Source organism: Hesperophylax consimilis, chromosome 28 (assembly GCF_061612785.1).
Source record: "Hesperophylax consimilis isolate HC1 chromosome 28, BYU_Hcon_1.0, whole genome shotgun sequence".
Lineage (NCBI taxonomy): Eukaryota > Metazoa > Arthropoda > Insecta > Trichoptera > Limnephilidae > Hesperophylax > Hesperophylax consimilis.
Genome location: NC_142863.1, coordinates 25390750 through 25448213, shown reverse-complemented (window position 1 = coordinate 25448213; position 57464 = coordinate 25390750). Strand labels below are relative to the sequence as shown.

Here is a 57464-nt window from a genome sequence, read left to right as displayed (position 1 = left end):
AACCATTTAATAGTTGTATGTGTGATAGCTAAGTGAGATTCTCTTGTCGGTGAATTGAAATTATTATTTGAAGCTTTCCAAGGATCTAACCATTTAATAGTTGTATGTGTGATAGCTAAGTGAGATTCTCTTGTCAGTGAATTGAAATTATTATTTGAAGCTTTCCAAGGATCTAACCATTTAATAGTTGTATGTGTGATAGCTAAGTGAGATTCTCTTGTCGGTGAATTGAAATTATTATTTGAAGCTTTCCAAGAATCTAACCATTTAATAGTTGTATGTGTGATAGCTAAGTGAGATTCTCTTGTCGGTGAATTGAAATTATTATTTGAAGCTTTCCAAGGATCTAACCATTTAATAGTTGTATGTGTGATAGCTAAGTGAGATTCTCTTGTCGGTGAATTGAAATTATTATTTGAAGCTTTCCAAGAATCTAACCATTTAATAGTTGTATGTGTGATAGCTAAGTGAGATTCTCTTGTCGGTGAATTGAAATTATTATTTGAAGCTTTCCAAGAATCTAACCATTTAATAGTTGTATGTGTGATAGCTAAGTGAGATTCTCTTGTCGGTGAATTGAAATTATTATTTGAAGCTTTCCAAGAATCTAACCATTTAATAGTTGTATGTGTGATAGCTAAGTGAGATTCTCTTGTCAGTGAATTGAAATTATTATTTGAAGCTTTCCATGAATCTAACCATTTAATATTTTTTTCAGAGAAAAGTGCATTTTCTTCACCAAGTTTAAAAGAAATTGGTTGCTGGAGGAGATTTCGAAATCTTATTCCCTTGAATGGAGTTTTTACATTGACAATATTCCACCACGTGCGAATTAAATATATGAAATCAGCAGTTGTTGCAAAATGAGGAACATTGTATTGCTCACCTAGAGTCAACAACGCCTGTTGAACAAATTCGTTAAACACTTTTTGTCTTTCAAAAGAAGTTGGGCAAAGAGATTAATAGTTAAATAATAATTAAGAGTTAATCCGTAAGCATATTTTACTAAATTTATACATTCTAATTCATAAAGTCATTTTATTTAAGAGAACGCAGCTACTGATTCAGATGTTTGATCGTGGAAGTCTGGAAACAATAACACTTGATGATCGTCTTTCTTCTAATTATTTCTTATACACTTATATATGTGGACAGAATCTAAAATATGAAATAAAGGTAAAGTTTTATTGGATGGATGGCAGTAGACTATACTATATATTGCGGGGAAGAGCTAAAAGACATCATAGCTTTTCTATTAATGGAATTTTTATCACTAACTACACACAAATCATTAAATCCTATCTGTTTTATTTTTCATTATTTATTAAAGGAAAAAGTATATATAAGTATGTAAAAAGGTTTACATAACAATGACAATATTTAATAATACTCTTCCAATGATATAATATGTGATTAATCAAGAGAATTACATAGTGATATATCACTCTGTTGCTATAGCAACAGATCCTGAAACACATCTTAAAATAAACATCCACCACCTCACTCGGAGCCACCAGTGAACGAAATGACCACCAGTAAAGAACCGACTCAGTATTTACGTTGATCCCCCTCCACTGCTCATTAGAGTGAATTTCAAGATGGCCGACGCCTCCAACCAATCACAGCACAGCATAGCCCATTTATATTTTAATCAAACAATGATTACAAATTCAAAAGTGACTATTTGTGATAACATCAGACTCAATTTACGGGAAAATGGTCGTAAATATAACCACGAAACAAATATCAATATCACGAAATGATTAAATGCTAACATAATAACATGAAAAATCACAACAAAATATATTTATTGCTCTTTGGAAAATGTTCAAGCCAAAGATGTCTAACTTCAAACCCAATATGAAAATTTGTATATTTTATTATAAAATAAATCAACTAGACTCGAGGTGATGGTTTAGGTAAATTAAACTGACTTGGTTAAAGGTATCAAATCACAATATTACATTCCTCTCAGCAAGCTAACTATGGAGAGGAAAAATACCTAACCAATTTACTCCTCACTAAAGAGGGGAACCTCCTCCGAGAGGGCCCGATTTGAATTTGTTCTATAAATAGAGAACCGAATGCTATGCAAAGTCAGTACAACAACTACCTCTGAAAGGAAATCCTCTCTACTGAAAAACCGTCTCCAAGTCTTCAAGAAATATTTTCAAGTGTTTTACTTAGTACTTAATTCAGTTTTAGCCAGTAATAAATTCTTTTCGTCAGCTCAGATTTGGAAATATATTTCTTTCTGAACTTGACTTCAAACTTCACTCCAAGCTTTCACCACACTCGCCGAGACTGAAACGTTGACAAGTGTACCCAGCCTCCTATGCATATACAGTAATTGTACTTACGGTTAATTGTCTCATACACCTAACCCAAACCAATCGGCTTACCATCTTCTAATACCCCATAGATATACGGTCAAAAATCATTTTTCTGGACTGTGCTCATATTCTGATTGAAAAACATCATTAATTAAACATCATCATGGAAATATTTAGCACATTAAGATCGCTGATGAAAATTAAGTGAAAATCCTTCAAATTCGAATTCATTCAATTAAAACGTTCCGATTTTTTGTGTTTCACGAACCAGCACTGAAATTTTCACTCTCCCAAATCCCTTACTTCAAACTTAATTCTTTGCTTGCAATAAAAGTGCTTGTAATATTATTTCTTATATAACACGGTTTTCTTGAGACACTACTTCCAGGGATATACATAACCTAAAAAAAATTATATCAAATCTTTGTCTATTATTCCACTCAAGCCTCCTAACAGTTCTATTTCTAAAAAGAAAATAGATGGTGTAAAATGCATTTACAAATATAATATATGCAAAAAATTTACAAAATGTTTTTTCAAGTAATATTAAGAAGGTTTGAAATTGAACACGCCTAACCATTAACTGAAAAGACGGCAGAAACATCTTAAAAATACTCTAGAAAACATTGCGTAAATTACACGGTGACGGGATAAATCATCACAATGATAATTCATCACATCTTTAAAAAGTTATATAAAGATGAAACAAAAACTTTATTAACTGGGTTAAGTAGGTTAGGTTAGGTTAGGTTAAAAAAAATTCATCGTTTCTAACGACTTTATATCACTTTTTAGAAGTGTGTTGAATTGTCACTGTGTTGAGTTATCATGGAACCGATTCCGACTTTGGTGACTCTCGCCCTATGGCCGGCATGCGTGGGGAACGGCGTGGGCTTCTAAGTGCCATTAGCGCGGAGCGCTGATAGCGAGAACCTATTGACTGGGAGGTGTCGCCACTTGTGGCGATCGCAAGAACTAGCGTGTGGCGGCTTTATTATTATTACGTAACAACGGAAAGGTTAAACAAACAAAAAATAATAACGCACATATTATGGTCTCAATCATTTTATATCAGTCTTTTAGTAATCTCTAAGATTAATCTTATTTTAGTACAGTTTTCTTTGAATTTATTATTCCATATCACGATTGACTAACTTGTCTTTCAGAAACGGCCCTCCAATCAATTCAACTCCTCGAGCCTTATGCTTTTGTCCGTCAAAATGAGCCACTATCTCTTCGATTGGTCTTCCTTTAGTCTCTGGGAGGAAGATGGATGCGATGAGAATAGCCAAACAGCAGACGATGGCGAAGCCCCAGAAGAGGTTGTGGATGCCAAGCAAAATGACGAGAGGGGCGAAAAACTGAGCCACTAAGAAAGTACAGGTCCAAAGACAGGTTAGACCAATGCTGGTCGCTAATCCACGAACCTAGAAGAAACAAAAATATTATCGTCGGGTTCACCCAGTTCAAGAATTTTGGTGTGAATGTGTGTGTGTAATAGAGTGGTTCACAAGTGAAGGAAGGTGCTGAATAAATAATCGAATTATCACAAATTGATTTTATTAAATACAATGCACTTTATTATCAGAAGCACAATGTAACTATGGAAGGGAATGGATATATATGTATTTACCGGGTCTGCAACGGTCAGGTTATTTTAAATTTTAAAGTTTTAAATTTTTCCTTCAAAGCCTTCAAAGGCCGGGAAATAAATAAATAAAGGGACACAGATAATGTTTGAAATCGAAGTTTGATTCAGTTAAAAATGACGTTGGTGAAATTGCTATGGTTGAATTAGTGTTCAAAGCGATGCCGCGGGAAGGCAGAAGGTTTTGGTTTCAATTATAGTTATTTTTCGCATAGATTATAATATAATAGTATAATAATATAATAGAAAAAAGAAAAACAAACATTCCCTGGTTACGAATAACCTGACAATATTTGAAAATCTCCTACTACCACCACAGTAAGCTGAAAATGTTGCTTGAGTTGTGATGGAGGACTTAGCCAGCCGAGGAATTGAACATACTACGCCTGAGGGGGACCCAAGCGCGATGTCAACTCGGCCACCGACCGGTCAAATAGTTTAATTATAGTTTCGCATTTATCATTTAAGAGTGGTTTATTATTAATGTTAAAAAAAGTTGTACGGTTTTAAATGATTAAAGTTAACTATTTCGTTTAATTTGTGAATTAAAGTGAAATACCAATAAGGAGAAAAATAAAATGTTACCTGAACAAGGAACATCTCCGATGGAAGGATGAAGGGAACTGGTCCAATGCCCATGGAGAAGGTGCAAACAACCACGGAGAGGGACGCCACTGGAATCCAGCCTAGAGATGATACGTCATAGCCAGTGTCACGGACGTAGAAGTAGGTTCCAAGGGTGGCCATCGATAGCATCACTGTGCAGCTGGAACTAATGAGAAGGATCTGAAAACAAGGAAAACAATTTTTCCTACTATTATACGGATTTTAACAAGGAAGCATCCGTAACCGTGGAATAATTTTTTTAATATTAAGAAAGTAAGATTGTTTGGTAAAAACCTAGTTGGTGCTACAATAATCGTTCAGTTCTGGTCGCCTCCACGATGTGGTGTTTTCTCCGTACCGTCCAGTCAACACTGTTAGGCCTTACGGCAATACATTGTTCTGCAATATTGCAAGGCCTTACAAAAATATTTCGTTCTGCTATCGATCAGCCTCTTTCATGGTAGGTTAATTTCCATCATCGTTACGTGTATGCTAAACTACATTTAAAAAGCTGCTTTTTGACGGCTCTTCATTAGGGTGTATCGATTTTTAACTTTTTTTTTGTTTTCAAATTCCAAGTTGAGAAAAAGTTGCTACTAGGTACCACAACTTACCACAAAAAGTTTTGGATTTTTAAAAAAATGTTAGGTCTCCCGCACAAGGCCTAAAGTTTTCATTTTTTTCAAAAAAAAAAAAAAAAATAATTAAAACTTAAAAAATGTGTTGTTTCGAAATATCTACCTTTCTGCCAAGCTTCTCAATCAGGGAAGAAGCAACGATGGAACCGATGAACTGTATGATTCCAACTATAATTGTGGACATTGCAGGAGATAAGGTGCTGCCAGCCTCCTTGAATATGTTGGTGGTATAAGTCAGCACCGCGAAGATGCCAGTAAAAACTTGGCACGTCAATAGCGACACCGTTAGAGCGAGGGCTTTCATCGATGGTGGCGAATTAACTGCAACAATTATTTATAAAATTTTGAAACAATGTGATCTTGGTAGAGTTTTGTCAGTCAAAATCGGAGAATTAAATAAATAGTAGAACAAATTAAAAACACATTTAGGAGAATATTTTGAACCAGATTAGATGTTTAGATCACGAAAAAACCACTAACCGAGATAATTTCAATTTAATTTCTTGTTCTGGTTCGGTTGTGAATATATACTATATACCTAATTTATGGGAAAAATATTAAATGTTTTTATCTTATAAAACTAAAACATGGATAAAAGGTCAAAATTCTACGTCCACATCATGGATTGAAAACGTCTGTAATATTTATTTTAGACCACTGCCTTCAGATAGCGGGTCGCTTTCCTATGAGCAAGTTTAGGTCAGATTTGAATGACTCGCTCAAATATTGAACAGACCAAAAGTGTTGGATCCTGCCTCGTTACCCACGTGTATTATTGTTAAGTTGAAAGGATTGATTTGATTTGATTTGACAGTTTAAATTGTATTCCCAATGCCAAACCAACAACTTAAACACGCACTTCATTGAAAATTTCAAAGATAACGTGTGTAAAATACTTACAGAGGAATTTCCATGGTGATACATCTCCAGTAGATCCTTCTGCAAAAAAAGTAAAATAAAATGCCAGTAGTCGAACGCCAAACAAAATAAATACATAATTTCTGAAAGATTATAACATATTATACATAGAGATTTCGAAAAAAGTCACTTCCTTAAAAGTAAAGAGTGGTACTTTTGGAACTCAATCATGAATAAGCAACAAAATTTAATGCTTATTAGTTGTTTTATCTTTACCTTTATTAGAAAACTCAGCTTCGTGAACTAATTGGCTCAGTTCTTTCTTCAGTAACTCACTATTGACTGGAACTCTTCTTAACCATGACAGAGCTTCAGCTGCTTCCTACATCAGTATTACAATAATTTTTACTTCATTTTCTGATTTTTTTGTAAAAATAAGACCCAAACAAAATGAGACATGTATTTAATAACATCTCTAATACAGCTTGTGTTAATAAAAAAAAATATTTACTTTAATATGTATGAAAAATTGTATGAAAAAATTGTTGATTCTGTATATATAAGATGTAAATTATAACTTATAAAAATGTATATGAAACTAAACTTTAATCACCTGTTGACAAGCCAATTCAATTGACTTAGCAGGACTTGTTTGTTGATATGTATTGACTATTTATTCAATAAAAAAAATAAAAAATAAAATAAAGGCATTTTTTTACACAAGGTACATAGTAAAGAAAACCATGTAAAAAAACATTAAAATTCACGCCCAGGTTGCCGACACAGAAACTGAAAACTAAATGTCAAAATAATCAAAATAGTCAAAATAGTTATTTTATCATCGATATAATCAATGGATTTTATATTTCAATGTTATTCACAAAAGACAAAGAAACAAAGGGGATTCAAATCACAGTTATTGAAATAAAAGTGGTCCACGAACGGAACCTTTAGGCACACTGCATCTCAATAACGGCTGATTATTATTTTTTTACTTTTTCAATGAGGTCAGGCTGTAGTGAAACTGATGATAAAGTTTTTTAAACTAGTAAGACTTGTTTGTAATATTTTATTTCATCACCCTTACATTATTTCAGTAGCCACATTATTCGTTAGTATACAATTCAAGCATGTCTTCATGTTTTTGTCTTTCCTTCACCAGTTCTATACCTATCATAACGATGATAGTGCGGAATAAAGACAGTAATCGATGGTAATTAAAAGCATTGTTACCATATAAATACCTTTGTTTGGTTAGTTTTAACCAGGAAAGACGGTGATTCTGGCATTCTTGACATCAGGATGAAGGACAAGAAAGGGATGCACAGCATAATGACCAAAACGGTGAAGTAGTTCAAGTAGGCTCCCAGGATATAAATGATCCCAATTCCCAAGTTGTTGCTGAACGTCACCAAACTTCCAAGAGCTCCCCTAGCTCGAACACTTGCCACTTCTGATGAGTAGAGTGGAGATATGATTAAGTTCCCGCTACTTCCAAAACCAGCGATAAATCTGGCGCATATTAGTGCTATGGGGTTCAACCACACCAGTTTTAAGGTCCAGCTGATCTGTTGAAATAAAAATGTAGTGTTAAATGATGATTACAGATTTTCTATGAATGTTTCTGACTTTCCCCTTCTAGGGTGTTTTTTTTGTATTAAACTAGGATGTAGAAAGGGATATGAATTAGAAATTGTTAAGCTAAACGTAGATGCAAATTGAAGTTTTGAGCAAAATGCGTATTTTAAAATGCCCACTTGTAACTAGTGTTCAAACTTTTGCTTGTAGCTTCGTCTGTAAGAGCTATACATTTCCTCAATTTATGTTTATCAAGTGATAACGGTATGGCTTATTTATAGTTATTAAGTCTGCATATTTAAAAAAAATAATGCTGTACAAAGGTGTTGTTTTGTTAGATTTTCGGACTGAAAAGCCGTGTCGCAGTTACTCTCCCTTCTTGAACCAACTATTCCAATATTATGGAAGATGGAAAAAAGTTGGATTAGACTTGACTGTATATGTGGAGGTGGAAATATTACGAGAATATTAAATCATCTCTCTTAACTCTTCACGAAAAAACTGTTCAAAAGATTAACAAATTAATTGGAGCATTACCATGAAAGGTACAGCAATAGCCATGGCCGCTTTCTTCCTGCCAAACCTATCGGCCAGCCATCCAAAAACAGGAGTGCCTACAATGGCACCGACACAAAAGGCAGAGGCTACCAGTGAGGTCTGCGACACCGTCAGAGGAGCTCCCAGGGGGGAAAAATCAGTATCGTTGAGAATTAGTAGGGACGGTGAAACCCAACCTATCGCGCATCCTTGGCTGAAGGTCATGATGTTTACTGAAAATGGAATAACTTGGTCATTGTTGACTATATATATATATTACGTACTAGAAATGCCTTCTCCATTTAGATTTGTAGTAAACTAACTTACTACCTTTTGATTCTAGCCTATTAATCGCTCTCTCTCTGTCTTATCCTGACAAAGTGTATAGCCATTCCATTTGATCGAAACTAATTTCCGAATTTGAAATTTAAGCAGAGAGTTGCATTTCTTGTGTTTTGATTAATTCTATGGTAAAAACCAAAAACTGATTTGTTCCGTTAAAATTTAGAGAACAAGACTATTTGTCGTGTATAAATATGTATAGGAAAAACAATCTACCTACTAACTAACGTACACGCAAATCAATCGCTCCGAACAAAACAATTAAAATATAAAGTTTAAAACGCCTATAAAACAAAGTATAAGTTTTATCCGTGTTTACCACAGATGATTATTGTGTCACATCTAATTAACAAAGAAATATTCTTCAATTAAGTGATTAAAAAGAACAAATATTGAAGTGAGGTGACAGATCAGCGTCATTTTACAGTGAATTTGTCATATTATCTCCCAGTTTAATTTGAAATTCAATCTGTTGGTGATATATTCCTTATATAATTATTTATTCATTTATTTAATGCCCAGAGGGCTTTTACATGGTTGGTAGTATAATTTTAATTTGACAAATACTTTCAAACATAAAAAATAAGAATAAAATTACATTTGATAAAAGCTATGTAACAAGTTATACAAACACAAGAAACAAAAACAGAAAATTACAGCTATTTGTAGGTTTACATGATGTGTTTAGGAGTATTGTTGAAATAAATGTTTTAAATGATCCACAAAACTTGCCAAGTTGGTATTGAATATGTCAACATCACCCAAGTAATGATTTCCCATGGTGTGAAGTCGTTGTATCGGAGAGTGGTCAATGTAGTTACGCTTATGTGTGCTGCTGTAGAATATTGTATTTTGTCGTGTTGTTACTGTGGGTGTATGTATGTTAATAAGTTGCAGGAGTTCACAACAGTCGAATTTAAAGTTAAGTATTTTGAATAAGAACGTTAAATCGTTTATTTTACGTCTATCTTCTAATGTATGTATTTTTAGAGTATTTAATAAGAAATTGTATTTTAAGTCTTCGACAGGGATATTTTATTTAAAATTTATAAAACGTAGAAATTTTTTTTGTATTCGCTCAATGTTGTTAATGTGAATTGTATAAGATGGAGACCAAACTACTGAGTTATATTCAATTAGACTTCTTACTAGAGATACGTATAAGAGTTTAATGGCTTGCAAAGAATTAAAGTTTTTAGTTGTAATAAATTGATTAATATATATTAATATATAATTAATATATAATTAATTATCAAAGTGTTCATAATTATTGGTCCCGTGATAGTGTTTAAAAATAATAAAATTACAAAAGTGAACTGATAATATTGAAAAGAACAGTAAATTATTTAATTTACAGGTGCTCGGTTATATTATAAGCCGTTAAAACCACGCTTTGCCGCAAGCTTTGGTTGGTTCAGTGGTATAAGGCGTCACCTGAATTTGGTGCAGACATGTGATGATCCTAGGATCGAATCTTACCAAATCCAGAATAATAAAATAAAAGCGATTTTATTTTTATTTTATAATTTATAAAGTTCAACCAATATACCTAATTCGATTATCATCGTAGTGTCGTTATAAGGCGGGAAGTAAATATATTATTCAAGATGCACTGCAGAGTATGTCCAGAAGCCGTCCTTTCAGACGATTCAATATTTGTGTGTGCGACGTGTAAAGGCACCTATCATTTAGCCTGTGGAGGCATAAATGAGAATACATACCGTCGATTTACTCAAGAAAGGCGTGCCCAACAGAAGTGCAAGCAGTGCAAAAAGGATACTCGCTCAGCCGCCTCAAGTGTTACTATTTTAACGGAGACCACCAGTGATACCGCAACATTGGAACCATCAAAAAAAGTGACCAACAAAGCTTCAACGCCCACCTACCAACCATCAACTAATCTAGAAGAACTGCAAGAGTTAGTCATTTATAAAACGACTAATTTGGAAAAAAAACAAAATGATATTTTGGACCAAAATACAGTGGTGCCTCACACAACGAACTTAATTCGTTCCAGGAGCAAGTTCGTTATGCGAAAAGTTCGTTATGTGAAACGCGTTTTCCCATAACAATACATGTTAAAAAAAATAATTCGTTCTGTAGCATAAAATATGGTAAGATGACATAAAAAAAGATAAATTTTTTGTTATTATTTTTATTTAGATACATCTAAAAACATAATGAAAAAAACACACATTTTTTAATTTTAAGAAATAATCGAATCTTGCACATCTTCATCCATTTTCCGCCGATGGTGCGCAAAAGAGAAATCACCTTCCTGCTTTTTTTAGAACCCATCATATAAACAAAATGTTGAGTTTATCTTAAAAGGACGACTGCCGTGATACGTGTGCGATTTAATTCGTAATGAAGAACGATTGCTGCGATACGTGCGTAAGTTAAGCGTACTACGCAGTGACTAACGAGTCTAACGACTGCCTGCGCGGGAGGATGCAATTAATCGGCAGTGATCGTAGAAGATCGGGCGACTTCGTTGTGTGAAGCGAAGTTCGTTGTGTGAAGCGAAGTTCGTTGTATGAATCGTGAAATGAACGAAAAGGAAGTTCGTTGTGTGCAGCATTCGCTGTGCGAGGCGTTCGTTGTGTGAGGCACCACTGTAATAAAATTCTAGAAAATATCCAATTCATAAGTGCGCAGTATGAGGACTTTCTTGCCAGATTTCGTAACATGGAGCAACGGAATGATGAGCTCACGAAGAAGAACGCCGTTTTGGAAGCCAGAATTACGGTCCTGGAGAATGGTCTAGAATTTCAAGAGCGTGCCCTCAAAGCAAATAATGCCGAAATAAGAGGCATTCCTGAAATCAACGGGGAGAATTTACAAGACGTAATGTTCAACATCTGCCAGACTACAAAATCCTCGATTCAAACTAAAGATATCGACTCTATCTATCGGTCAGCTAAAAAAAATAATAAACAGAATCATCCGAGAGAAATAGTTATCAAATAAAAGACGAATCTAGCTAGAGATCAGCTGCTAGCGGATGTGAAAAATTACAATAAAAATCAACAAAATACCGAAGACAAACTTAACACATTGAACATTGGAATTGCCGGTCCTCGCTCGCCTATCTACGTTTCCGAACAACTGACCTTTCGATCAAAGCAGCTCTGGTTTAAGACACGCCAATATGCCAAGGAACGTATGTTTTGATTCGCGTGGGTTAAAGGAGGGAACATAAATATTAGAAAAGAGGCGGGATCAAATGCTATTCTCATTTCCGATGAATCAAAATTGTCAACACTGTGATAAAATTGTACCAATTTCGCTCTCGAGGTATATTTCGTCTCGCTTGTTTACTATTATTTTTAGTCGTTGTTCCCGCTTCATCAAGTCTATTGCTTTCCACTACCTGCTAGGAACTTGTATTATCACCAGCTTCATAGTAATTTTAGGTGTCAATAAAACTAAATTAGATATTGTATTAAAACTTATATTATGCGAAAGTTTATCACAGCACCACGTTAATCTAAAATATAATAACTATGTTACGCAATACGACACTTATTTAAAATATACTAAATATGTTTCGTTTACCATATGATAATTATAATGATTCCGATATAAATTATAACACAAATGTTATTTATGATCTAAATAATCTAAACAAATACAATTGGGGCTCATATAGCCTAAAAATCATTCATCAGAATATGAGAAGCATTTCAAAAATCGATGATTTTTTATTATTTCTTGATCAATTTAATTACTCATTCGATGTTATAATTTTGTCGGAATGTTGGATAAATAAAGAATACACCTCCAAAATTATACAAAATTACTCTGAATATCACACTAACATAAGTTTAAATAAATCAAGTGGAATCGTTGTTTACATCAGAGACGGAATACAAGCACAAGTAGATGAAATTTTATTATCACAAGCAAACTGTCTGAAAATTGTTTTGAACAACAACTTATGTATCTTTGCAATCTACAGATCAACCGCTTTCCAAAACATCGACACTTTTTTGAGCTCACTTCAAGCAATCATTAATAGTTCAAAAAAAATAGAACGTCAAATCATCATAGGCGATCTCAATATTAATACTATTCCCGAATACCATCGTCAATATAACGATTATTTATGCCTGCTTACTGAAAATGGATTCATTCAGACAATTAATAGTCCTACTCGAGAACAGGGCATGAGTAAATCTTGCCTAGACCATATCAATGTTAAAAATGTTAACCTAATCAACTCATTTGTTTTTCACACTACAATTTCAGACCACTACACCACAGCTCTCTGTCTTAAAAACAAACCTCCCACTGATGCTAAAATTAAATATGTCCCTCGAACAAATTACAATAACTTAGTCGAAGACTTGCGATCAGAAAACTGGCAAAACGTTCTAGACCAAATTGATACTGACTCAGCAATAAATGAATTTATCACAAAATTACATTCATATATATCTAAACACACTAGTCACATACACATAACAAATAATCAAGTAAAACTCACACCTTGGATCTCCCCTGGCCTTGTCAAATCTATTCACAGAAGGAATCAATTACACGAAAAGGCGAAAAGATGTCCTGAAAATATTTTAGTACAAGCTCATTATAAAAAGTATAGGAATTTATGTAAACATTTAATTAAATCGACCAAAGAAAATTATTATAAAAAAATTATTTACGAAAATAACTGTACGCCAAAACGTCTGTGGGAAACTTTTCGTAATATATCTAAAACAAAAATTAATAAATCTTCCGAAATTAAATCGTTGTACATTAATAATATAAACTGTTCAGACCCAAAAATTATGGCAAATTTTGCCAATAATTATTTCACTTCAGTGGGAGTCACTCTTGCGAAAAAAATTCTTGATAAACTTAATACTACTGAAATTGATCTCGCTAAGTTTACTACCTCTAATTTCGGTCATAAAATAGACAATGTACAAACAACGACAAACGAAGTCATGAAAATAATTGACGATCTTAAGTCATCAAATGCTTGTGGTCCTGATAAAGTCTCATCAAATCTGTTAAAACTTATTAAATCCTCAATCGCAATACCGATCGCGTTCATTTCGAATCTAAGCTTTAAATCAGGAATATTCCCCAATCATTTAAAACATTCAGTAGTTATATTGCTTCACAAAAATGGTGACAAATCGTATGTACATAATTACCGGCCAGTTTCTTTGCTAAATTCGGTCTCGAAAATTATTGAAAAAATTGTAAAAAATCGCCTTAGCACATATCTGGAAGATAATAACATTCTTTCTAATAGACAATACGGCTTCCGACCAGGTTTAAGCACAGAAAACGCTATCGCTAACCTGACAAAAATCATCTCTAATAATATCGATGGAGGAATTAAATGTACTGCACTATTCCTGGATCTAGCCAAAGCGTTCGACACTATATCACATAAAATTCTGTTGAAAAAACTACAGTGCGTTGGAATACAGGGTCAACTATTAAAGTGGATGGTTAGTTATTTAGAAAACAGAAGCCAAAGAGTGAACATTAATGATACTCTAAGCGATTCAGCAAATATTAAATTTGGTGTACCTCAGGGAAGTACTCTAGGGTCAATTTTGTTTAATATATATATTAATGAGCTGTGTAACAGTTCCCTTGCCGACCACATTATTACCTTTGCAGACGATACGGTCTTGTTATTTGAAGGTAAAAACTGGAATGAAGTTCACAGTAAAGCAGAAGCTGGTATAAACAGTGTTAAACAATGGCTTGATAATAATCTACTCACACTCAACACGGAGAAAACAAAATTCATCCGCTTCAGTGCAACTCAAGCGGGACAACCGAAAGAAACACAAAACATTATTATACACCACTGCAATAACCTAACTACTTGTAATTGTAACACCCTAGAATGCGTAGATAGTATAAAATATCTAGGAATTATGATAGACAAATTTCTGAGATGGGACCTACATATAGACTCAATTTCCACAAAAGTCAGAAAACTTACTCATCTTTTCCTGGGCATTAGAAATATTCTCTGCATAAAAGATCTTAAATGTTTATATTATGCTCTGTGTAACTCATTACTTGAATATGCATCTTTGGGATGGGGCGGATGTACCAAAACAATACTGGATCCCTTAGCAAAAGCACAGAAATCACTGCTAAGGGTCATCCTAAAAAAACCATTTAGGTACCCCAGTGATGTATTATTCAAAGAGATACGAGTTCTTGATGTCAAGCAACTATACATAAAAAAAATTATATTACACACTCAAAAACAACGTCACCACTACCCTTCCATTGATCATTATCACGACACTAGACATTCAAGGAGGAATCCAGTTGTTCCACCTACTACTATGACATCCTTTGCCCAAAGACAATTCTATTACCTTGGTCCAAAATTATTCAACCTCTTACCCGATTTATGGAAATCGAAAAGCATAAGCATTCTGCGTAAATTAGTTTATTATTGGCTTCTAGACTTGGGAAGAGTTGAAAGCGAACTTATGATGACCAACAGATAAACAAAAATGTTTTGTACTCACATTTATTCATTTTTATTGGCAGTTAAATAAAAAATTCCTACCATGCATCTGATTTATACAATGCGATTGATAATTTTTGTGATTGATAATGTTTATACAATATGTTTTCATGTACCTTGTTTATATGTTTCTTGATTATGTATATTATATTATATGTACCTTGATTATGTAAATTAATACACAGCACAGTAACAGCGATTAATCGATTAGCGATTAACAAATTAAGAAACCCACCTAATATTTTTCTTATATTGTAACTATAAATTGAATTAATCCAATATGTTATCATGTACCCTGATACAGAGTTCCTTAATTGCATATTATTACATGTACCTTGATAAAATTTATCAGGTGTTTTCATAAAAAAAACTAATATTCGGGAGTACAAATATGTCTGAAAAAGTTTTTATTTTGATTACTTTGATAAATATATATGTATATAGACTATATTACAAGCGTAACTATTAATGTAAAGTATGGAAATATAATTCATAACAGCAGCGTGTACAAATGTTAACTAAACCAGGCAATTTGGCTGTCCTAAAACGGGAAAATTTCCTAGTTGGACAGCCAAAGCTTCCTTAATATGTATGTTATTATTTGTATCTAATAAATAAATAAATAAATAATACTTGAGATCAACGATTATTATGACATTGGTAATTTTAGACCGATTAGGTCTACTTTGCAAGTATGTAGGTACATGCATTAACTTGTCTAATTTGTAATACATTAACTTGTACAGAGGCAATAAAGACAAGTTAATGCATTGATAATAAAGAGTAATCAACTCATAGACGCAGTATAACACTACACGACTGTCCGATACATTCGTTAAAAAAAGGGAAACGCCACAAAACTGCTCAGCATCCGGAAAGTCGAATAAAATAAGAAAAGAAAATATGGATTGTAGAATAATGGAACTTACCTATTATGACTGCTATGAATTGATTTCTGATTCCATCTTTCGCGGGACTGTCAGTGTCTGCCATGCTAAATAAGTTCACTTCAAAAATATACTGTGCACTAATTTAACAGACTCAATATTCTTAAGTGCGCAAATCAGAACCAATCGCGAAAGTAATCAATTAATCAATTCATAAAAAGATGATGCGATTGTGATATGAGTACTAGTCCATTTTTGGCAACTTTGTGTTATGTACTGAGCATGCTCCATATATTTCGCGAAATTCAGTGGCATTTTCGTTTTTCTTGAGATGCCATAAAGATTGTTTATCTTAAACTAACTTCTAGCGGGAGTGTTTGTGCGTCACGAGTGCCAATTGTCATAAATCAATCCTGAAAAGCTGTATTGTTAAGCAAATATTTGGAGATCATAAATATTTTGTTGTTTAATTAATTATGGGTGTCCAATAAAATTGTTAGAATTTAATTATTTTTTATGAAACTAAATGTTCATACTATCATTTCACCTCAAATCCTTCGTCCTTCCCTTTCCGCTCCAATCCTCTTCCACTCGGTGCATCTACTTCTTTCTCGATCTGCCTCTGGATCGCTTTCATTGGCGAACTTGAAAAATATATTTTATTCGTGAATTTAGTGGCGTTGAAGTCACACACATATGACACACGTCGTTGGTGACAACCGTCTTAGCATACATTGGCGTTTTCCATGTCATAATGACGTTGTAGCCAGTTGTAACGTTTTGGATTGTTTTTAATATCAATAATTATGAATTAAAATATTAAAATTTTACATTTTCTGTACAATGAAAAAAACATTCATCAGAAACAGATTTTTTAAAATCACCCACACATTTTTAAGGGCATTCATGGTGTATGCAAATGCCCCCATTAAAAGTGTCGATCGTGATTAATGTTCGGGTTATTTTGCCATGTTGCGCTTCCTCCTCCTTCCTGGTTTAAAACCGTTTATTGCTTTGGATTCCTGGGAAGACACAAAACGCATCGAGCCCGCCTAATTATGGAGGTAATTGAAACACATTAGTTCAATTTGAACTTCCTTAATGTAAATACCGCACTAAAGTCCCGAACTAGCAAGACTGTATCCTCCCTAATGGGTATGTTGTGAGCCTGAAGTACTTGACACTTAAGATCTGGTCATTGGAGGGGACCCACCCTTTCCCGACGGCTGTGTTACGAAACTGATTGTTTAACCTCCTTAGCCGCACACATCAGGATGCTATTTTTTTTTTGTAAAAAGAAGCTAAATTTATTTCAAAACGATTCTAGACCCTCCACTGTCCCTGCATGCATGATTGTTAGTACGAAAAAATGTATGCATACTTACATTAATAGTAACACAAAATAAGAACACATCTGAAATGTGTTCGCGTGGTGGTTTGGCATCGAAAATTAAATAATAAATAAGGAGCACAATATTTATAAGTGGAAGTATGATTGAAACATAAAAATATACAAGCCGCGTATCGAGGGCAGTTTACCCCACTATTACGGGGCAGTCTCGGCAAGAATGAGCGTGGCAAGCGGCCTGGCCACAACGATCCCAAGCACCCGCGTCCCTTAGCCAGTTTTCCGAGAGTACCCTCGAAGAAATGTAAATGGGGGGAGGGGGGGGGGGGAGATACTCCCAAAGACCCTAGGGAATGAAGTGAGCCTTAGGTCACCGGAGGCAGGACGGAAAGGGACCGGGCTCGTGCAAACATTCCCCAGGCCCGCTCATGATGCCGGGGGAGGCAACCGTGGTTCGTGGGACAGCCGCACCGGATTAATGTCACCTTGCTGGATGCAGGAACAGGGTCTATCCGCCCCCATGGTGGGGAAATAAACAACACAGTACGATAGAGTTCAGTTCGACAACCTATTCATAAACCAATTTGTTAGTAACAAAGTTACTTGTTTAAAAAAGATCTGGTCACCAAACACCACTAAAGTCATTTAAATGTTATGATTGTCAACTTCCGACAAACGACAAATATTACAGAGATATTTTCACTCTTTAAGCAGCAACCCGGAACATCACTGAACTACTCTTGTACCAGTCACTTAAATGTCGAAGCCACGAAGTAGGTAAGGCGTCTTCCCCTGAAAAATACATTTGTCGCTCTTCATGATCTGATTACGAGGTTGAAGTTTGAAAAGTGGCTAAAATGATTACATAAATAGAAATGATGGAAAACCCTGCCATTTGTGAGAAGATTTCAGTATTAACTTAGTGATAATAAAGTTATTTTAACATTGTGATAACGCCGCGCCGCGCCGGGTGGCTCAGAAAAGAATCAGAGATTTCAGGCACACGATGATAGTGAACAATTACCAAGCAGCTGCAAATATATTATTTCTATTTGTTTTGGAATTTTCTTATATCTACACGTGCATATAAATTATGGTCTATCTTTGCCGACTGGATAAAATAAATAATGATATAAATAAAGTAGAGTATGTGAAAACTTATCCAGTATGTGGTACCTTATTTGGCGATAGTTAGTAAAGTTTATTACTTTTTAGGCCTTTCAGTTATTATTATATTTTATTATTTGTTATTATGTATAAAATATACAGAATTTTTATTTCAGTCACCAAATTACGGATGGTCTTTCGCAATGTTAGCTCAGTTTTGACTTGAATTTTAATAACACCCTGTATCGTAATTCGTATTTTTGGATTCTCTCGAATGCGAGAGAAGGGGTATATTTGAGGAGGAAAATTATTTAACTTTCACATATCCTTTACAAAATAAAAATTCGTTGCACATTTGTTTTTTTTTCAAAAAACCTTTTAAACTGAGTTACTTGTTTACCCAATTAATAAATTAAATTGGCAAAAATTAGAAATAAAAGTATGTGAACCGATAGAAAAATGCATTGGTGTAAGTTGGGGTAGCGGAGTTGAATTATCGATTATATCATTTACGGAATATTTATACAGCTTCGATCTTGTAATGAATCTTACGACCCTCAAAACTTCAAATGGATGTTATATCCCTTATTTCATGATGATTTTTGCAAAAGCCTTTAAACTAACCGGAGCCAATAGGACTTTGACACCTTAATTTTGGGGAATGTTGAGAGGCTGAGTAAAGTGGGGAGAGGAAAAAGATGAAGGATTGGAAGCTCCTAGCCATTCAGATTTGTTAACTAAAGATGGCAAAAGCCATTTCAGGAGATAAAGCGATACCAAAAGTAAATACCTACCACATCCATATCTTAAATGCATGGGGGATTGCAAACATGCGCTTAGGTCATTGCAAGTTAGTGACGTAATGATATTCTATGTGTGTATTCTAAGCTTTGAGTTTCAATTTTATTAATAACCATACAAACGATTTTTAGTGACATAGGGGCTTGTTCAATACTGTCATGTACAACCGGACTCATTAGTTATGATAATGTACGGGAACAAATAAAAATAAATATACTTACAAAAAAATAGTACTTACATATTTATTATAACAAAATACACAATACTGTACAGAAAAACATATTTATTCAAAAATAATGAAAACTCTCAAAGCACGATCACCAATGAGTTAACCTCTCTGATTCATCAAAATAACTCTTAAAATATTTCATCAGTTCTTTGTTCTCTAGAAAGCTTCTAAATGTTCCTTAATATTAAAATAATAAATTCACAGTGCCTACAAACAGTCCAGCGCTATGGATGCATATGCAAGTCTAATGGCACTTCGGAAATGACGTTTTCAAAAAAACCGTATAAAGAAAGATATAATTCTTGTTTTCGTTCAAATCATAGTTTTGAAATAACAAATAAGAATTTTAAAATTTTCTCTTTTTACTTTTCTCACAAATATTGATATCATAGTGATCACGCCATTAATTAAAAAAAATACTTATGTATTTTATCATTGACGTGCATGTATTAGAAGAATAATCAGGTGGAATTGATACAACTCACAAAAAATTCATCGGATATTTTAGTAATATTTTGGCAGTTGGTAATTTTTTTTATGGTTTTGAAAGCAGTTTATATGAATAAAAATAATTTATCCTTTTTCCGATAAACTCACGATATTCTACGCTGGTTGATACCAAACAGCTGATTGATATGCTTTATATGGATTGATATCAGATCATTTATATATTACAACAGATTTTAGTTTCTCTGTCAAACCCATTAATGGTGATGATCCTTCTCATCTATGACATCATTTATCACCAATGTAGGTTTCAAAAACAGTTCTCCGGCTTCTTCAGCGTCGACTCCTTGAGACTGCGTGAATTTATTTCCGCCGAAGTGAGCAACGATCTCTTCAATTGGTCTGCCTTTCGTCTCCGGTTGGAACATAACGGAGATAAATATGGCGATGCAACCGACGAAGCCGAATCCCCAGAAGACGATGTGACTGCCAAACAGAATGACGGTTGGGGCAAAGAATTGACTGACGAAGAAGGTGCAGATCCAGAGCCAGGTTAGGCCAATGCTGGTGGCTAATCCACGAACCTAAAAATAGGGAAGTTATAACATGAAATATCAAATATCTTCTGAAGTGTAGTAATCAGCAATTTGAAGTGGAAACAACATTATAAACACTACAGCAAACAAACTTAGAAAATTCATTTACTTTTTTAGACAAACTCGCAACTTTCTCAACTTAAGCCAGCTCAAAACAATCTACTATGCACTTTGTCAATCTTTAATTGAGTATGGTATCATAGCATGGGGAGGAACAAACGCTACCGCCATTGATCCAATATCTAAAGCTCAGAAACTTATAATAAAGATTATCCTCAAACTACCAATCACAAGGAGTTCGGATGAAATCTTTAGGAAAATCTGTGTTATGGACATAAGGAAACTTTATGCCAAAAACATACTAACATACCTCTTCAAACACAAAACTACTTTTGACAATATCCAAACTGCTCGTGATACTAGAACCAAAGGACATAATTTCTTACAAATCCCTTTCGCTAAAACAACTTTTGGCCAGAGAAATTTTAGATATTTTGCAACAAGGCTATATAATGCTCTCCCACTAGCCATTAGACTGAACGAATTTTTTTTGAAATATAAAACAGACATCAAGTCTTGGATCATCAGCCAAGACAGATCCAAGATCAAAAATTTTATAAAAATCCCTTCATAAGTATGTACTCCAACTAGATGCTGATTAACAAATTTATCATTTATTATTATTTATTATTTTTTATCTTTTTCACAATGTCATTTAATGTAATGAAATATTTTATGTTTCAAAAAATATGTAAACATTAATTTATGTATCAAATACGTCTGTCTCGACACAGGTTTATCCTAGTGAGACAGACATTGAAAAAAAAACCTGTAAAAAACTTTATATTGATAATAAAAATAAAAAAAATAAATAAAAAATATCAACAGTGATCAAATTTACGAAGAAAAAGTTTAAGTCAAATTATTATTGAGAGTTGTACCTACCTACCTACCAACAGTGGCGGTTTTCTCTAAAGTGCGTTTGTGCGGCGAACCCCCATTAAAAATATGAGAAAATAAAACATCCTTGTTTTATAATAATATAAGCACATTATAGATAGCACGCTATTAAAATTTCGCCTTCAAAACCCGCGCCACCGAAAAATACGATGCCTATTCCAAATTTGTGCGAGTTAAAATCCGCGCCAAACTCTCCATACAAAATAATCTTAGCCGGTACAGACCCTATGACGGTGATATATACAAAATTTGGTCTTTCTTTGCAAAAATAAGACAAATTGTGTGCGCCGAACACGCGTTGTGATATCACGTGACCTCCGAACATTGACGAATGTAACCGAAGAAACCCGAGAACTTCGCGGCCGACGTTTAACCTTTGAACCATAGGGATGCAAGTTAAGTGTTATTTTTTTATGTTATATTATGGTATTTAACTTTGAAGTCATTTTTGTACATATTTTTGTTTTCTTGTTTCTGCATTTCTCCAACCGTTTGCTTATGGCATTTGTAAATCTACTACCTATTTTTAAATTTATTTCGTGCCACCTTTATTTGTTTTTTTGATGTTTTAAAATATCTATTATATATTCTACGAAATTATTCTTCTCTAAAAAACAATAATAATTAGCAACGTACCTACATTGAGTGCTATAAAAACATTAAACAATTTAATTCCTATAAAAACTTTTCTCATTATCTAATAATTGTGTCTAGGTAAAGTGATTTAAAAACAATAATATGTCGGTACCCCTCCCACTAACTTTATTTAAGTTGTGTGACTGCTGCCGTATTTGACTATTTGACGTAGGACAACAGTAAGTAAATTTTAATTAGATATGTTTATCTTCTCTTGAATTTCTGAACCCCCTGTTAAAAAAACCACGAACCGCCACTGCCTACCAACGACCAAATATTCTTATTCAATATCATCAACAACGTTGTTGACCTTGACTACCTTCTAGAAAACATTAATGTCTACTCTCCGGTACGAAACATACGCTCAAATCAACTGTTCCACATACTCAAAAACTAAGTACATAACAAAAAAAACATTAATTTTCCAGAAGAACAAGTACTTGCACTAAATACATTTATATCTTTCATTTTCTTCAATTTATCCTCAGTTCAATTAAATAAAATCATCAAAAGGAATTAAATCGCACGAATAATAATAATTATGAGCTCCCCATGGATGTATGTGTTGTGCGTTATAGACATTCATTATTTTATTTATTTTTCTCATTATGCTAGGGTTTTGTTTGTATTTATCACCTAAAATGTTAATTTAATTAACACCCCCCTAATTGAGATAACTCGTGTTTAGGGAGAGAGTGTCGTTTGAAGTTTTTAACATATATAGATTTGAGGAATACAACCATACATATAAACTTTTAAATTGTGAACATATGTGTACAGATTAACAGATGTCTATACGCTAAATAGTACAAAAAATATATATTTATATTTTACAGAAAAAAAAATTTTAAAACTGATTTTTTGTTCAATAACATACCAAATTAGTCTGAGGTGAAGTATATTTTATGTTTATTCTTAAAATTTTCTTTTTTTTTCTGTTTGTATTTTACGGAGTTTGTTAAAACATTTAATGGCTGAATATTTGTAATGGTGTTACCTTTTTACATTATAGAAGCTAGGTACAAAAAATCTGTTATATCATATCTTTTAAATCATGGCCAATAAAATGTAAGTATACTCATACTTACGTAAAAAGTAAAATAAATATGTATATAAAATGAAGTGCCTGGGGCAACTGAGGAAACTTGGGTCAATAAAAATAAAAATAGTCAATAAGGTGAACCAACAGCTTGATTGGCATTTAACTACTTTCAACCAAAACCCGAATATAAATGCATACATTTTAGCTATTGTAATATATTATATCATATATTTCAATCAATACTAAGCTAACCTAGTCTACCTATAAGTTTTGCGGGTGCTTGTATCTCTAACTTTTTATATCCACCTAGAGTTTCTGTTAATTGTATATTTTCTGATGTCACTGTTAATAATTTACTGTATATGGTATATTTTATATTTGGTATATTGATATTAAAATAAATAAATTATTTCATGATGTATTATTTTTACATACTTTAATTTAATTTGGTAGGCGGGAATGGGTACCGCCGCCCTGGGAACCATTTATTGGATGACCAACACCTCTGCCGCGGGTCACCCCAAGTGGTTCGCTACGTTTGGTGACTTAGCAGGGGTGCCCGGGTTCATGGGTTAAGGTTTGCCCGGGTCTTGGTGGCGGGTGCGTCGGCCCACCTTCTGCGTGGCGGGCCGGTTGGGAGATGCTGGTTGAGGGAGACCCTTTACAACCGGTTACCGCTGTCCGGGCCGCTCGATAGTACAGGGGCCCGACCTTCAGGCTCACGACTAAGGGTGGGCTGCCCCATCAGCGAGTGAAAAAACCCCGCCACTGCTGTTGTACCGGTTCGTGACCGGAGGGGACCCAGCAGCAGCGTTTGGGGCGCATTGGATGCCCTCTCCAGCCGGACTCTCCCAGCCTATGGCCTAGCACCGCAGTGGGTGGGCTGGAACCAAACGCTCATCACTCCTGGACAGCCTGAACCCCAGATTCCTACCCACCCCTCATACCTTTCCTTTCCAGACCTTTCTTTTACCTCATACACTTACAAAAAAAAAAAAACTTAAAATCATGAACATACAAAATAAATTTAACATCAATACAGCGGCGAGTAGCAGGCGTCCCCGGTGCGGGCCAAAACTGTTGGTAAATTTTGCCAACATTCGCGGCCTGCACACAAATTTAAGCTCTGTTCATCACCATCTTTTGTCCCAACGTCCCAACCTTCTTTTCCTATCCAAAACTCAGATAGCCGAGCCACCAGACTCCTCCTATCTGGACTGCCCGGGCTTTACCCTTGCAAGCAAGTTCTGACTCAAAGGAGGAGTCTGCCTCTATAGTCGAGCTGACGTCAACTGTGTACGATTATTGAGTCTGGAAAACTCCAGATTCGACGTAATGTGGATGCGCGTCAATCTTGCCAGTACGGCAAGATTCTACGCATGTTTATACCGCTCACCGAACCATAGCGAATCAGACACTTCCGAACTCTTCAAACATTTGAGCTATACTATTGATGATCTCTTGCCCCGCTACCCTTCGGCCGAGTTTATTGTTCTGGGGGACTTCAATGTTCATAACGAACCATGGTTGAAGTTCTCAGGCCCAACGGACTCGGCTGGCCGACAGGCGGAATCCTTTTCCATTTGCTACGGACTAGAGCAACTGGTTCAGGAGCCTACAAGGGTTCCTGATGTCCAGACTCACCGCTCCAATCTGTTAGACCTATTCTTAACTACTGTGCCACACGGTTATAAGATTGACGTCACAGCGCCTCTGGGATCATCCGACCACTGCCTAGTGACGACATCAATCCCCGTCAACCTCAGACCAACCAATGAGAGGCTGAGGAGAAAAGTGTGGCACTATAGGTCAGCAGATTGGTTCGGTATGCGGGCCCATTTCAACGCTTTTCCGTGGTCAGCTGTTTGTTTTCGGACTTCGGACCCTTCAAGATGTGCCCAGGAGATTGGTGAAGTCATCAAATCGGCGATGGATGGTTTCATAAAATCGACTACTAAAGAAACTGGTGTGGGCTCAAAGCCGTGGTTCAGTCGACAATGCTCCGAAGCAGTTCGACAAAAAAACGCGGCTTACCGAGCCTACAACACATCTCGAACGCCCGAAAGCAGATCAGCATACAACAAATCGGCAAATGAATGAAAGAGAATCATTAATAGGTCAAAATTCGAACACGACCTGCAGATCAGCAAAAAGCTGGCTGCCTGCCCGCATGGCAGCAGAGCATTCTGGTCGCTTGCGGGCTCAATAGGTCGGAATTTTTGCAAACCCAGTTTGCCATCTCTTACCAGACCTTACGGCTCACTAGCAAACACCGCCACCGAAAAGACTAACATATTAGGGAAAATGTTTGCGGAAAACTCGACCCTCGACGACGGAAGTGCTGTTCCGCCGTCGGTTCCTCACTGCGGCTTCTATATGAAAAAGCTGAAGATCCGGCATCGGGATGTACTCCACGTCAAACGGGGGCTCGATGTTAACAAAGCTAGTGGACCTGATGGAATACCTGCCCTGGTATTGCAGAGGTGTGCTGCGGAAATAGTTCCAGTTTTGACAAAGCTCTTCAAAATGTCCCTGAAGTGTGGCACTGTGCCCTCTGGTTGGAAAAAAGAGGTCATTCACCCTATTCCCAAGAAAGGTGACCGCTCCAACCTGGCCAACTACCACCCCATAGCGATCACATCAGTTCTGTCCAAAGTGATGGAACGTGTGATCAACGACAAACTGCTCACATACCCCGAGAAGAACAAAATTATCAAAGACCGTCAATACGGATTCCAGCGGAATCGCTCGTGCTGTGATCTTCTCGTATGTGACGGATATTTAAGGCGGTGCCTGGAACGTCACGGTGAGACCCAAACGGTCGCACTAGACATATCCAAGGCCTTTGACCGGGTCTGGCACCGAGGACTTGTCAACAAATTGCCTTCTTACGGACTCCCCGCATCCCTGTGTACGTGGATTGCTGATTTTTTAAGGGATAGGTCGATTCAGGCGGTTGCTGACGGTTTCACCTCTTCCTCACACTCCATAAATGCTGGCGTCCCACAGGGATCGGTTCTGTCTCCGACTTTGTTTTTGTTGAACATCAATGACCTTTTGACATGTGCACCGATTCATTGCTACGCGGATGACATTACAATTCATGATAGCTTTTTGTTTGACAAGCCCCCAAAGGTCACACAAACTCCAACGGCTTGGAGGGCTTTGAAGCAGAGAATGGACGGTTATCTCGAGAGTATTTCCTCCTGGGGTAAAAATAATCTCGTCGAATTTAATGTTTCAAAGACTCAATCCTGTCTGATTACGTCTAAAAGGGATCCAAATGGTAATCTAGTCTCCTTCAACGGAAGCAATCTTCCGAACAGGCCTTCCATTGATATGCTTGGTGTAACTATAAGTGACCAGCTAAGGTACGGGGGCTCCATCGAAGCTAGAGTAAAGTTGGCCTCTCAGAAGCTGAGCGTACTGTACAGGGCCCGCAGATACTTTAATAATACACAACTGCTGACCCTGTACAAATCGCAAGTGCGCCCTACTGTCGAATTTTGCAGCCATCTCTGGTCCGGAGCCCCTAAATACCTGAATAAAACCCTTGACTCTCTGCAGAAACGGGCGGTCCGTTTGATAGATTCCCCAATCTTAACAAACGGACTGCAATCTTTAGAGCTCAGGCGTCAGGTAGGTATGCTGTCCTTGTTCTATCGGTATAACAATGGAAGATGCTCTGAGGAACTAGCGTCATTGATCCTTTCGGCACCGGTGCGTAGTCGGAATACACGCCAAACGCGCGCCCAACATTTTTACACGGTTGACATTTGTCACATGAGAACGGGTCGCTTCTACGATTCGTTCTTAAGTTCAACAGCTCAGCTGTGGAACGAACTGCCGGCCTCTGTGTTTCCTCCCTCCTACAACATGGGACTCTTTAAGACCCATGTTCACTCCTTCCTCTCCACAAAAAGACCCTCCACACAGCATCCCCAGAGATGACATAGGCCCTGAGGGAAATTATTTTCTTCTGGGCCTCGTGTGTGGAGTTAATATAAAAAAAAACAAAAATGTAAAGTTGTTCGTATACATATTTATAATTTGTTATTATTGTGTTTCTAAGAAAGTAGATGAATAATAAACATCTATTTTGTCCGAAATGTGGTAAAATTTAAAATTAATATGAAAAAGTTACCCAAAAAGAAAATTTATAGAACAATCTTCACAACTGATTTGAATAACGCTGGGTGCGGGAAATTTTCTAAGAGAAGACCCTTGGAATTCTAATATTATTGGAAGCAAACTTTGGTTGGGGAAAAGATACAGATATCACCAAATACTGATGATTTTTTACTCTGTCCAAAAATTAAAACACAAGATAAATTAGAATTAGGTCTATGCCCTAAAGCTGGAATGTCTGATGTAAGTTGTAAATCTACTTTATTGATATTTGGTGACGGAGAAACTGGATATTGGTGGTACATCTGAATCAACTATTTTTAAATAACGAATGTGTTTTGTAACATCGCTACTTATTAAACGACATTACTTCAAAATCAAAAAACTGACAAAATTTTCTGGATTTGGGGAAACAAAACATATTTTGAAGTTTTTGGACAAAGATGAATAAAAAAATATGAATCAAATTCTATTTAACGACTTGATTGAATTACCTGAACCAAGAAAACCTCCGATGGCAGAATGAAGGGAACTGGTCCAATGCCCATTGAGAATGTGCTGACACATACGGATAGAGAAGTTACTGGGATCCAACCATAGGGTGATACGTCATAACCAGTATCACGAACGTAGAAGTAGGTTCCGAGGGTGGACATTGACAATATCACTGCACAACAGGAACCTATGAGAAGAATCTGAAATAAAAAAATTTGCTAAGAAACTGCTTTGCAAAAATATTATACTAAAGTGTTAGAGTTTTGTTAAATATTTGATTTGATGTGGCTCTGAAAACGACGACGGAGGCGCCTTAGACTAAACTGACAACTTTAATTACTTAAACCTGGGTTCAAAGGATCAAGTCATCGTTGATGTAAAAAAGTTTTAGAGCATTTTTTTAGAACGAGAGACATTTACCAAAATAAGCCATTTTTTGGTAATTTCTTCACGTCCAATCATTTTTAAGTAAACTCTTGAAAATAGACGTGTGTATTGTCTATTGACTTCTAAATTGTCTTAAATGATATTATGTCGTGTTACGCTTATCTTTCTTTAGCCAACGTTCTGAACAGCGTTACAGTGTAAGGACACTGTACATCTGCCGTGTAACACTGTAACACTGTCCGAAGCGTTGTCTAAGGAAGGAGAAAGCGCACCATGACATCACTCATTAATAAGATTATACTTTTGGCCGTGAAAATCGAACATATATTTTTGTCTCTACCAAGGTATCTTTTTAGTTATTGGAACTGAGAAAAGTTGGATGCGGCTTCTGATGGATCAGATGAATTTGGGAATTTTGGGACATGGAAACCAAGATATTTGTTTTGGTGACAGAATTATCTTAATTTTTGAACTTTCTATTGCGAGAACCATCTGGTGTACAAAACTCTCTTAGGAAAACATTTATAAGTGGAAAATGATCTATATGATTTTGTTTACTTTTCTGCCCAGCCGTTCAATGAGGGAAACAGCGACTACGGATCCTGTAAGTTGAAGGAAACCGACGACAATACTGGCCATTGAAGAAGACATGGTGCTGCCAGCTTCTTCGAAGATGTTGTTTGCATAGGTTAACACCGCGAATATTCCCATAAAGCACTGAGCTGTCAGAAGAGATACCGTCAAGGCGAGAGCTTTCCGAGAAGGCGGGGAGTTTACTGGAAATAATACAATAATTACTGTCGAATTCATCTGACAATAGAAACTATTTGTCTTAAAAAGTTAACGTGAAAAAAATCAACACACGAAACAACATAAAATATTGAGTAATCCAGAAACATTCAAAGATAACCTCAGAGCCTAAACATACACATAAAGATCTCAAGATAAAAGCACGACGATATCAAGTAAAGTTGCTGTCATGATACTTGCTTTCAGAGATTTGATTTACAATGTTCAACAAACGTAGATAAATACTTACAAAGGAATTTCCAAGGCGACACGTCTTCACCACCTTAAAGAATAAATCGATTAAAATGTGATTCCAAAATATTTTAATAATGACATTGATTTTATAGTTTTACTCTACACAAAGAAAGTGCGCACTAAGCCTGTGATAGACCACGCTATTAGCGCATTATATTTTGGTGGCTTGGCATATTTCAGCATATCGCCTGCCGTACACTGCCAAATAGTCCAAGCCTACCCTATGATATTGACAAGTTTTTTTTATTAAAAAAAACTTGTTGGTTGGCTGGTTTCTTGAAATATAAACAAAGTAACTTAATTTATATTTGGACATGAAATTCACCTTTGTTGGTAGCATTTTTCTTTTCCGATGATTCTGCTTCGTTTATTAGCTGATTCAGTTCTTTCTTCACCAGAGAACTGTCCACTGAAACTCTCCTTAACCATGTTAGAGCTTCGCCAGCTTCCTACAATTAGAACCAAGTCATTTATTGCTTAATAAAATTATTAAAAAGTGACATTTATCCAGAACTTACCAATAGAATATTGAATATGGTAATCCAACGTAAAAAAAGAATAACATAATTAGCGTAGATAAAAACAGAAGTGATCCAAGAACTGGACCTTGCTATACTCCGTGCCTGCTTTAGTTGTTGTTGTTTTTTGTTTGTTTGTTAAGATAATACCGTACAAGAGTCCCAAATGATCTCAACCGTCTAAGGCCGGTGGAATTTTGGCAACGCCTACATTGGCGTTGCCGATGTATGTGGTGAGGCTGATAGTAGTAGGACGAGAAGGAGATGGAGAAGAAGAAGGTGGGGTCGTACATCACCATTCAGGTCTAGTCACTAATGACGACCAAAGCCTTTTCAAGCAATGTTTCGATTCTGAACGGTAGTCCTTGACCAGGTGCCGAAAAAGCCTTTACTAATATTTTGTTTAAAGAATTAAGTTATGAAATAATACTAATTAATTAAATCGACTTTATTTGCAAACGCCGGTATTTAAACCTGCGACCTTTCAATTCATATTCAGTTATTGAAGGCTCTTTGACTACGGAGGCATCGTAGTATTAATCTTTTATATGTTAATTTAAATGATTTTAAAGATAATTTGCAGTGTTGATTAATCATTAAAATATTAGTGTTATGTATCAATGGTCCTTTTCAGAGTTTTAAAGGTACTTAGTACTCATCGAAGTTAACGTTTTGACTATTTGGACTTCATACCTTCAATTGATTAGTTTTAACCAGATAAGACGGTGATTCTGGCATTCTTGACATCAGGATGAAGAACAAGAATGGTATCGTCAACATAATGGTCAGCACGATGAAGTAACTAAAATAAGCTCCCAGGGCATATACAGCGACGACACCAGTATTGAAGGCGAAGGTCAACATTGTTCCAAGCATTCCCCTAGCCTCCACACTGGCCACTTCTGAGGAGTACAGTGGAGCTATCAGGAGAGTTCCAGCACCTCCAAAGCCAATGATTAGCCTGGCGCAAATAAGTGCCGTGGGGTGTAGCCACACCAGCTTTAGGCTCCAACCAATCTGTTAATAGAAAATAATACTGTTATTATTTAGAGAGTGAAGTGTTCTTTGTTAGCATCTTCTTTTAAAGTTTTAGATTGCCAAGTAAACTTTTGTCCTCCATCAATAAGACACGGTGCTTCCATGTACAAGAGATAGCAACACTGAGTTGCAGAATAACGCTAAACCTTTGAAGGGTAATGTCGTCTCTCACCTTGCATGCGTCTTAAGTCCCAAAAACCTTCTGGAGGAAGAGAGTGGTTCGTCCAAATAGCTCTCACTCCAAAAGATAAGTGGAAATAGGTGGGTGTGAGGAATGTCACTGAAAGAGAGCCTGGGTTCTCAATGTCTCGTAAACTCTGGTCTTCCGTCAATAGGATATGGTGTTTCCAAAGCCATTGTGCCTACACGATGCGCAAGCGGGGCCTTGGAGAGTCGATATATGAATGCGATGCGGTGTAGACCACCGAACATGTGGTTAACTAATCCCAGCTCCATTTATTCTCCGGCGGGATTTATCAGGTCCACACGACGATTCTTGAAGCCCAAGACTGGCTCGCAGACCTTGTTCACCCTCTGATCCCCTGACCAAACGGTAAAGAAGAAGAACTTCTGATTTATTCACTTGCTTACCATAAATGGTAAGGCACTAGCCAAAGATGCCTTCTTCCTGCCAATTCTGTCGGCCAGCCATCCAAATACTGGAGTTCCGAATATGGCACCGATGCAAAAGGTGGAGGCCACCATTGAGACCTGGAGCACCGTGAGAGGAGCTCCCATAGGAGAGTTGTCAACATCGGTGAGAATTGGTAGAGAGGGAGAAACCCAACCTATGGCGCAGCCTTGACTAAAAGTCAGAATATTTGCTAGAAGTAAAATAAGTTTTGTATTATTGGCATCAAAGTTAGCGGTCAATAGTTTGTCATGGCCTGTGAGTGTCCAGATTCATTTCATGAAATTTTCGTAAGCCTTGGAGGAAATCTCAGATGAAGTGTTATTAATATTACATTATTTTTTTCATAATCTGACACTATAAGTAATATTTGATTGGCGAAAAAACCGATTGAATAGATTTTTACGCATCTATGGAAATACGCAAAAAAATTGGATACTTTTTGTGAAACAAAAACCTCCTTTTTTTCTAGTGACATCAGTGCTTAAAAAAATGTTGTTTCTCTTCAATTTATATCATACCATTTACCATAATAATACTGGATCCTTTGTGATTTAACGATTTTAGCTGACATGCGATTTTATTTTTAATTTATTATTGCAATTGATTACATTCATGCTTCAACTTACAATACTTTTAATAGCTTCTCTTTTAAGCGAGGCTTGTGTGGAGAGAAGTGGAGTGTATTGAAAATACACTTTTTCTAATTAAGTTACATGAAAAAGATACTTTAAAATTTAAAAACAATAAATTTAAATTAAAGTTACACAGTAAAAATATCAACCCAAAAAACAATGCTATTTTACTATAGGTAATATAACTATTTTAAAATGTCCTTTAGCACTTTTGTTTGAATGAGGATTGTTCCTTTCTCCCCAGGGACTAACTAAATTGATTGAACCGCGCTATCACTTAAGTCAAATCCTGATTGGATGGTACCGTGATTTATTTTGAATATTAACTGCTGTAAATTTTTCATCTACAACGAGTCTATCTGTTGAGTTTCAGTTCAATTGGATATCGAAAAATGGTTTAGTTTACACTTCCAAGATTTTATGTCATTCATTTATAAAGATATTTCATTCATTTGTTCATTCATCAAGAATACAAAATCGAAGTTCAAATAGACGTATTTAAAAAGAGAATAGTGAAAAGTTTTTAAATTAAGAAGTGCTAATATACTTAGTTTATATTTATTTTCATAATACATAGTTGCTTTTGAAGTAAAATAATATTAGATTTAATAATTAATATTTATCTTGATGTTAATCACCTCCATCTTTGCATCATTTTTACATTATTTTTAAAAAAGCACATCGAATTAATTAATTCATAAAAAAACTGTTTGTGGCCTTTATATTTGATACTGGCGCTAGAAAAAATTCCATAAGTTGTTGCATTTCACCAATGTCAATGTGACAACTCACGGTCAATAAACACAAGAACACCTGCCAGCTCTTGAAGAGACCCACTTGTATGAGGAAGACTGAGCAGTGTCCAAAAAACAGATTTTTATTAATGAACACTTTCTTTTTAAAATAGATCGATATAGGAGAACCTAGGTAAAATAATTTCGTATAATTTTAATAATTTTTTGAACGTGTTTTAAATAAAAAAGAAGAGGAGGTTCTGGGAAGCCAAAATGTGTGCGGGATGGGTAGAAATCTGGGGGTCAGTGTGTCCAGGAGTGACATATGAAAAAAATCAATTCTTCCACTGCTGGAGTACAAGGCGATGGGTCGAGAGAGCCCAGCTGGAGGGGTTAAAGGATCTCCAAAGGGCCGCACCCAATCCTGCCCGCCATGCAGTTGGTGGGCAGATGCATCCACCGCCAAGGTCTGGACAAACCAACCAGCCGTAGCTTGCCAGTTGGGATGACAGAGGTGGCAAAGGTGTTGGTAATCCAATGAATGGTTGTCGGGCCGGCGGTACCCATACCTCCTCTCATTCATACAGATTCATACATCTCCACATACTTGCTCTTCTGTTTTACTGACTCTTGACATTCGTTTAATTGTTGCAGGGCAACCACGCTTTGTCTTTCCATTCGCTTTCTCGATATATTATTCATTGACTGAGTCTAGCGAAGTCCTGTTTTATCTCTACCGTTTTGAATTTCAGCTGTTTGTACGTTCCGTTTTCGCTTCAAGATGGTGGCCGTTTTAATGGTTCAGAAAAGATATTTTTAAAAAATCTTCTTTTATATTTGGAATTCTTTATTCACATTTTTTCAATATGATTGTATCTACCAAACTGCTTGGAGAAAGTTTTTAAAAGAATTGTTATTTAGATAATAACGTTTCTTTGTACAAATTGTACAATTTTATTCTTTATTTAAAACAATTAAATGCTACATAAAAGATAATGATTTACAATTATCTAGGTTGGTCTTACAAAATATGTAATTTTGGTATTGACACATTAAATAAGGCAAAATTAGAAACATACTTCATTGAACACGAAATTTACACACTGTTCACGAGACTACTGGCATTTCTGTTTGTTTGTTCAAAACAGCAAAACGTCAAATTGGTTATTTTGTTCACAAGCCTTGTATTATTACCGAATATTAACGCTCCTGAACAATTTTAACAAGTTTATCAGAAATCTGATTTACACAGTATTCAGTCTACTTTACGTCATGAACGAAATAACATTATAAAATGTACTTACTTACTATAACTGCAAAGAATTGATTTCTAATTCCGCCTCCCTTAGAGCCGTCCTTTTCTGCCATGTTTTTAAATTTATTTCACAAGAATGTAAGTTATATATAAATTGAAAAAAATGACTTCTTATTTTTAACACACACAGAAATGTATGTAAAATGATAAATGCGAACTCAGAAAAAGTTAAGACAAATCACCAATTGACAAGTACGAAGATTTGATTAATTCAAAAAGGTTATATTAAATTATTTATTTAACGTTTCATTCATTGATATTAGATACTTGTCTATGGGAACTTTATTTTCAAAAACGTGGTTTTGTAAAATACATATTTTATATTAGTTTATAGCGAGTTTACAACAACGCTCAACTAAACTGACTGAATGCGATGAGAATATTTTCGGTTGGAACTCCATCTCAGTAATGGTCACGTGGAATTTCGTAAGGAAAGACCTTATAACCGCAGAGATAATAAATATTTTTTGTTTATTTAAACGTGAGTGTTCAACATTTTTTTCAAATTTTTGAGTAGTTTGTCAAAAATTTATATTAACTATTGATTTAACACTTTCCATAAGTTAATTTTTTTGTGTAGAAACTAAATGAAATAGAGTAATGCATTTTTTTACATAAACTCTACTCAAGAGGCCCTGAGGAAAATATTTTCCCTCAGGGCCTATATCATCTTTGAGTATGCTATATGAAGGTCTTTTTCCTTAGGAAAGGAAGGATAGGAATTTCTGGGAAGGAAAAGGGTATTAGGGGTAGGTGGGAATCTGGGGGGTCTGTATGTCCAGGATTGACGGATTGGATCCCTCTTACTGCGGTACAAGGCGATGTTCAGAGAAATTCCCAATGAAGAGGTCGAAAGGTCTCCCTCAACTAGTCTCTCGCGATCTGGCGTGCCAAGCAGTTGGTGGGTAGACGCATCCGTCACTACTAAACCTAGACAAACCCCACCCCAAGAACCTGGGCACCTCTACTAAGTCACCAAACGTAGCAAACCACTTGGGGCGACCGACGCCAGAGGTGGTATCCATAACCTCCTCCCAAAACGTTAACATATAAGTGGTATGTTCACGAATATAGGGACATGTTTGCATGTTTCTTGAAACCTTCAAGATTTATGTTCACGATATCAAGAGACAAACCCTGTATGCATAGTAGATCGTGGCGCTGCGCCTGGGAGTAGTTGTTTGGTACAGCATTAGGGTCCCACTACTTTTCGACTGACGACTTTGGTAGTGAGTCTCAGAATGCAAATCTTCATGATGGATACATTGAGGGAACGCGTCGTACATTCTAGATACAATATAAAAGTAAAAATATTTTAATTAACGTCATCCATAAACACGAATAATATAACGAGCGTCGCGTTTAACTTTGACTATAAAATATTATTAGTTATAACTCTAAGTAATATACATAAATTATTTTGCAAAGCATCTTTGAGGTGATTTTCACTTGAAAAAGCGCTATAGAAACAATCCAACCATTATTAATATTCGTTAATATGAATTTATCATCTGTGAATGCGAGCCTTAGAAAAACAGTGGTCAGAGCGCCTGTAGTAAACAAAACACAATGATGCAATACTCCAATGGGAGTATTTCAATAGAGATAAGATAAATTAAAAAAATAGTTAAGCAATGACTGCACCATATACTCTTAAATTATGACTGCATTTCTCCTTTTACGCTGACTCGTGCAGTAGTCGGACGGTGAACAAGCAACTCAAATCAACTTGTTTGCGTACACAGATATGTATTTGAAGTTTATTAAAATAAATCAGAATTAAATGAAAAAATAGAAAAAGGACTACGGCCTCAGTCAGGACCACATTGCAGAAAAGTAATAGTAATTAAATGTATTTGTTTCAACAAATGCGTCTGGTTCCGACCCAGGCGTTATGGATTTAATTCGTCTGGTAGTCAAGTCCCCCATCCACTTTTCATATTGTGAGCATGTTAATGCATTATTATTTGGACTACAAAAAAACGGTCTTGATTTTTAATATAATATCTATAAATATCATCTTGTTGTCCGATGATATTTTTTTTCAACTTTTTAGCTGTCTCAACAAACAAAAATAATTTTCCCTTTACATGCTGCCACTGGGTAGTTGGTTACAGCTTAGCGGGTTACGTGATACGCACTCCGTCTCGTTCCAGCAGCGCCGTAAGAGACATATTGTTTTATTTTTTATAACTGCCCATATTATTTTCATGTTATTTCCTTTATTTTATTTGAAATCATTTAAGTTCGTTTAATTAAATGTCAATTACATGCATATTTTGCAGCACGCATTACCAAATAATGTTTTTTTTTAAATACTGCTAATTTGTCAATTAAAAATTAATAATAATAATTAACAAATTACTATCGCAATGGGACGTCGAGTTCTAAGTGAAATAATTTTGCATACATAAAATAAATATAATGTATAGTATCTGATTCAAAAACATATTCAATTTCGTTGAACGGCCCTGTCATTTCTTTAGAAACATCTTCAATGTCAAGCGCGTCACTTCAGGATAAATCATTCTTGAAGGAGTAAAGATGTCTATTTTAACAAGGTGTTCATATAAAATATATAATTATTATAAATGAATAGAGACCTGAACCTGATCATGCGTTTGCATTAACGGGAATGTTTACCCGAAATTCGCAACGTTCAGGCAAATAACGCACATTTTAGTATTTTTCAGGCAATTTTCCCTATTAAAATAATAGAGTTCATTTATTTTATCATTTAAATATTTTTTGCCTATTTTATTGAAGTGCTGGAATTGAAAATTACAATGAAATGCAGCGAACTTTACGTTGAAAACGGTGCGTGTTGCGATTAATTTTTGGTTTTGAAAAATATGACGGCTTTCAATGGTCAATGATCTTCGGAGTATCTTCCATTGAAATACTGGTAGAACAAGGATAGCATTCCTCCAAGCGCCCGTAATGTTATGGTAAATAATTGAAGATAATGTTAGTGATCATTCCCTACCTCAACTGTTAGTTAACATTAGTTCCCCTGCCTTTATGCTGTACAGGCAGGAGTGCTCTTGTGAGGTGTCACGGGACGCAATTAGGTGGCAAAAGCTCAGTTGGTAGTGATTTCGGTCCCGTAAAGATCTGAGATCATCCCAGTCTTTGTCTCTTTCATATATTCATTGAGATTTGTTCTTCTTCAATGAGCAACAATTAAATGCTAATTTAAAAGTATTCAACGTTACGGCACACCCGGTACGTAATAAAACTGCCAAAAGAAGAATGTTCACGATTACGAAGGTACACGATGACAGAAAAAAACGACGAAGCTACAGATAATTATTTCTATTTGTTTTGTAATATTTCACGTTCTTCACTCAACATTATTGCGCAGTAAGTCCCAACACAGGACGCAGTGAAGAAATAATTCCCTATGCCATATTTAGGGATGCTTTGTGGAGGATCATTTTAAAGAAAGGATGGAGAGGAATTTCTGAGAAGGGAAAGAATATAAGGGATGGGTAGGAACGTACGAGGTCAGTGTGTCGAGGAGTGATGCAAGTAGTAGGTATGAATCTATCAATATTTTTTCATATGACTTTTGTGTAGGTACTTGTCTAAAGCGCATAACTGATCTAGAGATACCTGCTTTTATAGTAGAATTTCATTTTGGTTTTGGCAAAATGTTTATATTTTCAAAGCAGCTTTGACAAATGAATACAGTGAATTTTTTTATATGGGAATGAATAAGATAAAGCGCACTACAATAATATTTGTCACGCAATAAACGAACAACGCACGATTAGGATTGTGTGTAATGGTGTATGTGATATTATCTTTTCCGACAGTGGTGTCTTGAAAGCATCACCGAGAAACAGCATTAATGCTGGCATCGGGTACTGGAAGGTTACACCGAAACTAAACGCCGAAAACCACATTTAAAAACTTGCGTTTTTCTCTACAATAATTAAATTTGCGCCATCTGCGAACGATCAGTTTATGAATAATTTAAACTTTACCCCTAATGCAAGGCTGATGGGTAGGCGTGATAGATTAAATTAAGAAAGGGACGCTTAGGTGGTTTGGGTATGTATAACGGATGTACAAAGAAAGGAGTGTAAGGAGAATATTATATGACCAAGCAGACTCATGGATGGATGAGACTGCGTCGTTATATAAGAAATACGAATGAAGCAAGGAATGTGTGCCAAGCCAGAGTCGTGTGGCGGTCTCCTGACGTGATTGTTAGTAAGTGGATTTATTTTATTTTACGAAAAATGTTTCTCTCAGTTCCCTCCAAAAGTCCTCTTCTTCATCCTGATGATCACTTTGTATGCCTTATTCGAGAGATGATAGCCTCCATTAAAAGCTCTGGTAAAACTGTAACTCTGATTTGGATTCCTGGACATGTTGGTATCATGGGTAATGATATTGCAGATGCCTTGGCAAAACAAGAAGCGTCCAACCCTGCTATTACCCTCGTAAACCACATTCCCTTATCTGACATTTTTTGCATCGTCAAAGATAGATCCCGCAATGTTTGGGCAGAGTATTGGCACATTGCTAGTCAATCCAAGGGAGCCTGCTATGCCCCAATACAAAGGACTATTCCTGTGGTATCAGCAATTCCCGCTTTTTTCCAAAAAAGAAATTTCTTCACTCATTCGAATGAGGATCGGACATTGTTCCGTTCTTTCCCACATTTTTAAAATCCACGTCGTTGACTCCCCAGATTGTACATTCTGTGGTCTAGAAGTGGGAACGTTAGATCACATATTTTTTGGTTGTCCCTCTCTAAACAAATATCCTCTCTTCTATCAAGCTTTATCTAAAATTGCCTTCCCTCCATTCAACATCTCATCTCTTCTAAGTCTGAACTCGACTCAAATTTTCATTATAATTTTGAAATTTGCCTATTTAAATAAAATTTATATCTAAATTCATCTTTCATTTCTCCATAATTTTAAATGATGGCCAAGAACCCCCTTGAAGGGTGAAAGTCAGAAATAATAGAAAAAAATGTTTATTCCACTTTTTATGACAGTACTGACATCTATTGGAAAGTAGCGGAAGTGAAAGGTAGATCTGTGGATTTTAGTTCTAGACTCGCTATACATTCAAAGATCCTCAGTAAATTTAATAAAACAAAGTTTTTCAGTGATTGTTATTGTGCACGGATAAAACTTATCTTTGAAATGATGGATATAAATTTAGTAACAACACACCAAGGCTCCCACTAAACCGGTGCTGAAATTAATTGATCCGCTACAATTTCGCGTCTTAAAATTACTCATAAACTGCTCGTTCATAGATGGCGGTAATGTACATATTTTAGAAAATATTACATATTATATATTAGTATACGTGTATACGTATAGTATGCTACACACGGACCATGTACGAATAAATGAATTTTAATTTGGTAGAAATATAAATTGTAAATAGTAAGAGGCAAGTGAACCGCTCGAGTAAATACCAAATACCCGATAAACCTACTTGATTCTATGCAAAGGAGGGCGTAATGCATTCTGAGTGTGTTCTACAGGTATTTTATTGGAGCCTGCTCTAGGAGCTAGTAGCATTTATACCGATGCACCGGTGCACGTGCGTGACACTCGACGGACTCGAGCGAACACCCGTTCACAGTTGATGTTGGCTTCATGAGAACGGGTCATTTCTTCGACTTGTTTTTCTGTAAGTCGGCTCGTATGTGGAACGAGATATCTGCATCTATTTTTCCTGCTTCATATAATCCGGTCATCTTTAAGACCCGCATTAATAAATCCCTTCCTACAGCCCTTACCTTAACTCGCCTCACAACGTTGCCCAACCGGCAGGCGACGTAGGTACCTTGCATTTACACTCTTCAGTATAGAAAGGGGCGCTCTTGAATATTAATGGGAAGGCCCGAATAATAATTTATTTGGTATTTGAGTGCGGCTCACGTGCGTTGTGCGGTTTCTCCGTACGAATTATCGAACAAACCCACAAAAATCCAATTTCGTTGCTGCCGCGAATGCGAAAATTCTTTATTCTTCTCTTTAATTCATCATTCATCATTTTTTATTCTTTATTCTTCTCTCTTAATTCATAATTATTCATTTATCATTTTTTATTCTTCTCTCTTAATTCATCATTCATCATTCTTCATTTTTCGTTCTTCATTTTATAAAGTTTTGAAAAAACTATATTTTTTTTTTCAGTACTTTGCAGGATTGGGATTGGATGTACCTACGTCTGTTCGCTTATAACTTTTGTCACAGAGTGCCGAATAAGTGGAACTGGAACGGAGTCTAGAGCCCTTCGTGGCAGCCGGACGCGCCCTCGCGTACTCCAACCGCTTTGTGTTATTTTTAGTATTTTCAAGGGAAATGAGGCAACATACCTTTGAAATTGTTTGTAAATCAGTCAATCAACATTTTAAATTTACTTAAAAATTAGTAATCTGAACTTTATAGTAATGTGATTAGAGTGCAGCGTGTTAAATATGAATAATCGAAAATTCTGCTAAAAATATTCGAAATTCGATGAACTTGAACTTGGGACGAGGATCGGTAACTGTGGGTACGCCAGATGTTTTCAATGGAATTCTTGGAACTCTGAAGGCCCCAAAAAATGTTTATTTAAGCCCTGGGTAATTTATTATCCCACCCGTCGCCTTTATTGCGGTCACAATGCACTACTAACACAATCACCAGGAACAAGATTACATGGAGATGAATGATCGCCTTGCCGAACGTCACAGCGGTGCTGCCAAGGTCTGTTATCTATGTAAGGATACTGTATCAGCGCTTACTTAGCAGCAGACACATACCTGAACGGATGACGAACCTCGTGCTGGCACTGTTGGTGGACGCGGTGCACTCTCTCGCTGCAGCAGCTGGTCCAGTTTCCTCACCACCTAGGATTCTTGCTGCAGAGTCTCCATCTTCTATCTTCGTATCACCTGTTCCTGTACTTCATCACCTGTTCATGTACTTCATTTTATTTAACTTAATTTCACTTAAACTGTAAAGTGCCCCTGAGGTGATATCTCACAAAAGCGGCGCTATACAAATCATCCAATAAATAAATAAATATGGACTCCACCTTCTGTACAAAGAATTGTTTTCTAAAACGATTAATCATAGAAAATCATTTAAAAACGAAAAAAAAATCCAACATATTCATTTTCAAGGTTACTTTGCCATTAATTTTGGTTCTATGGCTCCGAATCGGGCTCTATCTTCGTGTCTTGTTCGTGTTTGTGTTCTGAAGACAAATTGGGAAAAATATTTATGACGTAGGCCATGAAGAAAACGATTGCCCTAAGATATCTACTTAGTGTGTCAGTGCATCAATGCCCGAGTGTAGTTAATTATTGAAAAAAATTGTATAAGGTGGCCTCCATGGTCCAGCGGTCAAGGTCCTCGAAATCCAATTCAGATGTTACGGGTTTGAAATCCGGCACACAGTAGACTGAATGAAGAAAAAACAAGAATTAATTGTTTGTCGAGTATGTTGTTTGAAATGATTTACCAGTTGATAAAAACAGTGTGAATACGTGTCTCGTCCTCTTTCCCATATTGTCATCTCCCAATAAACAACTGAACTAAAACCACCCACTTCGCCTCATTTGGATATTCCAACACCGCTCCCACAAAAAATAACTTTCACAAATACAAGAAGTTGCAGAAATTGGATTCAAGATGAAGGGAGCAGTTTGCATTTACGATATTTGGAATGAGGAGAAATCAATCCATCTAATGATGATTACAAATCGGGCATTTGAAGAACTAGCGCAGCAGGTGAAAGAAAAGGACTACGGATGCGCCAGCTGCAGGGAGACAGGCCGTGAAGTTCTGCAGCCGGAGGACGTCGGCTCTTGAGCACATCTTCATAAGTGAGACATGTTTTGTAAAAGGAAGTTGGTCTATTGGTTGGTTCAAGGAGGGATTGTATCAGGCTCTGATGATTTATTTGAACTTTAATAACCGGTTTTCTACCTAAATATATCCTCCCAGTTAATCATCACCAAAGATAATATATGTATGTTAAGCTATAGAACTGTGATTATACAATAGTTACCAAAAAACCTTGCTCATATCTATATTTTTAACAGTAATTCCATCTCCATAAAAACTTGGAAGAGTGTATTGCATGTGGGAAAACAACAAAATAATATCAGATTGCATACAATAGTATTGTGGAATTTGCCCACAAACAGGCGTCAGTAGATCAGCATCAGACAATCATCGGTGTTGCAAATTTTGCCCACTAGCAGGGGCAAATTTAAAATCCTCAGTGTTCAGTGTAATGAATTATGAAGTCTGTCTAAACCTAATCAACAAAAGTGACCTTGTGCACATGTACAATTTGCAGAATTAGTTTTCATAGTAACTGTCTTAATATACCGGATACAAACTTATTTGGAAATGTATAAAATATGAAACTCGTCCGAGCTCTTCTAGGTTTAGAAAAGTGGCAAAACTTTCTAGACCAAATAGACACTGACTAAGCAACGAAGGAATTAATCGCAGCATTTCACTTATATATATCTAAACACACTAGAAACAAACGCATGTCAAATAATCAATTAAAACTTACGCCATGGATCACCCCACTGGCCTTGCCAAATAAATTCACGAAAAGAACCAACTACGCGAAAAGGAGCCCAGAGAATATTAGAGTACAAGCTCACTATAAAGAGTATAGGAACTTATGCAAAAATTAATTAATTAATTAAGTCGATTGCAGAAAGTTTAGAACATTTACGAAAATAACTATTCTCCAAAACGTCTATGGGAAGAATTTCGTAATATAAATAATAAAACAAAAATCAATAAATCTTCCGAAATTAAATCATTTTACATTAATAACTGGAGCATGTTACTGGCAGAGAAAGGATGAAAGTAGACTGAATGCTAAAATTAATAAATAAAATGCTGTTGAAATGAAATCCCTGAGGTGTATGTGTGGTAAAACCATGTATGATCGTGGGACGAATTGTGGAGATCCGCAAAGAGTGCATTTGTCTATTTTAGTATCTAATAAAATAATAATAAATAGTTTTGTCTACAAAAAACTCAATTCTTTCAAGAAAGGCATTCAAATACAATTTTGGATTGAATCACCGATGCAACATAGTACATATTTGAATGCCTTTCTTGAAGGAATTGAGTTTTTTACGGACAAAACTATTTATTCATTCATCGGGCGCAAACAAATAATTTGTTATTATATTTTGGTAAGCTAATGTTTTTAAGACAAGATTTTTTTATGCATAGCACAAAGGGTAACAATTATATAGGGTATATAGGGTAACAATTAAGGGTAAAAATGTAGACAATTTGTCTCGACGCCATCTAGTGAGAGAGTTAGCACTTACAATGCCTTTCTCATATAAAATAAAGTTGGTTGTTTTCAGGTGAAAAATGTAACAAGCAGTAATTGTTGAATGAAACACTAGTATATATTGAATAATTTCGCGGGTAAGAGATAAGCCGCCATAGCTCAGTGGTCAGAGCTGTCGACCGGAAATCGAAGGGACACGGGTTCGAGTCCCGTTGGCGTCATGTATCTTTTATCAGGAGATTTTTCAATGTGGATGAGTGTTTCAGGCGAATAATTATTGCTTGTAAAATAATTGTTACCCTTTGTGCTATGCATAAAAAAATCTTGTCTTAAAACATTAGTTTACCAAAAAAATAATAATTAATATTTGACAAGTTCAAGTATTTCACCTAAAAATGTAGACAATTTGTCTCGACGCCATCTAGTGAGAGAGTTAGCACTTACAATGCCTTTCTCATATAAAATAAAGTTGGTTGTTTTCAGGTGAAAAATGTAACAAGCAGTAATTGTTGAATGAAACACTAGTATATATTGAATAATTTCGCGGGTAAGAGATAAGCCCCCATAGCTCAGTGGTCAGAGCTGTCGACCGGAATACGAAGGGACACGGGTTCGAGTCCCGTTGGCGTCATGTATCTTTTATCAGGAGATTTTTCAAGGTGGATGAGTGTTTCAGGCGAATAATTATTGCTTGTAAAATAAATAATTTGTCTTAATATTGTAAAGCAATATCTTGCAAAAAGGGTATTTTATAAAATAAATTAATTAACACCATCTACGAATACGTAGATTATAACGAAGGTCGCGTTTAACATTTCGTTATCTGATGGTATTATTACGCTAGCGTCTGTCGGTTTATATTATGATAAAATGATGCATATGTTATTTATGGAGGCTTAAAATAGTTATTTTTTAGAGTGTGTAAATTTAGCTTCTACTTAGGAACATGTTCTAGGTAAAGACATTCAAATTGTTATTCAAGTGTTGTTTACAAAAAGGAGATACGGAAATGCAGAATAGGGTAGAACCATTGATGTATTATGCTAGATTAGCCCTGTCTAGTTAAATTCATTTTAAAAATAACGCCACGTAGCGTACGTCACAAATATGGAGATGAACTTAACAACCCAACTCTGTTTAAACTCCTTGTACAAGCGTTCAAACTCGTAAGCGAAAACACGGAGAATTTGTTGTCAGAGGTGTTGTAATACGGACATAATTCAAATTTAAATATTTGGAACTCGGTTATTTTTGTGATTGAATAAATGAACTTGCCCAGAATAGCTGAGAAGCAAAATAGACCAACAAAAGGTAAAACGCAATGCACAGTGCCCATTTCGCATTGCGTCATAATGCGTGGGCCTTTTCATAAATGTGCATGTGAACCAAACCAAAATTGTGTAAGGGTTATTTTTAAATGAATATGCCGTGTCTAGTCTAATTTAGTCTATGGGTAGAACACTTTTATATGATTTTTTTTTTTTTCGAAATTCGAATTGGAATACCAGGTAAAAGTTGCTTTATGTGATAAGGGAGTTGAGTCCATTTTTTTATTTTTTTTTATCAATGTTCGCATTCAAACTTAAATACTGGTATTTTTTTTTTTTATGTTTGTTTTCATAATTAAATTAATTCTCAAAGTTTAAATTTTATTAAACCCGCCAAAACGAGCGGAATCCGAGCGGTAAGAGGCGGGGTGTGGTGTGACGTCATTCGAACTGTGAAAACCACGACGCTCAAGCATTTTGTATGGAAAAAAATTTAATTCTTCAACAAGGAATTCCAGTAATTTTTTTACCAATGTTAACCGTCTATTAGAATTGATGTTATTAAAAAAAAAGAAAATTGATTAAGATTTCATAGTTAAATTAATATTTTAAGTTAGAATATTTGCTTTTCCCGCCCGGTACGGTACTTGTACGGTATTGCCGTCGCTACTTGTTGACGTTCCACGCGCTAATTCAGGACCACCGCGCAGAAAAGTAAAGACCAAAAGTAAAATAACGGTTTATAGCCCAGTTCACTGTGAGACCTTTCTGGGCGGCCGGCGGCCTGAAGTGTATCACATGCTATGTGACATGTATAATAATAAAAACTTCTAAGTTATGCAATAAACAACATAGTATTATAAAGTACTATACGAATATGTATCTTTAGAAATCCATTTCATATAATAATAACAACAAATACGTACATATATTTGACAAACCCAAATAAACCTTTGGCCTATACACCTCTCTCATCTAAACCGACCATCTCTCATGTAATAGAAAGAGATGCACCATAGGTGATCCGTTGAACGTACAAGTCACGACACATGTGACGTCAGAATTCTTTCGACCAATCGTGGAGCGTATACACTCTATTGCTATTGAATGCTTTTTCAAGAACGTTTAACTAATTCTAAGAATAATAATATAGAAATATATTTATATTTTTAGAATCGATATTTTTTTATCTACATGAACATATTTTTTATATGTCAAAATATTTTTCACTCAACTTCCTTATTCTAAATAACACTTCTCAATTTGGAAGTTCTAGCTCGACAGCTTGAGGTTCCGCCATAGACTTGAAATTTTATTTTTTAAGGTTTTTATAGACGTTTTGTATTAAACACCCTATAAACAAAATAATAAGTAAATATAATTTGTTATGCATGAATTGATAAAATAAAAGTAAATTTTAATTAATAAAAACATTTTTTTCAAAAGTAAACACAGATTCAGAAAGTTATGTTGGTATGAATAAAATCATTTTTCATAGCAAAAATCCTTTTTAGGCTCAAACTTTGGCATTAGTTTTCGAGATGCTAATTTAGTTTTCATGAATCCCTCTCGTCTTGTCTTGTCGAATACACTTAGCTGCTACACTGCTTCTGTCACAACTTTTACAAATCTTCCCACAGCCTGGGTGTGGCAAGGCAGTCTCATAAACTTCAACACTGTATCTTCTCCATTTTCAATAAGATCTTGTAACTGATCATCGGAAAAATTCATCAGTATTGAGGGTTTGTATATATTTTGTTGCCAGTCAATCATATCTATGTAAGAACATGCATTTAAGTCCACTTTTGCACGTCAAACATGCGCGAAACAGATTTTTTATTAACTTGACGAGCTTTAAAAAGCGTCTTGCAGCGAGTTCTCTAATGTGCTTATGTGAATCTGTTATCATACTCAACAACAAGTTTTCTGGATGAGCAAAGTAATTGTTTCGAATTATAACAGGGTCCACTATCGCTAACAACTCGTTGGACAAATATCTAGTGCTGTTAATGAGCTTCCATAAATGATTTGAACCATCTTTGCAAGGTAAATGTGTTTTGATAGCAAACCAGACAGGAGCGTATGATTATACGACAAACGTTGCTAAAGTCACAAGATTTTGTTGTGGATTTTCTGTAGAAATATACAAATGCAGTATGCGATTAGCTCTTATCAACCAGCGAGCATGGGGTAGTTTACCTAGGCTTCTCTTTAATAAATCCAGGAGACCAGGATCCATTTATGACAGCAGTAGTAATTTCTTGTAAATATTTCTGGTCTGTACTGAGATCTGTGGATATTTTTGGAGGTAGTTCACCTTCTATCTTCTCAAATTTGGTCAACGGCAGCATCTCGCATTTCTCTAATACTTTACCAATTTGACTTGCAAATGATTTAGGTCCTGCAGTAGGGCCATCCAAATAGGTAAACAAATGCCTCAATGGTAACTCATTGGCGTGTAAGAGACAAATTATCCATTGCAATGGTCGAGATAGTCTGTTTTCCCTGCATTTGTGTACAGTTTTAGCCGTCTTGTCTTTCCTTGCATCGAAATATAATGAAAGAATTGTTACTCTTTCTTCGGTTAAAATTTGCTCGCGTCTCATTCTGTCTTATTGTTCTTAGTTTCATCATATCTATTACGCCTCATTTCTTGTTTGAGAGTACGTAATCTTATATTCAGCATTTTTTTACTATGGATAAGATCCGTTCTTCCTAAAGCCATTAGTCAGTTAGTGCGTTGGTCTTCTAAAAACATTTGTTCCTCTTTTGGCACTTTTTTTTCTCTCAAACAAGTACAGCTTACAAATTCTTGACATATACTTGCGGCTATGTCATAAAATTTTCTACTCTGTACTGAACTCTTTTAACTTTTCTTCCTTAAGTTTCTTCAAAGACTTTTTCAAATTATAACACTTCGAGTGATAACTTTTTAGTAACTGTAAGATTCTTTTGTGTGTGACATTGGAATAGAAGATTTTATCCACAATTCTTCAATTTTCGTTCAAACTACTTCGGCAATTTCCAAATACGTAGGTTCTTTTGTTGTCTTATTCCTTACTTTTAAGTTTTGTCGAACCCATTCGTAGAATTTCATCACTTTTTCATACGTAGGTAGGATATTATCTTTCAGCTCTGCACTTACACCAAATATCGGACATTTTAAATTTTGTCTTCTAGAAGTCATGTTAATTCACTTAAAAAACGTTTATCAATACGTCCTCGTGAATATAATTGACGCGCGGCCTTTCACTTTGAGACAATTATCGACACTAGTTTAAACAAAACACTGCATTTCGTAGATTGTCAGGTGCCGCCCCCCGCTTCGTCCCGCACTTTGCACCTCTGTTACAGCGCCAAAGTATATTAAAATAAAGAAATATTATTGCAATAGCTAGTTAACTATATTTGAATATGTTATTTAATAAAATAAACCTACTTTAATAAATTCTTTACTATTTTGTAGGCCGCGCAAATAGCCCCTAAACTGTCGTTTTCGTAAATGTTCGATGTCTTGGCGGGGGCTTTTAACGTTGTCTGATATTATTTATAATTTTAATTGAGGTAATTTATGGCAATTGGCAACTTAATACAACTATTCCAAATCAATATTAGAAAAAAAATATTTTCGTTCCGCCCTAATGCAGAAACGAGAATCGATCTATGGAAAAAAAAACCGCGTTATAGTAGTGAATTTAGAAGTAAATCGCCTAATAAATTTAATATTTCAAAATCATGTATCGTGTGTGGAAAAAAATCTTTTACGAAGAGACTGTCGGTATAAGAAATTACAATGTAATCAAACCACTTCTAAACTAAGATATCTTACCTGCATATTTTATAGACTCAAGGAAATTTTAAACGCTGAAAAATTGAAAATGATCTACTTCTGTCTGGTGCAATCTGCAATCACTTATGGCATAATAGGATGGGGTGGTGTACCTGATACATTTATTAAGCCTCTACAAATAATTCAAAAACACATAATTAAAGTCATATATAACAAAAATAAAACATTCTCGACCGACCTATTATACAAGGAATCTAAATTATTTAACATTCGTCAATTATTTATATTACAAACTATGAAATATTTATTTAAAAACAAAAATAATTTCAAAATAAATGAAAACAGAATGAGCAAAAGAACAAATAATATATTTTACACCCCCCAAATCAATACTAAATTAATGTAGACACATAGCAGTTTCATTGGTCCTCGTACATTTAACCTTCTACCACTACAAACTCAAATGATAAATAAAAAGATAGAATATATTAAAGAGGTAAAATTATGGCTAAATGAGGCAGATATTGAAACGCTTTTATTATAAATTTATTGATCCTTTCTACAACTCACTTGCTGAAACTTTATAAACTATTGTACATAATGTTTTTCTCTTTACTTTTTATAATAACTATAAACAAAAAAAAACTTTTCTACTAATGTATATTATACTTTAGGTACTTGAAATATAGTAATCGTTTTATATTACCCACACTCAGGCAGTGCCTTAGTGGGTTTTCATTTCTTGTGTATACTATTTGGTATTATATATTGTGTTATTATATACTATCTATTAATATGTATAATATGTGTAAAGAAATGAAAATAAATAAAGTAATAAAAAAAAAAAATAAAAAAAAATCTATGTAGGCAAGTAGGTCAATAAGTAGAATGTGCAAAAATAAAGGTCCGCAAAAACATAATAATAAATATGTATGTTGGAATTGTTTGAACTCGGTTCGAGAACGTAGAGAGCGATCAAATATATTTAAATTTAACTGTAGATAAAATTATATTACTTGTTATTCTCGATACCGGAGCGAGTGTAAACGCAATTCCTTATAAAACCAGTTTGAAAAGCGTAAATAGCAGGATATACCGGAGCACCGTTTTACGTGAAGTTAATTTGAACGTCGCGAATAAAAACAATTGTATTGATATGGAATTCGTTGTAATTGGAAACGGAAGTAGTATTGTAAGTAAACAGTTCTGAAATCAAGTTGATATGGGCTTAAAAGACATTAATCTCGTGAATAAAGGTGAACACAATTAGGAGTGATTTAAAATTACAAATTGCAGATGGTTTTCAAATAGTTTTAATCTACCCGTTTGAAGATTAAAAAATTGAAGTTAGTTAATCTAAGGCCGAATCCATATAATGTACGCGATAAGGTACATTATATGGATTCGGCTTTGGATTATTATGAAGAATTGTTTCAGACCTGGTTGTGTTACACAGAGTAATTAAAAACATAACTGATAGTCCTGCCATCGTTGCCACTATTAATGTGCCGACTAGGAATAGAAGACAAAATATAACATTCTTCTGCAATACATACACGACCAACTATCAGACACACTCACTGACCATTAGGATGCATGATCTGGGCAACACGTATGGGGGTGCTTTGATTTATTGATTGACTCCATTTATAGAATTAAGCATAATCTATACCAACATTTTGTCGAATCCTACAAATTAGAGTAGCGTTGGTAAATTAGTTTTAATGATTTGTCATAATTATTTTTTTTTAAAAGAAAGACAACCATTCCCGGGTTACGAATAACCTGACAATATTTGAAAATCTCCTACTACCACCACAGTAAGCTAAAAATGTTGCCTGTGTTGTGATGGAGGACTTAGCCAGCCGAGGAATTGAACACACTACGCCTGAGTGGGACCCAAGAGCGATGTCAACTCGGCCACCGACCTGTCAAATATGTAGTGTTGTTGTAATTTATGTGTAGTCTTATATGTAGTGTTGTTGTAATTTCTTTTTTACATTATGTTACTCTTACGTTTTACTAATATTGCTTCATATTTAGTTTTTTTAAATTCAGTTTTCCTTTTTTAAATCATTTCTTAATATTTTCTCATTATACTTGTAATCAGAATTTTACAATTATGTATTTTGTACCTACTTTACAATGGATTACATCAATTTACTGTCAATATCTCCTGTATAATACAGATATTCTCCTATGTACACTGCATCACGTATCACTTTTATGTAAAAGTCTTTTTAGGTGTATATTATATAAATAAATAAATATGGTGGAAATTGAATCAAAAAGGATGGTAAAGGAGGATATTATTGAAAGTGTTGAAATAAGTGATAAGGCCAGTCCGATTGTTATTGTGAGTGAGTTAGACGGTATAATAAGAATTTGTACAGATTTTAAAAGCACGTTAAATCCTTTGCTGGCACCCTTAAAATATCCTCTACCTAGAATTGAAGATTTATTTTCATCATTAAATGGCGCCGAATATTTTGCTTAAATCGATTAACGAAATGCATTCGGACAGATTTCGTTGAGCAAAAAGACGAAAACGTTGTGTGTCAATTCAACTCATATCGATTCATCTTTTGATTAGGAATGAAAAGAGATGTTGAAAGAGCCGTGGAGCGGTGTGTACGTGGTGCAGAATGTTAACCCGCACCTGGCAAAGGAGAATCGGCAAATTCACCTTTAAATCATCTTATGCGGAATAAGTAGATAGAGTGTGCAGAAGTAGATTCAGTTTGTACAACCAAAGCGTTAAACAAAATGTTTTCTAAATTTGGCAAACCGGAATTAATTGTAAGTGACAACGATACAACATTCACATCAGAGTTAATAAAAAAAAATTAAAAGATATTAGTAAATTATATGATTTCCTATTGATTTTGAAGATAAATTTCTAACATTTATAGTTAACATTAGGAATACGCCTTCAATGGCTACAGGTACCTAGTATATTGATACAGCAGATCTATTTATAATACTGTTGTTCGAAAGATGAATACTGACAGCTGTCGACACTTTGAAGAAATACAACAAAGTTGACGACAAAATTAGTAATAAAATGTTAGTTGGCCAAAATAACCAAAAAAATATTATCGGGGTAAAAAATTTAAATTTTAAAATAAATAAATAATCTTAAAGATTTTAGAGAAAATAAAAATAAAACGGATTTCTGGAACATTTTTTAAAATATTTGGAAGCAGAATTTGCATGGTAAAGATAAACTCAACTAGGTAGATTTGGAAACGTCACCACGATCAGGTAACTGAAAGGTAAGGTAGATGGGTGGAAAATGAGTTTGATAATTTGATGGACTTTGGTTCATTGTCAGATGTAGACTGGACTGGACAAAATTCCCTTGATTTTTGCAGATACCATTCACCAATGGAGACCGCCCACGCTACCCAAGACGAAGGAAAAAATTAAATAGAAGGGAAAAAATGAAATTATTAAAATATTTGCATTGTATAAATATTGTAAAAAAAATTCATATAAATATAAGATAAGTGTGGGGGTGTAATATGTAAATGAAAGAGCATGTGTGCAAGCGAGATGGAACCCGTGCCAGTTGATAAAAACAGTGCGAATGAGTATCTCGTCCCCTTTCCCATATTGTCATCTCCCTGTAAAACTACTCGCACGACTCATTTGGATACTCCTACACCGCTCCCGCCAACGTTCAGAGTCGCAACTGTGTTTGTAACGGCTGTAGTTCTGCTTGGTTACCATATCTGAATAGCCAGGTACCTCCCAACCTTCCTTCCCAAATTGTATTCTATTCCCTTCCCTAATTATGTGAGAGTGGTCGCAGTCATATGTGGCTATGGCATCCTTAATTGGGGTATGTTGTGTGGCTGAAGGTAGCCAGTAGGAGAAGGATATGGAGAAGAGGAACGTGGGGAAGTATCTGGCTATTCAGGTCTGGTCACCAAACACGGCTTAAGCCATTTCAAGCAACGTTTCGGGTACGTAATGGTAGTCTTTCACCAGAGCGAAAGTGGAAGTATATGCATACCACTGGAACGAGCCCCAAATATTATATGATTCCGGGTGTTAAAGGACGCACTTCACTTAAATTACCAGTGATTCCTGACATTATTTGACTTTTTCGATGCTATTATTTCAATTTTTTTCATTAAAAAATAACTAAATAAATGTCTAGGATCATTCTTCGTCATTTATTTGACACTATAGAATCAAACAGTACACGAGTTACAGTAATTAAAAAATTTACAGGAATCTCATATTTCATGTTGGGTACCTATGATATGTTTCTTTGTAATGTCTGATTTAGAGCTCGGTTAATTGGCAAATTAGATGCTGCTTTTGTTTTATAATTAAGCGTGTGGAATAGCACGATATGTCGTGTACGTCTCAAAGAGGTATGTTAAAATTAATAAGGGACAGGAGTTCAGTGCAGTCGAAGTTACTGATTAAAATTATTTGTATAAATATTAAGTCAGCTACTACTTGCCTTTATTGCGATGTTTCAAATGTACACTCAAAGTTATTGTTGAATTTGTAGGTACTATATTTTATAAATTTGTTTTGGATACGTCCTATGCTATCTATGTAAAGTTTATATTGTGGATTCCAAATAGGCGATCCATATTCCAGTGTACTTCTGACTAATGCAAAATATAACATTACAATTGTACGCGGATTACTGAATAATTTACTTACACGTAAGCATTTTATACGACTTATTAACGATTGAGTCAATTTGCTTATAAAATATAAGTTTGCTATCAAGGTAAACGCGGAGATCTTTAAATTCCGTTCTAGAGATGACAGGTTCATTGTTGAGTGAGTAAGAGTACTTAATTACATGTTTTTTTCTAGTGAATGTGATAATATGACGTTTAGAAACGTTTATATCTAAACTGTCAACTTTGCAATACTTGCAAAACCTATTTAGGTCACTATGTAACGCTTCACAGTCAGAGAGAGAACGAATAACTTTGAATATGTCATCGGCATAAAGTTCACATATGGAATTTTGAAAACATGATCCAATGTCATTTATATAAATGTTGAACATTAGCGGACCCAGGTGGGACCCTTAGGGGACACCAGATTTTACTTCGAATGATTTTGAGAAGACACCGTTGATTTCGATTACCTGATTACGGTTACTAATGTAAGATTAAATTCATCTGAACAGGTCACCGTGTATACCAAAACGTACAAAAGTGGTATAAATCACAATAATACAGTAGCTAATAATACCCCGTTTTTGTTTGTCGACGTGCATGGAAAGAAATCAAATAATAACTGAGGACTGTCAATTATTGAATCTGTAATTTTATGAAGGCAAGTAAAGTCATTTATTATTCAATATTTTGTTTTGTTTTTTTTTTTTTTAATTTTGTTGATATAGTTGATTATTATATTTGGTACATTCCCTCGAAATACCCATTCTGAAGTTAATAAATATTTTTCAGATTTTATTTTGAATTCTTTCTTTCATTGTGAATTGATTCATAACTTGGTGCCCACACTTTTGATTTGAACTCAAATTGAATTGTTTCTAATGTTGCAATGATTCATAACTTGATGCTCACACTATTGAGCTGTACTCAATTTGACTACTAACTAATGACTATGGTACTGATATAATATGGTGCGTTTATGTATAATTTCTTTAGTTTAAAAGGGAAAATGTTCAATGCTTTATTTGAAGTAATTTCAATACGATTAGTAAAATTTAGCTCTTGGAAAAAGTCATCCCAAATCATTTTCCCCGGTTACAGTTGTTAGTTATTAGTTTATTACAAATATCATATAGGACATTTTAATCGAAATAGTAAAAACATCATACACAAATAGCAAAACTAAAATTGATCCCAAATGTGACTCTTGGGGAACACCGCTGGTAACTATGAATTTAAATGAAGTTAACAGACTGTTTCTAAAATAACTTTTAAACCTTACATATATGTATTAGGCTATGCCAAATTTCTGAAGCTTTTTCTAATACTTATAAAAATACGTTAGGTATGATGAATCTCCGAAAACCGAACGCTAACCACCGATACAGAACCCATAACTTCCCTTAGTATTTGTTCTCAGAAATAGTACAGCGGTGAAGCGACTCTCCTTTCTTAAAGTATTAATATCTTACCAGGGACACAGCTCTAAAAGGAGATTTTTTTGCTGGTCAAACTTACACGTGTAAATTATTCTTTCGGTTTTGTTTGCTTAAATGAATGAATGAAATGGTATCTTGGAAATTGAAGTTAACACATTTCCCGCTATGCGACCTAACTGAAACTCTGCTCATAGACTCGTTGTCGATGACAATGCATTCTATCAACTTGGTAGCACTCATGCATTAACACGCCTGCACACACGCATTTTTCTGAAATTGGATGATATTATATTTAAATATGTTCTAACTAATCTACGAAATAAATATCGATACTATCAAATTAGAATTTGGCTTAGGTGTTTGCAGTGTTGACTCTAGTCTCTAGGAGGAAGATTCAATCCTCATTCAAACCAGTTTTTTTATATTCAAAAGTTCACAGCAGTTTTAGAGCCAGTCGCTGGAGAGAAAGGTTCAATCCTCAGACAAACAAAAAAATGTATGTTTATTTTAAATACGTCTATTAATAAAAAATATGTGTCAAAGTAAAAAAACATTGCTTTTTACGGGTTGATTATTCAATAAATAAAAAGAATTCAGAAAATGATTTTCTCAAAAAAAAAACATTAAATTAAAAGTATGAAAAACTCACTCAGTTCCGTAAAGCCCCCGAGGAGAAATTTTCACGAAAACGTCGCGAATAAAAGGGGCCATAAAATGATAAGATTTGATAATTATTTTTTAAATAGTTTTCACGCGATGTAAAGTGAGAAGTCAACCTATATATACAAGATATGAAACCTAATCAAACTTTTTCTATTTAATAAAGTTATATGTTTAAAATTGTTTGAATATTGAATTGATATTATTGTTTGAATGAATATTAGTCACTACGAAATATAAGCATTCCTTTAATAAGTTCCACGTGTAACTGGAGTCACTATAAAATATGTTGAGTATAACTTTTATGCTTTCAAGTGCAGCGAATAGTGACCCCATATGTAACTGGAGTCACTATAAAATATGTTGAGTATAACTTTTATGCTTTCAAGTGCAGCGAATAGTGACCCCATATGTAACTGGAGTCACTATAAAATATGTTGAGTATAACTTTTATGCTTTCAAGTGCAGCGAATAGTGACCCCATATGTAACTGGAGTCACTATAAAATATGAGAAAACCTTTTATTTTTGTAAGTGCGGCATATTGTGAAATAAACTCTAAAACAATAATAAATTCGCTAAATAAAGTTTTATAAAAAACAGTTAAACCGGAATTAAAATCAAACGTCATAAAAATTGTTCGATAATAATATTTATTACAAAAATAACTAATTTTACTGTAGAATTTAATGCCAATATTGATTTCAATTCATCGGTGAAACACTTACATCAACTACTCTTATTATGAACTGTTTTATGAACGTGTGCTGATAATCAAATCTTTCGGGTCAAGTTGGGAAACTAGGAAAGTAAAGAAACCAGACTGGGCGAAATTGAGAGAAGATTTGGATGGACCACTTTTTGCAAGCTTAGCCATGTCCTAAAACATACAAAGATATCCAAACACCTCCGTGTATTTAATAGATGTAAACGTCCAGCATTAACTTTCGGAGCGCAAACATAGTCTCTAACCAATAACGAAAGGATATTGAGATGGACACTACAACCGCAAACTCCAAACTCAAATAGAACCATTCTGGACATGTGGCAAGATTGCATACCGCTGTGACCATACTATCGTCGGATGGCTTCATTGACTGGTAATGAGAAGCAGATCTCACTGACAGATGAGATGAACTGACGATCTGAATAGAACGCCAAAGGGTTCTTGATAATGCAGTACAATATCATGATGTGAACTACTTTCCACACTACTTGTTGATAACAATACGTCTTCAGAACAGGTAAATGAACTATAACCAAACATGAACATACCGCATTATAATCGCTTACAGATTAAGACTACATTTTATTTGGTTTTGAAATTAATCTAGTTTATACTAGTTCTTCTACCAAGAGATTAGGTGATAAATATTATTGTACTTTGCCTGCGTGAGTAAGGAAAAAAAGGAGTTAACGTTACAGAATTTATATTTATTGTTAATGTGTTTAATTAAAAAAAAAAACTAAATCAATTATTTTTTTATAATTAAATGTATGGGTCAGAATATTATTAGACTGGGAATTTTTGTTTTCACCAACATTGTTATATGGTTTTTTATAACTCATTGGCTTTCTACAACCAAACCTGTTTTCCATTGAATTAACCACAAATAACAGTTTAGGTTATTCCTATTGGGTATTATTATTTTTTTATTAAAAAAAACCCACTGCTCATAAATCTTAACTGCTTTTCAATAATTTTGAAGAAGTTATGCTCAAAATACAGTACGACCAGAATCAAATATATATAAACGTGTGGTTAAAGATAAGCCAAACTAAATGTAACTAAAAGTAAATACATGGTGATAGGTAAAAACATTCAACGGACTCATAGACAAAGAAGATATAAGCGCCCCTGAGGTGATTTCTCACAAAAGCGGCGCTATGCTAATTGTCCAATAAATAACAGAGGAAGTAATGGAAACTAAATAATTGGGCATTATAATGAACAATCAACTCAAATTTAACTCTAAAAATGGAAAAAAATGATAATTTTCTAAGAAAAATACGAAATAAATTTGATGTAAAGTGTATAAAGTATTTAATTAAATAAAGTGGCATTCGTTAAAATGACTGCTCTAGTGTTCTTTTGTTGTGCAATCAAACACAGATAAACAGATGCAAATAATTCAAAAGAATATTATTCTAAGATAGTTGATGTGCAGAAAAACTATGTATGTTAAGTGTGAGACAGTGTATAATTAAAAAATACCCTAATTAAAAATAAGATGCTCCCGAAATGCATGTCTAAGAAAACCTCATGATAAGCAATGGTGTTTTTTAGACTTCAAAAAACAAATTTGTTGAAAATAATC

General features: G+C 34.9%; 1 protein-coding gene across 1 annotated transcript; it reads right to left on the bottom strand.

Annotated features, from left to right (window-relative positions):
• Nucleotides 1-3421: 3421 nt before the first annotated feature.
• On the bottom strand, nucleotides 3422-34376 carry LOC149410425 (trehalose transporter 1-like protein). Its single transcript, XM_089648639.1, has 14 exons — nucleotides 34022-34376; nucleotides 31309-31541; nucleotides 30373-30696; nucleotides 29487-29610; nucleotides 29157-29189; nucleotides 28676-28893; nucleotides 27730-27930; nucleotides 20139-20457; nucleotides 8199-8431; nucleotides 6360-6465; nucleotides 6126-6164; nucleotides 5329-5546; nucleotides 4567-4767; nucleotides 3422-3760 (listed from the first exon to the last, which is right to left on the bottom strand). Exons 1-14 carry the CDS (start codon nucleotides 34083-34085, stop codon nucleotides 3464-3466), a joined length of 2610 nt encoding a protein of 869 aa, XP_089504765.1. The 5' UTR covers nucleotides 34086-34376; the 3' UTR covers nucleotides 3422-3463.
• Between the last annotated feature and the right edge of the window lie 23088 nt (nucleotides 34377-57464).

Excerpts from the sequence above, each read along its gene's own strand:
- LOC149410425 (XM_089648639.1), bottom strand. The coding sequence starts at position 34,085 with ATGGCAGAAAAGGACGGCTCTAAGGGAGGCGGAATTAGAAATCAATTC. Across the intron at positions 31,542-34,021 it reads ATTCTTTGCAGTTATAGTAA|CAAATATTCTGACTTTTAGT; the intron begins GTAAGTACATTT and ends TTTTACTTCTAG. Across the intron at positions 20,458-27,729 it reads CGGAGGTTTTCTTGGTTCAG|GTTCGTGGATTAGCCACCAG; the intron begins GTAATTCAATCA and ends CCCTATTTTTAG.